General features: G+C 30.6%; 7 protein-coding genes and 2 non-coding genes across 9 annotated transcripts in view; 3 read left to right on the forward strand and 6 right to left on the reverse strand.

Moving 5' to 3' along the window:
• The window catches only part of LOC106764568 (putative transcription factor bHLH086), a 1,592-nt gene extending 911 nt beyond the window's left edge, over positions 1-681 (reverse strand). The window contains exons 1-2 of the mRNA XM_014648837.2: positions 170-681; positions 1-73 (exon numbers count right to left, since the gene is read on the reverse strand). The exon at positions 1-73 is cut by the window's left edge and continues 38 nt beyond it. Coding sequence (XP_014504323.1) covers positions 1-73; positions 170-640 — 544 coding nt within the window. The 5' untranslated portion in view covers positions 641-681. The remainder of the gene's footprint in view (positions 74-169) is intronic.
• Positions 682-13,124: 12,443 nt separating this feature from the next.
• Positions 13,125-16,699, reverse strand: LOC106763134 (double-stranded RNA-binding protein 7). The gene is made up of 5 exons (XM_014647329.2): positions 16,547-16,699; positions 15,469-15,722; positions 14,662-14,881; positions 14,116-14,575; positions 13,125-13,489 (listed from the first exon to the last, which is right to left on the reverse strand). Exons 1-5 carry the CDS (start codon positions 16,620-16,622, stop codon positions 13,432-13,434), a joined length of 1,068 nt encoding a protein of 355 aa, XP_014502815.1. The 5' UTR covers positions 16,623-16,699; the 3' UTR covers positions 13,125-13,431.
• A 1,988-nt stretch (positions 16,700-18,687) lies between these two features.
• Positions 18,688-18,761, forward strand: TRNAN-GUU. Its single transcript has one exon. It is a non-coding gene; the product is annotated as a tRNA-Asn (tRNA).
• A 65-nt stretch (positions 18,762-18,826) lies between these two features.
• Positions 18,827-18,908, reverse strand: TRNAS-AGA. Its single transcript has one exon. It is a non-coding gene; the product is annotated as a tRNA-Ser (tRNA).
• An 8,299-nt stretch (positions 18,909-27,207) lies between these two features.
• Positions 27,208-29,973, forward strand: LOC106763062 (probable serine/threonine-protein kinase PBL21). The gene is made up of 6 exons (XM_014647230.2): positions 27,208-28,115; positions 28,194-28,451; positions 28,554-28,726; positions 28,836-28,915; positions 29,041-29,188; positions 29,443-29,973. The coding sequence occupies exons 1-6, from the start codon at positions 27,605-27,607 to the stop codon at positions 29,794-29,796; spliced, it is 1,524 nt and encodes a 507-aa protein (XP_014502716.1). The 5' UTR covers positions 27,208-27,604; the 3' UTR covers positions 29,797-29,973.
• A 268-nt stretch (positions 29,974-30,241) lies between these two features.
• Positions 30,242-31,103, reverse strand: LOC106764558 (polcalcin Ole e 3). Its single transcript, XM_022781662.1, has one exon. The coding sequence runs from the start codon at positions 30,737-30,739 to the stop codon at positions 30,485-30,487; it is 255 nt and encodes an 84-aa protein (XP_022637383.1). The 5' UTR covers positions 30,740-31,103; the 3' UTR covers positions 30,242-30,484.
• A 1,165-nt stretch (positions 31,104-32,268) lies between these two features.
• Positions 32,269-38,432, reverse strand: LOC106762994 (probable fructokinase-6, chloroplastic). The gene is made up of 7 exons (XM_014647143.2): positions 38,015-38,432; positions 37,294-37,502; positions 34,756-34,968; positions 34,244-34,441; positions 34,016-34,153; positions 33,241-33,357; positions 32,269-32,651 (listed from the first exon to the last, which is right to left on the reverse strand). The coding sequence occupies exons 1-7, from the start codon at positions 38,154-38,156 to the stop codon at positions 32,517-32,519; spliced, it is 1,152 nt and encodes a 383-aa protein (XP_014502629.1). The 5' UTR covers positions 38,157-38,432; the 3' UTR covers positions 32,269-32,516.
• Positions 38,433-48,628: 10,196 nt separating this feature from the next.
• On the forward strand, positions 48,629-49,554 carry LOC106764083 (probable calcium-binding protein CML23). Its single transcript, XM_014648300.2, has 2 exons — positions 48,629-49,223; positions 49,345-49,554. Exon 1 carries the CDS (start codon positions 48,775-48,777, stop codon positions 49,195-49,197), a length of 423 nt encoding a protein of 140 aa, XP_014503786.1. The 5' UTR covers positions 48,629-48,774; the 3' UTR covers positions 49,198-49,223; positions 49,345-49,554.
• A 16,312-nt stretch (positions 49,555-65,866) lies between these two features.
• On the reverse strand, positions 65,867-67,426 carry LOC106764175 (transcription termination factor MTERF5, chloroplastic-like). The gene has a single exon (XM_014648410.2). The coding sequence runs from the start codon at positions 67,206-67,208 to the stop codon at positions 66,108-66,110; it is 1,101 nt and encodes a 366-aa protein (XP_014503896.1). The 5' UTR covers positions 67,209-67,426; the 3' UTR covers positions 65,867-66,107.
• Between the last annotated feature and the right edge of the window lie 4,663 nt (positions 67,427-72,089).

Below are 72,089 nucleotides of genomic sequence, written 5' to 3' on the forward strand. Positions count from 1 at the left end.
TCTTTGGTTTTGTTGCTTTACTTGCAGTTGTGCAAGGCTTCTTGGCGTTATTGGCAGCTTGCATGGTCTCTCCCTATAGACACCAATCTCACATCAATCTTCCATTCTAATTATATGCGTACAGAAGAAAAAAAAAAGTTAAGATATGATTAAGGAACCAAAACAATACCATAAAAGATCGCTTTCTCAAGACCGATTCTTGTGCTGCTGACTCATTCAGGCTAGAACTATGGACATTTGGTTCTGAGTATAGCCACCCAGAAGATGAACTTTCACATTGTTTCTTATCTTTTGCACCAGTGATTATGGAGCTATAGCAAGTAGCAGTTTCAGAGCAGCTGAAGTTTTGGACTAGGCGCATGTCTGTAGTGTTGTTTTTGGGACTAACATGGTTCCATTGGTTGCAACCTTCATGCAAATTACTCTCTTTGGAAAACATCCAGCTCTGCTGAAAGCTAAGAAAAGACTCACTACCTTGCATGAGGCTGCTGAACTCGTCGGCTTTGAAGTTAATCAGAGATTGAGTTATGGCTGAAGCTGAATCATTGCTGAAACCATTAGTACTTTGTGAACCATCTTCCTCTTCAACCCCACATTTTTGGTACTCACTGACCCCATGAGATGTCAAAGAGAGTGCCATTAGGGAAGTAAAAGACCCACCCAAATGCAGAATTAGCTAAGGTTTTTTAAGGTCAATAATGAGCATGTCAGAACTAGTGAAAAAGAGCTCTCTATATAGCCTTCAAAAAGCAACTACCATATTGCATTGATGGGAATTGGAACTGAAATATTTTAGTATGATGGGGGAGCAAGAAATCAAAGTAGAATACTAAAATATTGATGTGTGTTTACGAATTTAAAAAGTGTTAGTTTAATTCATCTTGTTATTGGGATTGTTAGCTGGCAAAAGAGAATGCAAAGTAGCATAAGGGTCGCCGGATCCTTCGCAAAACCCACGTCTCTCTTTGATTGATTCCAATTTGGTTAGTCTCACTTTGATGAAGAAGTTGTAGCTACTAACTTAGCTTCTCACATGCTTCGTTTTTTAAACTTAAGCACGTGGATTCATACTCTATTTTGTGAACTGTATATTATATATATGTTTACATTCTGTGTAGCTGTCTGCATTAGCTATTGAACTGGCTAAGATAGCACTGATTGGCATGCATGATGGCTACTGTATATAATTTTATTTATTTTCTTCCAAGATTGAAAAATGTGCAGGGAGAAGTAACGTGGAGCATTTTTTTTTTATTCATATACAAGAAGGATAAATAATTAAACTTATTTGCTTACGACCATATAGTATGTGTTCTGGCCCTACTTCTTCACTTACGTTTAAATGGTGAGTGCATGCAACTGGAACATTTTAGATTAAAAAAAAAAGAAGATAAAGTTATAAATTTAAAATTAGATATTTATATTTACATTTTAGTTATTAAAATAAACCACGATAGATGGGATAATATGTTATTAATAAAAATAATAATAGCTTTTACAAAGTGTAAGTATGTAAATATATAAGAAATTAAGATGTAGTAGTTACTAGTGGAATTGGTATGTAAAATTATATTTAGAGAGCTATTTATTTATTTGCGATTAGATGTGTTAATGTCGCTGTTATTGAATGATTTTTGTTATAACCTAAGAAGTAAAAACACACTAAACAAAATCGTTAGCATAATAAAGATGGAGAAATACTGCTCCTGACATTTTTTTATCAGTCAAAGAAACATTTAATAGATATAATTAATTATAGGATACATAAACCCATATATAAAGTAGAAATTACACATTATTTTCATACACATATCATAGGAGTTGAAGATCACTTAGAAAAAGATTTTATTTTTATCTCTAATGATGATGGCCATGTATGATCTAAATTTAAAAAGGTACATCATGTACATTACGTTTGGCTCACCATTTTTAAAATAATGATATTTCTACGAGATTAGATCACAATGACACACCACCGAAACTTCTTTTCTTTCTCATAAAATGAAATATACCGTGTTTGCAGATTGAAGAAAATCAGGCATAAGTTGCAATTTCAACTACTTTGCTGAAAAAAAGAAAAATATTGTTCATTAACCAATAAAATATATATAAATATTTGGTTATAGCATGTTCAATAATTTACGAAGTAAAATTTAAATTTAACTAAATTTTACATAATCCGTTTTTAAAATAAAATTTATATTCACTTACATATTATAAAATGTAGGGTTAAATATGTTTTTAGTCCCTAATCTATCAAACGAATTTGGTTGTAGTCCATCTTTCAAAGTAAGCTACATTTTAGTCCATTTCTTTCAGGAAACCTTAATTTTTCATCCTCCAAAACTAATGACGTTAAAGAAAAGCTGAGCTGACTTACAGTGAAGTGTCACATCATTTTTTTTTTCTGACACTGAGTCAATTTGTCCCTCACGATTAGGTCACCATCATCATTCAATCACCATCATCGTTCGATCAACATCACCATTCAGTCATCATAACCGTTCGGCCATTACCAATACCGTTCAGTCACCATCACCATTTAGTCATCATAACCGTTCGGTCATTACCAATACTGTTCAGTCATTGTCGTACGATGAGGGACAAATTGACTCAGTGTTAGAAAAAAAAAATGACGTGGCATTCCACCGTTAGCCAGCTCAACTTCTTTTTAACGTTGTTGGTTTTTGAGGACGAAAAATTATGGTTTACTAAAGGAGAAGGACCAAAAAGTATCTTATTTTGAAAGAGGAACTAAAAACAAAATCGCTTGATAGTTCAGGGATTAAAAACATATTTAATCCTAAAATATATCTCATTTATAATTAATACAAAATTTCTAACACATTTATGATATCGAAATATATATATATTTTAAATGTAAACTTATTTTTTTATGATATATATATATATATATATATNTATATATATATATATATATATATATATATATATATATATATATATATATATATATATATATATATATATATATATATATAAACATGAGATCTCAAAAGAAAAAATCAATAGAGTTAATATGTCCCCCATACAGTTTCTGTGCTCCTCTACTAATATTATAAGGAATATTACAAAGAAAATACATAATATATTTGTATTATGAGACTACAAGAAACATTAGAAAAACTACCAAGCTTTTTCCCTATGGTTTGTACTGGTGATATTTTTGTGTAACTAAGATACATGTTATCATAAATTAGAAGATTACGAATCACAATAAGTTTATTGTTTGGCATGACATGTTAAGTTATCTTGGATCTATGAAAAATAATTGAAAATTCAAATGAATACTCGTTAAAGCGTTTGTGAGATTCTCCCACCTAAATATTTACCATGTATCATTTGTCCTAATGGGAGGTTAATAATTTATAAATAATCAACAATAAATATTGATAATAAACACATTTCATATTTTTTTAATAGATGAAGGATCATATTTGTGGATTAATACAATCACCATGTTGACCATTTAAATATTTTATGATCTTAATTATGCATCACCTAGATGATGACATGTTTTAACTCAACCAGAAGCTTGTGAGATTGTCATAGCTTAATTACTTCAACTATTAATTAAGGAAATTCACATTAACAATGTTGGTAAATTCACATCTCATACTTTTAATAGCTTTCTATGTCCACTAAAATTGAAAATTAATATGCATTAGCACATAATTATATTCCAATGATTAATTGGAGATGTGAAATTTTCCATCTTACCAAATTGAATTGATTTGCATCAAGTCGGCAATTATTATAAATACTTCTTCCGTTTAGTGTATAGTTAATAATATAATATTTTTCATTTAAGAAATTTCAAGTATATCGTACATATTTTTATTGTCCTACAAAGAATTACTGTGATAGGTCTATAAAGAAAATAAGGAATATTATTGAATATCAAATCTCCAGTAAAATGTTTTAAGATGTATTTATACTTGGATTTTTAATTCTCATTTTAATTAATGAATCTGTTTTTCAAATTTAGTGAAAAAGAAAATACTAGTTGAAAGGTTATTGGTTTAAATTAATCATCATTATCATCTTGATCCTCAACTAGAAATTTAAAAAATAATTAGTAAGTCAAATCACTAAATATATTTAATGAAACAAAAGGGTAATTAAGTTACATGTACCAACTAGAATCGATGTCCCTCTTTGATAATCTAATATAGCAAAAGGGTATCAAACACATATATGTTAGTTCTAAAAGTCCTTATAAATAAGAAAAAAAGCTAAAAGATAAAATGACCCATATGAAGTTATGGAAACACCAAAATATTCTTCTATCATAATTAAAGTTCTTGAATATAAAAAAAAAATTAAGAGATCTTTTAATTAATTATGCTATGAATGAAATCAAATCAAACAAAAGCGAAGTCAATTTTAACATATATTTGCTTATTAGACAATGTTAAATGTTACACATGATGTAGATGATCAAGAACTAAAGTTTATTAATGATTTTTGAGAAAAACAATATTGGTTAAAATGGAAAAAATGAAATTAAAGTTTAAACTTGCTTAATAAGAATTTTGATTTTTGCTTGTAGTCATTACATCTAAAGGTCAAATGTTTTTTGTTCGAAAAAAGAGAGAAAACTTTAATTTAATTACTTTTAGATTTTTAGTTAGTCCATTTGAAATTTCATTTATAATATATAACGTATTATCCATGATTCTCCTCCCTCACAATAACATGTACTTGAAACGAAACCAAACATGAAAGGATCTTTGGTAGATTATTAGATTTAAAGGAGGGGAACCAGGATAAATTTTTTAAATCTAATAAATATTCTGTAACATAATTTTAAAACAAGTGAAATAAAATGACAGATTCACATATATTATTTAACTGGATCCTAATCTTTTACTTTATTTGTATAAAACATATTAAAAATGGCACACAGTGACATTATATTAATTAATAAGCTAATCTCTTAATTAAGTGTATAATAAACATTAGCATTGATGAATGTGTGAAGTATCTCTGCCTTTAATTAGCTGTTGGGAAAGAAAAAAGTCAACATTCTCTGGAAGAGATTCCATGTTTTTAAAAGCAGAAGGAATTGGTGTGGTCAACTGAGTTGAGGTGATGAAATAGAGTTAAGTAAATCTTTTGTAGACAGAAAGAAGATCATCCACATGTTAATTAGTTCTACACATTCAAATTTTAGGGCAAAGGGGGAAAAACCAGAGCTGGCATTCCTTTTCCTTGTTTCATGGAGACTGTCTAATTCTGTCCTTCTTACCCATCAACTTGGAAACTCTTAATCACAATTCTCCATATCTTCCAAATCTCATCTATTATTTACTCATTTTTTTATTATTATATACAATACATATATTCATCTATCCTATTAAAGAAATCATATACAGAAAATACTAAAAACAAATTTAAATTTATTCGTAATTACAAAAAATTGTCCACGGTAAGAAATATATTGATAAAATGTTCATATGTAAAAATAAAATAATTTATCGATAATTATTGATGATCAAAATGTATAAATAATTAATGATTGTCAAAATTCATCGATAATTAATTATTAATAAATATCGTAAAAATAAAATAATTAAAATTGATATTAATTTAAAATTCAATGCATTTTAATTATAAATGAGAAAATTTTCAGTTATTTATTTTAAAAAAAATGTGTATATATTGTGATTAAATCATATATCATTTTTCTAAAAAATATTTTTTAATTGGCGTTCATTCGAAGTTATTTAAATTTTTCATTCAGAGCCTCGTAAAGATGTAATGTTAATAATTTGCAAGGTGAACAAATATTTGATGATGAATGGTGGACCTTGTATGTAAACAAATCTTCCAATCCAAAGGTGGGTGACGACATAGTCCTTGAAGGACCGAGCGAGATTTTAATTGAAAAATTCATACATTTTGGCTTCAAAATGTCAATTAACCAGGTTAAGAATGAGTTTATCATAGTTGGCCTCAATCTAGCGAAGGAGGTCAGAGCGAGTCGTCTAATATGTTGAACAAACTCGTGTCTTATAGGCGACCACATTGCAAGAGATTACCAAGTAAAAGATTGTAGTGCAATACTATCATCTTGCGACGAACCTATACGACACCTTTACCTAAGTTAAGATCGAGCACATACCATGTGGAGACAACATGAGGATCAATGTGCACTTCAAACTAGCCAACAGGAAGGTATAAATCTATGTTACAACAAGTGATATCGTCACCATCCACTAATAAAGTGTATGAATGTATGAGAGTCGGCATGGGAGAGGGAATGTGGATGGAGCCTTACATACGTTATTTGAAGCCTGTAGGTATTGCGGAAGGGGAAGACAAAAGTTGGGTAAGAAAAGTTTTTCACTATACGTTGCTTGGCGATGACCTTTTAAGAATAGGCTATAGTCAGCCTTTACTCAAATGTGTGACCTTGAAACATGTTGAGTACATTATACGTGAGACACATGAAGGGATATATGGTTACCACTCTAGGACAAGAACTATGATGACACAAATTTTTTGAGTCAGGTACTTCTAGCCGAATATGGAGGCACAAAAGATTTTAAAGAGGCACTTTATCAGATAAAAAGGGTTTTTACTCAAACTTCTTTGACTATTTCGTGGGCAAGTAAGTTCCATTCCTCCTACTTAGGAAGTCCCGGTCAAGCCTTCCATGCAATTCCCTATTGCCTACATAGGCAGTTCTAGTCAAACCTTCCGTGCAGTTCTTTATTGCCTACCTAGGCAGTCTTGGTTGAACCTTTCATATAGTTACCTACCGCCTACCTAGGAGGTCATGGTTAAACTTTTCATGCAGTTCCATATCGTCTACCTAGGAGGTCTTGATCGAACCTTCCATGCAGTTTCTTAGTACCAACCTAGACAGTATTGGTTGAACCTTCCATGCAATTCCTTACCTTCTACCTCTCAGTCGAACCTTTTATGCAATTCCTTGTTGCCTACCTAGGCGATTATGGTCAAACCTTCCATGTAGTTCCCTACCATCTACCTAAGCGATCTTAGCTAAACTTTCCATGCAGTTCCTTACCACCTACCTACTTGAACCTTGACAACATGTAGAGTCCAACACTCTACAAAATAATTACTATGTGGTAGAAACAAAGCACTTATAACAAGCATTTGTTACTAAAATATGAGTAAAAACTCATGTCATGCAAGTCGAAAATAATTAAGATGAAAATTGATTCTATTAATGAAGTGTAATTACATCTTGTGGTTTTATGCTCGACCACCAACAAAAACAAAAACAAACAACTACAAGTACAAGTTTGTTCCTAATTATTTATCTTGTTATCTCCATTCTCATAATCCTAAATCGTTGATCAACAATAACTGATGGACTAACCCTGATGGTCTCTTTTCCAGACTCTTCTTCCACATCTTCTATTGTAGTTGCTTCCTGGGTCGCTTAAGTAGTCGTTATCTTATTGACTTCGAGTGCTTGATCTTCAAAGATGTCCTTATTAGCATCAAATTTCATGTAGTAAAGGAACTTGACTTAACAAATTGCCTTGTTAAAGTCGTTGGTATGCTCCATAAATATGTATTTTTGAAGCACGACCATCTCGACCTTTGTTACCTCCATCCTTCTCCTTCTTTAGGGCTTCGTTCTCCTCTTTCAAATCCTTCAACTTATCCTTGGCCTTTTCTGAAAGTCGAGGAACTTGGTCTTTCAGGTCTTTAATTGTTTGATCCCTTCTTCAAAGCCCTTTTGTTGCTCAGCCCATGCACTTTTCTCTTCCTTGGCGCCTTCCTTTCAACTACAAGGTCGTCAATCATTTTCACCTTCTCATCTTCATCCATCTCCTTATGCAAAAAATTTGCTACCTTCCGACCGATGACAAATGACCCAGTATGGAACTCAAGCATAGCTCGTAAGAGAGTAGTCATTATCTTTTAGATTGATCCTCATCCCTTGACATATTGTAACCATAGGACCTTCTAAGCCGACTAAGTCAGATGAATTGCTCCTTGAAGGCGCATTTCCACTTAGACTGAGTAGTTTTGCCCTCAGGTTCTTCTTGTCCTTTTCCACCCCTTGTGCTTAGGGGGGACAAACCTTTTACTGCTACTCGTAGGCAGACGAGTCTCCATCTCCTCACCCCACAGTTTAAGGATGGTTGTTTTACCTGTTTTCTTAGCCTCATTGACCAGTTCATTCCTGAGGTGACAAAAGATTTCCTTGTCTCTCCCAATTTCGCAACAAGATGAGCGATGTAACCTACAAGCGCCCTAAAATACTCATATTAGTTTAGAAAATGCTCAAGTTACAGTTATTCTACAACTTGCCTTCCAATTTGGTAATTGACGTAGTTGACAAGTAAACTCTAACAATGTTTCTAGCCGATAACCTATTCTATAGTTGTTCCAAGATTTACACAATTCCCTTATCCTCCTCAGACAGGATGTCCTTTGGCCATTCCTGGTATTTTGGAGGATTGTGGTCTAGTAAAAGAGGAAATTTTTGTTACCAGTTTTTTCGAAAACTGTGACTGACTAATAGGGTTGATCACCACCCTTAAAAACTCATTTTTAAAGTTTTTAAAGGATTGTAAGTATGGGATCAGGAGGGAAGCTTTCGACCTTCTCACTAAAGACAATCAAGTAATCGGATATAACACTTTGCAAACTATAGGGAACATCCTAGAGAAGGAAACAAATATAACGCTTTGCAAACTAAGCTAAAAGCCTAAAGGAAACCCAATTATTTGAATCTAACTATGTTGGAGCTACACTCAAAAGCCTAAGGACACCCATGGTAAAGTCGTCAAAGATATAGTGACATGTAACCATAAAAAAAGTGCCATATATATAAAGAAGAAATCATCCTCATACCCCTCTCAGTCATGACAAATGTTGTCAATGGCACTCGCCCTTTTCGGAGACGCAATGTCCTCGGACATCGCCTATAAAAAACATGTATTCTATTCAACCAGGAATTCAAAATCCTAAACCACCTAAACTTTGAAAATTGGGACTTAACCAAGGGGTCCACCTACTCATACCCTCCCCTCCTAGCCCATTTAGACTTAGCATGCTCCTTAGAAGGATCCTCCTTATTCTCTACAACTACCTCCATACCTACATTCATGCCTTGGGACGAGGTTGTATCTGATGGTACTGAAACCCGACTAACGGCACTACTATTACTATCAGATACATCTTTAGAGCCATAACTCGCGTTTGAACCAATACAGGATGTACCTTAAGACTTGAATAATACTCGACTTTTGCAAAGATGCACCCTTCCCTCGCAAGATAGCGGTCTCAAGGCAACCTTATGAAACCTTGGTGGTAAATTCAAGACAAATGACACCCCTATTTATAAGGAACTTGGTGACGGTTCACCTTCCATCCTAATGGGCCAAAACAAATAAGGTTTAAACAACACAAATAAAAGTCACGAATCCTTCCCTTTGAAGTAATGCTTTGTTCCTCGTGTCACATGTTAGACATATTCTTACACCTTCCTTCCTACCTCAACCTCAACACTAAACCATTACAATATCATCATTGCTACGCTCCTCGAGGTTAGGGGGCTACTATACCAGTAAGGTTACAACTAAAGATACAAATTTTCTTTGAAAGACTCTACCAGATGAATATCAAGTACCTATTGTTGATATCACGTTTTGTAAGTAAAAAGAAGGTATACCACCAATACTTTATTGAAATTCTTCACAAGCCTTCAAGACATGAAAAGATTGGAGAATTAGTGTACTATAGGTGGCTTATTACCCTTCATCCTTATCAATATTGACCTCGTCCTAAGATAGCTCAGTATAAAACATACCATATGTTATGTCTACCAGGGTTATATGCCGCCTATTGAGAATTATATTCTGCCTACCAAGGACTATATGTTGCCTACCAAGAGTTATATCCTGCTTACCGAGAGTTATGTGTTGCCTACCAGGACAAAGTGCCATATGCCAAGGGCTAGGAACTGTTTATCGAGAGTTAGGTGCCGCCTACTGAGAACTAGGTGCCACCTACTAAAACCATGTGTCATCTGTTTGAGCTAACAATGAACCACCTACTAAGCGATCTAGCCGAGTATACGTTAACTTACCAAATCTAATGGTGTACCGCTTAATTTGAAACTTAGTAGAATCTAGTTAAGCATTGCCTCAATCAAGACAAATGGATCATTAGACCATTGGGTCTAAACTCAGGTCCATCCAAATAGGGACCTACGAGTATTAAATTATTGTATAAATATAAGAGTAATTTAGATAATTTTTTTTACTTTCACATTAATTACAATTTGACTTTTTCATAACATTAAATATTGACTTGAATGTCATAGTGTGTTTTGTAAACATAATATTTATTCACTTTACAAAGGATGAGTACTGACAAGTAGTTTGGAAAGTAAATGTTGAATAATTTGAGTTTTTAGAGAGTACATCTTCCACTATGTAAGAACATAAGTTGTGATAGTATTTAAACAAGTTTGTGTATGAATTAGTTTTTAAAATTTCTCTTGTATAAAATTCTTTAATTTGTTGTTTTAATTTATAGAGATTTTTTTTTTAATAATTTACAACAAAAAAAAAGAACTCGTTCAAAAATACCTTGGCAATGAAGGATTAGTTCTAACAGTATTAGTCAAACTATTAACACTATATTACTCATACTACTAACATATATTTTTATTATATTTGATTAAAGTTCATTTTTAGTCTTAAAATCTTTCTAAGTTTTTTATAGACTTTGGAATCTTATAATACGAAATGTGAAAATTAATAATGCTTAACATAATCTTATTTAAATTTTTAAACATATATTGGTCTTGTATTTTCTTTAACATAAAACGTTAGAAATGTTAGTTTTAGAGGCTATAGTTTGGATGTTTTTTAAAATATAATAAGAACAAAATTTGTTGATTTTTAAAGTCACGGACTACAAGAAAATATTTTTTTCTAACAAAACGTTGAAGCTAAAAACATCATTAAGCATATTACCTTTGTTGTCTTTTCCAGTGCTCTATTTCAATGATCCATGTAATATTTTTATTCAAGTAATCAAATGGTATCCTCAAAATTTCAACCTTTTGCATCTTGATTTTATAATACACACCAACCTTTTATAATGTGTTTTTGTTAATTTAATTAGATGTTTTATTGGGATTGTGACAAGCATTTATAAGGTGAATAAAACGTAGTTCACGTGAGTTGTACGTAAATTAATGTCGGTACTTAATAAAATGAGGTTGGCATATAACAAATGTAATCTTTTTATGCACAAAACATTACACTCATATACGCTGATGTAAGTCTCGGTAGGTAAATTGTTCGATTTATTATATAATTCTTTTGTGACATCATAGTAATTATTCTAGTAACTATTTTTTTAAAAAAAAATTATATTAGTATCACTGGAAATTTTAATATATTATTTCAAAATTCATCAATAATTTATTATTATATAAAAATTTATAAAAAAATAAAATACAAAAATACAAAATATATATCAAATACATTATAAAAATTATATTTGACGAAACATAAACAAATTATACTTACTATAAAAGAATTCTACATAAATACGTGAAGATAAAACATTAAACTGTTTATATATTTTTTTATGAATAAAAATCAAATTAATTAATTTATCAATAAAGATAAATGGTTTTTCAAAATCAGCATAAATAGAAGTTTTCACATTCAATTTTTAAATTTTATGTATATTTTATTGTATTTTGATCTTCAGTCCATCAAATGACATTGTTAAGGTCATCCACCACATTTTCAAAGTATTATTTGCTTGAAGAATAAAACTCTACCACGATTTTACCCTTGAAAGGTGTTTAAAATAGTGAAAGAAGGAATAATTATTTAAACAATGTGAAACTATTGGACGTAGTAAGAACATAAGCCTCCTAATTGAGGTTTAAGGGGAATGACTAGTCATGGATGACTTAAGAGACTGATAGTTCGTCTGAAAACCTCATTATCGGTCTCACGGTGAACGCCAATGTTTCAAAATGGGTCAAGCAAGTCTTCACATCAATTGATCAGACTCCATGTGGTCTTCACGTCTACTGATGGTCTCCAAATGGTTACCTTCAAATCCAAGTCTTGTTTGTAAAAATCACTCATATGGTATTTGTAGAAGGTACTTGATGCTAAATATAAAAGTGAAAAAGCATTAATTGTGATGATACATGTTTTATGAATATATATATATATATATATATATATAAATGTTATACTTAGACTTTTATTTATAGTAGTTATTATGAGCTTTTACCTTTTTCTCGACTTAATTAGTGTCAAATCATTTCTTAATGATTTATTAGAATTAAAAGTGTGGTAATATGGATTTTAACCTATACCAAAGTAAGTCATATCGTTTAAAATTTGAAGAGTTATCTAGTACTAAATTAACTTACCTGGAAATAAATCTTATCACTGTAAAGTATCTTAAAATATGTTTAGTTGTTCAAAGATTTAAGAAGATTGTAATAATAAACAAAATTTCGATCTACTTTCAATAAATTATATCACTTAAAAACTTGAAAGGTTGTATAAGGATAGCTAGTATTCTAACTTACTTTAAAGTAAGACTTTAAAGTATGTTGAATAGTTCAAAGACTTGAAAAAATATATAGTAATAAGTAAGATTCTTTCCTCTCTTAATAAAAGTCTTATTATATAAGACTAATAAAAACCGTTAGGGTAGCATTAAAATACAAAATTTATCAAATATATATATACACACACACACTTATTCTTAAAAGATTTCAATAAGTAATATAAATCAACAAAATATAAAAATTGACTTTAAAAGCCCATTTAAAACTGGTACAATTAAAATGCAGTTAAGAACCAATTCAGAATTGATAGACTTTAGAAAACAAATTACTTTGTCTAATTCAGACAATTTGTCACTAGAAGATCCATCCATTCAAATATTTTTTATTTATTTAAAACGGAAATCCATCTAACATTATATGACATCCCAGATAAACATAAAATATCAATTTTAACAAGATTGAAATCTAAATAGTAGAATTAGAAAAATATGAAGTTCCAAAATAAATATCAAAATCATTATAATATGATAATTGAAGAAATCTCGACGCAAAATTATCAAAAACATAAATTTCAGAAGAATATAAGATATATTTTAGACGGTCTACAAACATTATTAAAAGTACCTTCTAGTCAAGACAGGTAAGCGGGACCAGATTGTTAAACAACCCCAGGAGAGTAAAACCTGTGCTTTTTCAACAAAAGTTTGAAGGCAAAACAAGTACCAAAAAGGCCTAATAAAACAGAGAGGTTACTTGACAAAAATTTTAACAACATGCGAGAATTTTAACTCTAGATCTAGGGTTTTTTCTGCATCAGATTTTACACTTTTACTGTGTCACCGAACAAGGAGAAACCTGGTTCAAGGAACTGAAGTGCTAGGAGGGGCTTCGTTCATAGGAAGTCCAGTATTCGGTAACCTGCAATGTTTCACAACAGAGCAGCATTCATTTAATCACAACACAATCAGAGAAGGAAAAAAAAAAAGACAGACAAGCAGATATATACGAACATATCTATCTGACTTTAAATCAAGTCACAAATAAAACCTCCAAAACAGTATTATATATCATCCCTCACTGTTTAAGACAAACACAAACTTGTTTACCATCAGGCACAAGCTTCAGCATGCGGGCCAATATATGATCTTGATCAGATAATAGGATGATAAACAATTTTTTAGAATGACAAGTATCTAAGAATTATTAAATAAATATAATATAACATAATTCATAATTCTATAAAATGTTACATGTTATATAATACTAAAAACTAACAAGTATGTTCTCTCGTTTACATAAAATATTCATTGCAATTTCAGCTCACTAGAAATTGATTCAAGCCAAAGCATTAACATCCACCTGGACAATGCAAACTTAAAAATGTGGACACACAAGGGAAACATGTAGTCTAAATGCTAGATAATTTTTTTGTTTGCAGGGGACAATAACACAGACATACACAACGGGTAGAAAAACTGAAAAAAATAGACAAGGAAGCAAGAGAAACACCAAACAAAGTATCATGGGATATTATAGAAACATACGAAGATTCCAACCGTTGCTTCTTATTAGCCTTCTTCTTGTTCCTCCTCCGCCTTTTTGAACTTAAATCATTATCAATGGAATGTGCTGAATCTGGTTGCAAAGGTGGAGTGGCTTGAAGGGAGGATTCTTGCCTTTCTGAACTTAAATCATTACCAATGGAATGTGCAGAACCTGATTGCAAAGGCAGGGTGGCTTGAAGGGAAGATTCTTGCTTTTCACATGTAGAATTAATTTCAGAAGATTTGGTATGCTCAACTTTAACTTCACTTTTATCAACCACAGAATCTAGTTTTACTTCCTTTTTAGGATCCAGCAGTGTTACAGAGATATCTTTTGAATTTGGTGTTTGTAACACTTCACTAGCCTGTAATAGAGGTAGACCCTTCGCTTTGATTGCTTCATAAAATATAGACTTCGACTTAATTATTTCAATGAGCTTAGATCCAGATCTAGAATCACCTACATTAAAGGGTCATTTAGCAAGTAAGCACATAACTATATAAAATATATTGAGAATATGTAATAACGCATACACAAAAGGATACCCATAATTGAAAGAATAGCAGCTTGTGCTGCCGACTGCTCAGCTTCCTTTTTGGTTTTAGCATGATCACCCGTGTAACTTGTACCATTGAAAACTAAAGATGATGTGAAAACCGGAAGTACACCTCCTGAGTGTTGTTGCTGAACAGTGTTGTATGAAGGTCCCTCAATATGCAATTTAGTAGCATATTCATTTATGATAGACTTGCATAATGGAGAAATCTTGGAAGATAATGAAGAAAAAAAGGTCAACCATTTAAGAAAAGAAGATAATATTGAATGATAATACTAAACTAAAACAAGATGAAACAATGAAAAATCTTAATTAAAGCATAAATGCATAATTAAGAACAATGTTATTTCACCAGCTATTTACTTTATATAAGTTGGCAATAAATTGCTAAATCGGTAAGAACCACTTGATATGAAAATGCTTTTGCAAGACACAAATATAAGAATGGTTAACTCAGGTTATACAGTTTCAAACCATTGACAAGGTAAGATAAGGAAACATGACAGAGTATGCAAGATATCAAACAATTGACAAAAACAACTTATTTTATTTGATAAACAAGAGAAAGTACAATACATCTAATCATAAGGGAAAATAGCATACATTTTCACAAAATTCAACAAATCCTTTCTCGTTAATCAGCTACAAAGTAAGCAAAATCAAACCTCAAATATAGCAACGTTTTGTGTCTTAAGTGTTGAAAGGTATTACTAAAATACATCACTTCAAAATTACTTCACAATTTCTATACATGTCTTGCATCTATTGAAAAAAAAAAAATTGCGATACATCATACCTCACTCACAAGAGAGGGTCCATCTTTTCTAGTCTTCTCAAGGATAGACTCTAGAGCAAGTCTAGCTACATCCTGTTCAGCCGCTTTTTTCTGGGGAAATGTAGATTTGGAAGTATAAGTCATCCCAGCCACCCGCACAGTCGACCTAAACTTTGGAGTATGCAGCACTCCCTCATTGATGGTTTGATACACAGGAAATTCATTGCCGGACCTTAATGAAAACTCTTGCAAATGATTCTTGTACATTGCAGGTCCTGAAACATGACAACAATTCAGACCATTAGTGATCTCTTCATGCATTTAGGACAGATGCATGCTAAAAGACTCCCGTAAAAAATGTGATTTATACATAAGCACATACAAACTATAAGTATAAAATAATTTATCTAATATGAGTATGTTAGGATAGACTTCTTCATAAATTCCTTCTATAAAAAAAATATAAGAGGAAAAAATTCAAATTAGTATAAACTATAAACTAACTTTAGAAATCTCTCATCTTGTGCACAAAATGCTAACTTATAGAAAAGTTTATTTCATTGCATACACTGTGGCCGCAATTGCAGTTGCATCCAGAGTTTAAAACCATTACAATGCAATATAAGGCAATTGCACAAGAATGTTGTCCACTAAAATTACAAAAGCTGTATTAAAAAAATCATTCTTACTGGTGAAACAATTTACTTTGAAACTTCCTAAACTTCTTTCTAACAATGTTTTAAGAAAAGAAATATAAGCTACATCAAGGTTTTGAAGCTAACTGCAAATACAACAGTTGAACTCAGTTAAAGCAAACCTGAGTTCTTACTAGAAGAATTATTTCAGAAGAAACAATGATCTATTAGAACAGGTGTCTCCACCATGACCATGACAAAAACCTTTAAAAAAAAATGAGAGTGGCAAATGTAACAAACTCCAAACATACAAACAGTCTTAGGTCAAATTCACTCCAAGTGAAAATAATTAAAAAAAAAAAGAAGTCAAAATCAAATATTATCGAAATCCCAAATAGTCCCAAATACCTTCCTAGAGTAATACTAACAAAGTTTTCATGGTTATGAAGAATGGAAGGACTTACCGGAAGAATGAAAAGGAACGGGAACGGGAGCCGTAAGTGAAGGAAGTGAAGAAGCGCCGGAAGGAGACGAAGGCATGGTGGGAGAAGGAGGCTAGGGTTTAAAGAATAGACAATTCAGAAAGGTAAAATCTGGAAAGAGGAGTCTATTATTTATTGCCCTTGGCTCCCAGTATTGGTTTGAGAAAACTGGAACTTTTCCTGCCATGCCATATTTACTGTTTGGGGAAAAAAAATTAATACAGTAAATTTATGATAAAAATGTAATAAAAAAATCAACTTTATTTTTTAAATACAGGTCAGTTCAACTTGGTAATTACGTCAACTATTTATAAGAAAATAAAAAAAAAAACTTATAAATAAAAAAAAATTATAAAACAACTTTGTCAAATTTGTTTATATATAAACTAATTTTAAGTTATTTACTTTTTATTTTAAATCTCTTTAAAATTGTTTTATAAATGTTTAATATTGATGATTCTTTAAAAAACCTAGTAACAGTTTATTCATTCAAGTTTAAAATTACATGAATGTTTAATAATTGATTTTTTATAAAATCATTATTGCAACTATGAATTATAAATTAAGGGTTTGGAATAAATTTTTTTGTTTAATGGCTGTGAAATCTTCTAGTAAGTACATGATATAGTTAAGAATGTTAAGGTAAAATATATATGATTGTGATTCAGACCACAATTTGTTCAAAAGTGTTTATTTACATATAAATTGGAGTTATTTTGTGTTTATTTAAATGGAAAATAATATTTTAACACCATTTTTTGATACTATTTTGACACTGCACACGTGTCAAAATGTGATTGAACGATTTTAAATTAAAAATGTTGAGACACGAGTATGTTTGGAAGAAAAGAAATAAAGTTTGTTTTTTTAATTTAAAATCGTTCAACTACATTTTGACACGTGTACGGTGTCAAAATGGTGTTAAAATTTTATTTTCCTATTTAAATAGATAGTATAATAGATAGTATAGATTACCATGTTATGTGTGGTCAAATATTAGGTATAAGCAAGATTTCTCTAATGGATCCTTTATTTTGTTGTAATTAAGTTGTAGCAATTCTTCTCTGTCTTGTTTAGAAATATGACAATAATATGAATATATTTATAAGATGATTTATCATTGTTATTATTTAATTCTTTTTAAAATTATTTGATGGAGATAAATAAAGAAAAAATATAATGAAAGTAAAAGATTTTTTTTAAAGGTTAAATGTGTTTTCATTTCTTAAATTATTGGATGATTTTTGTTTTAATTTATCTTTCGTACTTTAATTCATTTTTATCTTTTTTATTTATTTATTTTAGAAAATGTAAAATTTAAACATTCACAAGACAATTAAATATTTTCTTACACATAATCACATTTTTAAAACATGGATCTAACTAACTAATTAACTTGACAGGTTAAAATTAATTTTTGAATTAAAATTAATTTTTTGTTTTAAATTTCACTGTCTTCTGAAATTCACACAAATATTTATTTTAAAACTTATAAATATCTCTGAATACTTATGAATATTTAAAAATATATATTTTATAAATATTTAAAATAAAATTATAAAATATAATATAAATTAAATTAAATATAAATAAAAATATTAAAATAAGAGAGTATTGAAATATTCATTATTTATATCAATTATATACTGCCAATTTTATACACAGATATAAATACTTTTGTTATAGTTAAACACAACTATTTCTTCTACATAACAACTTAATTTAATCATATATTTTTCAAACTTATACTTTAAAAAAGAAAATTGAGATGAAATCTCTAAAATATTTAATCTAAAAAAAACTAAAAATAATCATAAGATTATACATACAGAGTTAAGACGACGTTTATAACTAAATATAACAAATAAAATGTGATAACAATCTTATTAAAAAATTTAATTCAATAAATCATTTGTGTAAGACCCACATCTATCAATAAAAGACATTGCAACATTGTTTTAGATCATTAGACAAAATCAACTAATTTATAAAAGTTCCCTAAAATTATAGTTTTCATGCTGCACACGTGACATGACAGGTATCTAATTCTCGTTTCTCACATTCTCATCTGCTAACAATAGAACTTTTTGTTTTTTAATAAGCATTCATTTGCTAATACAAAAGCTGGAATAGCTCAGTTGGTTAGAGCGTGTGGCTGTTAACCACAAGGTCGGAGGTTCAAGCCCTCCTTCTAGCGTTTTAAAATATTTTTTTACAGGCTTTTAATTGCAAAATAAAAAAGCTGTTTAAATAACAAAAAGTCGTGAACGGCAGGATTCGAACCTGCGCGGGCAGAGCCCACATGATTTCTAGTCATGCCCGATAACCACTCCGGCACGTCCACTGTTGTTATTAAAATTAAAATTTTTTTATTTATATATTAATTTCATATAGATAATTTTGTCCAATTAAGTAAAGAAAAGAAAAGTATAATTTCTTTGACAATATATTGCACGTTAAATAAAGGTTAATATGTGCTTTTCCATAATTAAATGGTTTAATTAATTTTATCAATAGTTTCAACTACTTACCATTAATGGTCCTCGATTTGTTATATATTTTTATAATTGACTCTTCATCCAAAACAATTATACTGGATTTGCTAACTTATTGGCTTGGGAAAATACTTTTTTTATCATTAAAAATCATATAAAAATATATTTGACACATTTGAGTTACGGTTTAGTTTTAATTCGCTGTTTACAAAAATAAAATATCTTAGCAGTGTTGGGCCCAATTCTTAAAGCCCGACCTCTATTTCTGATTTACATCCATTTCCAAAATTAATTTTGGAATGCCTAACAAACTTCATTAATTGCCTTCAATCTCTTATCAATATGAAATCTTCACAGGCTCCTATCCACATCAATTCAATTAATAATAAATAACTTGTGCAGTGATTTTGTTTTGGCTATTTGTTTTTCAGTTCTGGAAATAATATTGTGATATTGTTTTGTTTGTAAAAAATAAAATTGAATAAAAAGTTACAATTTCTTTAGAAAGATAAATCCGAAGTGTTTTTATTAAAGTTATGGATTTATAGATATATAGTACTAAACTAATAGCGAAGTATTTTATACATTACAATATCCTATGACAGAAAATCATGAAAAAAATCAATATAAAACTACCCAAAATCTAAATATTTGATAAAAAAAAGTTTTTTTTTTTTTTTTATAAACTAGGATGTGATACATCATTTTAGCAACTTACAACTATAAAAATAGAACATTATAAGATTAATACAAATAAAAGATATTGTTTCAAGTAAATAATTGTAAAAATTAAATGTATATAAAACAACGAAGAATAACTTAAACTTTTAGAAAACTTTTATACAAAATAACTACTACAAATAAAAGAAAATTGTTATGTGTTATCATCGTTTTCTATCAGAGGTGTATTAATATTTGTCCTTCATCTTTTTATATCGATAAGATGATTATCACAAAGGAAAGAAACACATAGACAAAATAACACAAAAAAAAGAATAAGCTAATGTGCAAAAAGAATTTTTCATAAAATTAACATATATTATCATAGATTATTTATACATAAAAAGAACTATATCACATGTAAATACTCATACTAGACTCAATTATCCAGATACATGTATTGATATCAGACTTTGGTGAGTTATGCATATGTGATGGTGGAACAACTCACACACCCAAGTTATCACACACAATGTTAGTCCGTGAACCAACTTTGACCAAGGTAAAGTCCCTAAATTAAGACCTCCTATACCTTTCACGACATACCTCACTCTTCTTTACTTGAGATTAGATGGTTATTAGAGTGACAACATAAGTCCCAATACTTAATTCATATATCAATACATACACTAAAGAAACGTCCCCATAAAATATTCTCATGAGATCCCTAAAATTACACTAAACACATTCTATGCTTATATCTGTTAACAAGATCATCATCATCACCATTTCATACATCATTATTCACATGCATATTTACTCTATCAATCATTCTCACAATAACTTCATAAATCAACAATTATTTTAACCTTCACAAAATCATACCTAAATAAACACCATAATACTCATAAACATACATAAACTCCATTATGAATTCATTTCAAGCAGTTAAAGATAAAGATAATTCAAACATAAACACTCTAAATCTCTCGCAAAAGATAGTGCTCAACAACATTTATGGTGCTCAACGTCATTTTTCTCACAAAAAGGCGTGCTTAACAACAACTTTTGGCGCACAACATCTTAAAGTTAAAATGTTTCATGCCTATAGTACAAGGATAACGCTCAACGACATCCTAGCATTGCTCAACGCCAAACCATTCGCTAAATTGAGCGCTCAACATCACCCTAACACTGCTTAACAGTATCACATTCACAAAATAGAACGTTCAACATCATCCCTGTTGCTGCTTAAAGCTATACCAAGTATCATACCTATGTTTTTGTACCTTTTAAGAGAAATTATACCTGCTCAATTGATCAGATGGATATTCTTATCTTGATGAATTAGTTCAAAACAATTTTAAATATGAAAACTCGTACCACTTGACCAATTGCTCAAATTATTCTTAACTCCTTAGCAAGTGTATCGAATCGTTCGAGTAATATAAAATAGTAAGACCAAAAATCATTTTCCAAGAATCTCATGTAATACTAAATAATCATACAATTAATAACTCATCTAAACTAAAGAATAGTTCGTGAATAAAAGATTATGTGCAAGAAATAAATTGATAAAGAATAAGGGTTAGACTTTGGAGGTTGAAGACACTTAGGAACGGAAAAAATTTAGAAATGGTATGGAACATCGTTGGGGGTAGATTTCACCAATTTCACTCTCATGCATAAACAAACTCATCTCCTTCCATCTAAACACAATGTTAACCTACAAGAAAACTCAAGCCCTAATCCCTAAGAGCTTAGGTTTCCTTATTAAGAATTAATCCCTTGATCACTCAACAAACAAATCCACACAAAGATCTAGGATTTAAGACATCTAATGGGTCAAGTTCTATCCCTAGATGGAAGCTCTACTAGGCATCTGTTTCCAAGTCTAGGATTCAAAAGATACTTCCAAATACTTAATGAACCACAAATCAAGTTATCCACGTTCCCATTTTAGCAAGCATTAAGCATAGAAACAAGAAAACTAGCATTTGAAGGAAAAAGCACACACACACACACACATATTCAAAGCATCTCACAAAATACAAGAGAGTTCAGTGGCTACACCTATTCCCAACAAGATGAGTTTGACTTTCCATTTCGATGGAGAACCTCAAGCTTACAAAATGAACATGGAAGAAGATGGACAAACTAATAGGAGTAAGGGAGTGTTCTAATGAGCTCTAGCCGCCCTACAAGATCTCCAAAAGTGAGTTCGTGCCTCCAGCCATCCAAAGACACAACTCCCTTCGAGAAATAAGAAGAAATAGGGTTCAACTTGTCATATCAACAACATGTCGCTTAACGGTGGGCTCTTTGGAATGTTCACGTCCAGCGACAAGGATGTGGTGCCCAACGCCACTTAGATTTTATGAACTCCTTTTTTAATGTTCTTCTTTCTTCTCTAGGTTGTCAAGCTCTTCGATTTGGTAGAGGGTCTTCGTAACACAAAATTAGCTACAAAAAAAAGAGGGATTAGAGGTATAAATAGATTAGTGTAGCCCAAAATGTAGATATTTACAAAAGCAAGTTAAAATTGAGGATTTAGACAAGTTATACGCAATAGAAAAGCTAATTTCTTCAATAAAATGTGGTTCAAATAATAATAAGAATTAACATTATCAATTATAACTCTTTTAAACACACAAAATAATTCAAACCAACATATTCATAAGTCAAACATTCCAACCAAAATTGTCAATTCATCCAACTTCGTCATATAACAAAATCATGCAAATTTATGAGTCTAACCACAAATCAACAAGTCATATTCAACACAGAGTTCAATCATCCCATCAATTTTATCATACAATCATACAATTATATATTTCAACGTATACATAACTTAAAATAGTGCAATTAGTTTTCCTTATTTGAGAGACAAATGAATTTGTTTTAAGAAATCTCAAATCCTTTTCCAATTTACAAGATGTCTAATCTATGCATAGAAATAACACAAGCACAATCAAAACACACTATTATAACCACTGATCAGTAAAGACTTGTATTCATGTGCAAAACTTGCAACGAAAGAACATACCGACCAAGAAAAAGAGTTGAAACTCACTTACGTGAGCAGAGAAATTGATCAGTCCAAACTGAAGAGCTCACCGCAAGAATCAATCATACAATATCGGTTCTTCAATAAAATAAACAAAGAGGAAGAAGTTTTAGAAAAAAGTCAAAAAACTCTAAATTAAAAGTAATATTTTTTAACATAATAAAACTCGTTCATAATAAAGTTATTTATAATAAAAAATTCATAATAAATAATTTGAGTATCATAATATCATTTTTAAAATTCTATTTTCTAAATTTTCATGAGATATTAAATTATGACATAATTTTTTTTTATAATTAATTGGTGATAAAAGCTTGTCTATACAGTTTCACGATTGCAATAATTTATATTTTTAAGATAACTAATCATTTATTAGTGTTAATAAATGTCAAACCCATATTTAACCAGAAGAACTTTTCTAAACATTTGATTATTCACGTTAGTTAAATTTCGTAGAACTTCCTTCCATAAGCAATTTTATGACTCTGACTTATCGAGAAGCTTATCACATAAACATTTGTATTTTGTTAGTTTCAAAGTTCTTTAGATTACGTTGCCCAATTAAGCTCATATTTATAACCACATATAATTGCAATTCACTTCGGATCTATATTTATAAATACACAAAAAAAGTTCATTATTACAAATAATGTAAAACTAAACTTTGTGCTTAAAGCATATACTTAAAATCATAGAAAAGTGAATAACGTGAATATTTTTTTAATTGGAACTTATGTGTTTTATTACGTAATTTAAAACATGACAAACCCAAGAACTTTTTGTATTATGTGTTAGTTGTCGTTAATAAAAGTTGGTCTATATCTCTAAAAGAAGAGTTAGTAAAAAGTTTATAGAGCTTCCATAAGCATATATTTATTATTCTGACTTTATATAACTCATCACATAATTATTTGTATTTTAGCATTTAAAATCATACATCACCTTTTGCCCCGCTATATTTAGCTAAGGAGAATTAAAATTGATCTCTATGCACTGCTATTAGTTTTTTAATTAACATAAAAAAAATTAGGAACTAACTTATACATAAAATAATTTTAATTTATGATTATTTTATTTTTCTAAAATGTATTTATAAAAATTATTCGCTATGTCAGAATAAAATGTTTTAGTAAGTACCTACTATTACATAATATAAAATTCTCAATATAAAATAGTCTCAATATAACATTTGTAATAAACTTATTTCATCGTTCTCAAATTCTTTATATTTATAACTCAATGCAATTGAATTAAAGTAAAAGTAGTGAAAATTAGCCTTTAAAAAAATAAAAGTTATTTTAATAATTCTTGCACTTTAATAAAATTATTATTAAGCTATGATCTAATTTCAATGCAGAAGAAAACATGGGTGGAGATTAATAGACGGTCCACGTAGACATATATATTTAATGAATATGGTGGGGTCCATTAGAACACAGAATCGCCCTCCACGTGTCATGATTAGACTTAGACCCTTAACCACAAACAAAGATCTGGGACCATCATCATTTTTAATCTACTTTATCCAAAAATGATTTTAAAATTGTTGTTCAATGATATTTTTTTTTTTTGACAACTAAGTATGAAATAGATTTTATAATCAATAGGAAAAAGAAACATGAGATGCATTACATAATGTAATAGCGAAATAGATGTAAAAAGTACTAATTATTTAATAATACAACTTAAAGGATGAATTTCGGAAAAAAAAAAAGAGACTGAATTTAAAGATAAATTTTGTATGTTTTTTTTAAGAGATTTGAATGTGAAAGTAAATAGATTTAAGAATAAAATTTGCAAAAGTTTGTGAATGATTCTATGAATGTGATAAATAAATAATATTTTAATAAATAAAATTATTTGATTACAATTTTTCTTTATAAAAAAATGTAATTAGTTAGAATGAAGTTAAAATAAAATTTGGACGATTACTTTTAAGTAAACAATAATTAACCAAATAAGTTAATTTTTAAGTAAAAAATAATTGATAAGTGTAATTATATTTTTTTATTAATTCCTTGTGTGAAAATCTGAATGTGAAATTAGTTTCTAAAGTATAAAACACATAATGTCAAGCCAAATGATCAAACATGGAATTTCTGAAAACTATATATCTCATTTAAACCAAAAGACAAAATGAATAGTGCAGTGAAAACATATGATTTGCAAAGATACACAATGCATGAAAATCAGTTCCTGAAAACTATAAGCGATTCCTTCCAATATTACGTGTGTAGAATCGATTCTTAAGAAATAGAATCAGTTGTGTGCTATGTGCACAATGAAAACGGATCAACAAATGAAAAAGTAATTGTGTAAAAGCCATACATTTACCTATAAATCCCCAAATCTCTTTATTAGAGTGAAGATACTCTAAGGGAATCATTATACAAATTCATAAAAAAAGATTTTATTCATAAAAAAGAGTATAAAATTTTATTCAATGTTTAAAAACCAAAATTTTAGAACAAGTATTTTATCGTACAAAAATATTGCAATGTAATATATATTCTAAATAAAACGTGTCATTTAAACTATTTAAATTAATTTGAAGAGTCAATATATGTAAATCTATATGTTTTAACCATTTCCTTTATAACAATAATTTTAAAATAATTATATTAAATATTAACGTTTATTTTTAATTTTTTTTACATAAATATTAAACATAACTAAAGATTTTAGTAATATATTAATGTAAATGTTTTAAATGTCAATAATGAAAACTATAATAAATATGATTTTTAAAATAGTTATTATAAAAAGTAATATATACCTCTCTCACATTACAGTTATGAATGTATTTTTATATTATCAATATTTATTCTCTTATATGAGTAAATATACATTTAAATAAAATAAACTTAGAAATGAAAGTAATCACTTTATTACTGTTTTAAGAGATAATATATAGTAGATTCATCATTAAAATAACTACAGTTATTTATATATAAATCTGAATCTATTAGAACGTTTTAAAACTTATATATGTAAACAATTATATATAAAGATACACATCATGATTCATGTCATGGTATCAAAATATGAAAAAACACATGATTTGAAGCAATTGGTTGTAAGGTTACCAAACTGCAAAGCCAATGGAATATTCGATATTGATTTTGCTTGATTTAAACTTCGTTTGACTCTTCTCTAATATTTTTCTAATGCGATGGAAAAATAATTCAGTAGATCTTTCACAGATATTAATAGCTTCACCATAACATAATTATTTTCACAAGTTGTTTCCCGTAATAAAAGAAAATAAAATAAGAATATTGAAATTTCATTTTTTTTTCTTTGACGTTTCCACTCAACCCTTTTAAAGTACTCAAAAAATATTATATAAGAAAAACATGTGGTATATAAGACACCTCAAATGCTTTGTTCAGACATTACATAAGCATTAATGTATTTTTATTTCAGTCATTACATCACAGCCCATGATAATTACTTAAAGAATAAATAATAAGAATATTTTTATCACCATTATTATTACAACCATTTACCCAACCTTTTATTCTTATAATATTTCTCAATCTATTCTTTCTTTGCTTACATTTTAAAAACGGGACTTCATTGATAGTTTTCCTTATTAAAATATATTTAGTAACTTTGTAAATTTTTTATACAATTCCAAATAAAATTATTTAGATTTTAATTGTTATTTTTTATGCTTTGAATTACAAATATTTCTGTTAAGAAAATTAAGAAGGAGGTTTACTAATAAGATATAAACACCGGTAATATTTAAATTCGACTATATAAAAAATTCACATTATTTTTTATTTAAAATCTTAAAATAACGAGTTAATAGATTCTTTATAGAATACTCTATTTTCTTATTTTTATCTAAAGTGGGACTTGCACCCGTTCGCAACGAAAATTTTATATGGGTTAAATATGTTTTTTATCCCTTAATTTTCAGTGAAAATTAGAATTAGTCGCTCTTCAAAACTTTGGCCTAATTTAGTTCTCAACTTTGAAATGTATGAATTTAGTAATTTTAACCAAAATTTATTAACTTTATTTAATATTTCAAATGCGTTTCTCAGTTAAAATTGAAACGAAAATGTATCAAATAATGTAAACAACCCAAATGTTATCATGAAACGTGTTTGAAACATCAAATAAACCTAACAAAATTTAGTTAAAATGATTAAATTCATACATTTATAGTTGGGAACTAAATTAGACTAAAATTTTGAGGAATAACTAATTTCAATTTTCACTCAAATTTTAGAGAAAAAAACATATTTAACCCATTTTATATGTTTTAAGATATAATTGAATTTCTACGTGCATGCATATAGAATGGAATCATTACATTATAAGTAGTTTCTTCTTAATTTTATATGTATGGTTTTATTTATTCAGGAGTCCCCACCTAACAACTAAATTATGCAGAAAAATGTTCCCTGGTGTGTGTTCTACCTTGTGTCACCTTCAGTCTCAGAAACACAAGATTCTCTTTCTCAAATTCTCACCATCAATTCATGCTCTCTCCTCCCTCTATACTATAATAATCATTTTAACATAACTTATAACTTAAAGGTGGTGTCATCATCATCATCACCACACTCTCACAATTACCCTTGATGATAGCCAACTTTTCTTAACCTTCTTTCACTCTGATGCAACCTTACATTAATCCAATTTCAATTATTCAAAGACATCCCCAACCACTTCCCATCTTTCTCTCTTCTTTTCTGTGCAGTTGAGAAGAAAAATATGCTCCAATCCAACAAGCAAAGAACTTTCTCCCCACTTTTCTTCTTTATCTTTTTTCTCTGACCCTTTTCTTCTCACTACTTCATCATGAGTTTCTGTTCTGATCACACCAAGGGTGCTTCCAATGAACATGTTTCCTCTGCAGTTGGAAATGACTCTTCTGAGAACAAAAGGCTCAAATTCAAGGCCCTTTTGAGAAAAACCATGTGGAACTTTGCCTTGGCGTGTGTTGGTGTTGATCCTTGTGGTGGCAGCAACGACCATAATGGTCAAAGGAAGACAACTTCGGAGCATAACAAGGCGTGGTTGCTGGCGGAGTCTGGAGCAGAATTGGCTACTGCTGACCCTCAATCGGTTCACTCATCTTTCAGGTTCAGTTTCTGCTCTCAGGTTGAGGTTGAGTCCTTCAACATGAGCTCTTCTGCTTCTGCTGCTGCCGCTGCAACCTTTTTGATGGTAAATTTGGAATGTGAATCTCAAGTTAAGGAGATGAAATGGAGAATACATTCGCTGGAGAAAAGCATGTCTCCAGTCTTCAACCCTTTGATCAGGTTCAGCTATGATGAAATTCTATCAGCCACTCGCAATTTCTCCAAAGGTGTGAATATTCTGTTGATGGAATTGAATTTGATTCCTTTGTGTGAGAGTGTGATTCTATGTTTTTTTCTGTGGACAGGGAGAGTGTTGGGGAGAGGTGCCTTGAGCTGTGTTTATAGAGGAAGAGTTGGGTTTTGGAGAACTGCTGTTGCTATTAAAAGGTTGGACAAGGAAGACAAAGAGTGTGCTAAGGCGTTTTGTAGAGAATTGATGATTGCTAGTTCTCTTCATAACACAAATGTTGTTCCTCTTGTGGGATTTTGTATTGACTCAGAAGAGGGTTTGTTTTTGGTATACAAGTATGTGTCTGGGGGAAGCTTAGAGCATCACTTGCATGGTAGTCATTTTATCTGATTTTGCTTAACTCCTAATGCAAGCCACATAGTGGTTTCCATTGAATTTTATGTTTTTCACTGATTATAGATGACCTTTTTTATAGGGAAGAAGAAAAGTTTGAAGGGTAGTTCTCCACTTCCATGGTCCGTGAGATATCAAGTTGCAATTGGGATTGCAGAAGCCGTGGCTTATCTGCATAATGGAACAGAAAGATGTGTTGTTCATAGAGACATTAAGCCTTCAAACATTCTTCTCTCCTCTAAGAAGATTCCCAAGGTAAGATTCCCCTTTGCTGATAAGTTCTACTATACCGTATGTAGTAGAAATTGTATCATGAAGAACACCCAACAAGTCATTCTGATTAGTTCTTTTTGCTAAATTTCAGTTATGTGATTTTGGATTAGCTTCATGGACTCCAGCCCCATCAGTTCCTTTTCTTTGCAAAACAGTGAAAGGAACATTTGGGTGTGAACTTAACTCCTTCATATCGATTTAGCAATTTGTGTTGAGGAGGGGGTTGGCTTTTTGCTTTCTTTATTTTCATACTTCGATCATTCAAATAAATTGTTCTATCTTCTTTTACTCGACAGTTATTTGGCACCTGAGTATTTCCAACATGGGAAAGTATCAGATAAGACCGATGTTTATGCTTTGGGAGTTGTTTTATTGGAACTCTTAACTGGCCGCAAGCCAATTGAAGCAAAAAGACCCCCTGGAGAGGAAAACTTGGTGATCTGGGTGAGTAAATGATAAAATAAAATGTCATATCAATGATATAACACACGGATTTTAAATTTCTGACTTCTACTAGACTAGAACAAAGTACAAAATTTGTCAGTTTATCTGGTTCTACTATAAAATTGCTCGATCTAGCTGCAAAACATGACATTTAAGAGTGTTTGGGTTAAGCAAATGTTTCAGGTTCAGTTTTTGTATTTCACTAGTAATCACAAAAGTTTCATCTTGTTTTTATCCGTGACATTCATTTTCAGGCTAAACCTTTGCTCAGGAAAGGGAAAGGAGCGATTCAAGAGTTGCTTGATCCTCAAGTCAAGTACAACTCGAGTTACACAGATCAAATGGCTCGGATGGTGGATGCAGCAGCTGCCTGTGTTACAAATGAAGAATCTAGGAGGCCAAGCATAGGTGAGATTGTTGCAATACTGAAAGGTGAAGTTGAACCTGTGCTCTCTAGAAGAAGGAAGTCTGGTTATCTTGGTAATGGGTTTGTGATTGATTATTACCCTCAGTTACAACAAACAAACAATGAGATGAAAAGTCACTTGGCCTTGGCAATGCTAGGAGTTCCAGAGTGTGAGGATGATGATTTTCTCTACGGTCGTTGAGAATTGTTTTTGCCATGATTCTCACCATAGTGCAGGGTTTAGATGTCAATGTTTTCAACTTGTTAGCAGAAACAGAAGCTCAGAGGAACATTACTTGTTTTTGTACATTTCTTCCTTTACCCCAAGGAGTAAAGTGTAATATATTTTCTTGAGTATAAAAATATTTCTATGGATAAACTATTCTGACTAAATTTTATTTTCATGGATAATTTTATATCTGTGTAGGAAAATTCATTGTTACAAGTTTATCCATGTGAGTGTTTAAGATTCTTTCTCAACTGTTAATACACACAAAACCAAAACAATTTTGTGTTAACAAAAGATCACCTAAATATTAAGATAATGTGCAAAACCATGTCATAGGTGTTTACATGACGTGCAAACTTAAAATTTGCACGCTTTTAAGTAGACTCCATTTAATAAGATAAATGTTGGTGCACCTATCATGGCGTCTAGGGCATGCACCTTGTTATATAATACACACAATATAGAAAAGGTCCAAAAAGAGGATTACAAAATGAAATGAAAAACCTGTGATTTTGATCATTATCTATATGTAGAAAGTCAGAAAGCATGCATACATACACAAAAGCTGTTTTCTCTTCTCATTGGTGACAACATGCATAGAACAGAACAAAGGAAGTAAGAATGAAATTGAATTAATTAATTAATTACAGAAGGGTGGTGGTTAAAAAATCTTTGCAACATCTCTGACTAGGCCACGGTTGGCTCTTGCAAATTCTGTGAACTCTTCGTGTGAAATATAGCCATCTCCATCAGTGTCAATCTCTTCCATCATCCTTTGCACCTCTTCTGGTGTTACTGATCCAAGTGCCTTCAGTGCTTCTCCGAGCTCAGCTGAAGAGATTTGGCCATCGCCGTTCGCATCAAAACGCTTGAAAATGCGCTCCCTGTCAGCCACGTCTTGAGGATCATCAGCCATTGTGGTTGGTTAGACAGACACAAATGTAGGAATAACAAATTATACTAATGTCTTGTTTCAATGAATGAGTTCCTTATGGTTTGTTTCGTTTGGATGAGTTGCACTTAGATTGCAGATTGGTCAAAGGGTGTGGAACTTGGTTCTTAAAGAGGTGGGGTGCCACTTGATGTAAGGACACCCTTTAATGTCGGGGTTGGTGTCCTATTTGGCAATGATCATCAGACATAGTCATGGTTTACAACCGTTTTATTACTATACTTTTTTGTGGATGAAAATGTTTGGGACATCAATGGAGAATGTTTCTGACTTCTGGTTGAAAATGGAAAATTCTCTAACTTTGGTTCAATTCATTGCTATGGGAAAATTTTAAACCATAGCTTCTCTCGGAGCATCTGTATAATTAAATAGCTATCTTGAATTCAAATATTCATTACCAAACATTATCATATTAAGTATTTTTAGAAGGCATAGTTTTTTAGGCCATAATCAAATGACCGACAATATTGATGATTAGCATATTCTACCGATAAGGTTGATAGCGAACTAACTTTGAAAAATATATTAATATTCTAGATGAATGCATGTTATTGAATTTATTGATAAACATATTTATAAATTATATCAAGTACTTATCTTATAAAGAGAACTGTAAAGACAGACTAAATGAGGTCACTAATATAAAGAATGGATATTTGGATTAAATATTTCTCTTAAAATTGCAATATTTCATGTATTTAAAGCCGTGTTCACTTGAGTGGATTTGAAGGAGGGTAATTGAGTGGATTTGAGAGAATTTGAAAGTAATTTTTGTTGTTGTTTATTTGAGTGAATTTGGAAGTAAACAACAGTGAATTTGAAAGTAAAGTTTGTGAGAATTAGTGTAAGATTTAATTTATATGACAAATTAAAAAAATTTACTTCCAAATCCACTTTCATTTATCTCTAAATCTATTCAAATAAACAACAAAAAAAATTTATCTTCAAATCTTCTCAAATCCTTTCAATTACTCCCCCCAAATCCACTCAAGTGAACAAGACCTAAGTCTTTATTTGAGGATATCCGTTCAAATTTTTATGAAGTTAACACTGTTATGTTGTTTGATGCTATTTGGTGTTAAATTTAATCCATTGTAATATAAAAAGGTTAATTAATATAAATTTTATTGAAAAATATATGTCATATACACTTATATAATTTAAACAAAAAAAATTGTTACACAAACAATATTATATAGATGCTTGAAGAATGAAAAGTATATATAACTAAAAAGAAAACATAATTAAAAATGAAATAAAATAATATAAAAATTAAAAACAATAATCTTTAAATACAAGTTATTATCTTAGATCATAAATGTATGAAAATTGGTATTGGAAAACAAATTTTAATAATTGTTAAACTACATAAGGGACTCACTATAGAAACCATTTATAAATTTGACAAAATATTACCTATATCTACTTAACTGTGCATATAATTTTATAGTAAACATTTTATGTACAAAATTCCTTTTTATGCTTTAGCTAAATTAAAAAATATATCACAAATTACATAGCAACTTCTACATCATAGATCAAGTACAAATGGGTACATGAAGAACAATTCTCCATTAGCCAACAATGATGAACTTGATTAATGTAGAATTTTGCCTGAACTAAATGACCAGTTCTTATTCATTGTTCTATCTAGCTCACAATTTCCCAGAAGAATTTAAATTCCCCTCTCCAAAAAGAATTTTCCTCACTCACCACATAATTACACTTAGTGGCCGCAAAGCTAGGAGACTGGCTTAAGCAGAGCATCAAGAACAGCTTCCTTGGTGGGTAAAGCTGGAATTGCACCTCTCTCAGTCACAGTCAATGCACCACAGACATTAGCAAACTTTAGAGAATCTCTCAACTCTTCTTCTTTCTACAGTCATAAATCATAAAAGTTGTCAGTCTCACCATGCATGATAATCTATAATAAATACCATTGTACAACTTATTATATTGTTAGCACATTTCAGTTAATTCTTAAGCCTTATGGGCACCCATTTGCAGGGTGATTATTTTCAGGGGAAATGTATGTTTGGTTTTTCCAATTTCAGTTTTGGCTTTTATATTTCAAATTGAAGAATTTATTTTTCCAATTTTAAAATAAGTGAACTTAACTTTGTAGTGATAATAAAAAAATTATTGCTAAAGTTTAAACACTGAGGCAATACTAAAGCACATATTTCTGAAGTTGGAGTATTAAACTCATCCATTTTGAAAATAGAAACACTAAATTCTAGTGTTACCGAAAGTATAAAGATTAAGAACACTTGTTTCCTTATTCCAGTTCTCAATTCTTCCGTGTTTTACATTTACAGTCATAAAATCACAGAATTTAAGGAAAGAGATTGAGATTTCTTTCAATAATTTAAACAATAATATGTGCTCCATACTGCAAGAGTTTCTGCAGTTGTGAGATGTAAACTTTTGGGATTTAATAACAAAAACAAATACATATTTCTCACCTGAATCAATGAAAGATTTGCGGCTAATTGTGATAACATTCCAGCCACAAAAGCATCACCAGCACCAGTGGTGTCAACAGCATCCACCTTCAATCCCTTCACCCTGCCACTGAATTCCTGCAAAGAAATACCAGCACAGGTTTCAAATCATAATAATCAATAGTACACTATGTTTAGCAGCATAAATGCCATTAGAATTTGTAGCTAATAACTTTTCCAATACTTCTTTTAGTTATCTTCTACAATCAATTCCCAAGAGAAGAGAAGATGTCAAACTAATATTCCCTATTTTGTTTTCAACAATTTTATGTTCCAACTATTGTATTCAAGAATTACAACAAGGACTCCTTGAAGGTTTATTATTACATATCTTTTTCATCAACATCGTACTTTGAAAATTTTGCTAAGATTAAGAACCTTGGCTCAAGTGGCTCCAAGTCTCTCTGTGAGACACTTGGTGCTGCGTTCAAATCCCACAAGCTGCTTTGCCTTAACTTTGGCTTCAAGGGATAACAGGACATTCTATTGGTAGAAGAGTTGTTGGATTCATTTTTTCTAAATGACACAAACACTGTAATGTGATTTTGCAGCTTTACTGTGCTACAAATAAGCTGCTTCAATTCTTAATCTGATGGGAATGTGAGGGTACAGTTTATGCAACAAGTGCTTAATTAGTAAACATTACTGCCTCCTGATACACCAAATGGTGACCATAAAACAAGTATTAGCAAGAGTTGAAATGAATTTCGGAAAATGGCATGTTTGGAAGGCTTACCTTGGTGTAATATCTACAACCTTCTGCACCTTCAGTAACTAGGAGTAGCTTGAGGTTTTCGTGGAATAGTTTACGTACAACAGCATCATCGTATGGATCCTCACCTTTTGTAAGAAAAGAAATTTCTTCTTCACTTACCTGAAACAGTCATCAGATTGTTACACCGTACTCTAGAAAAAGGAGCAAGAAAAGCCTATTTCTGAAGACTGTAATAAATATATGTTCAACCTTAATGATATCTGCTGTCTCCCATATACTCAGAATTCCTTCTCTTGCACTATCTTCAGAAGGCCATAAAGGAAGCCTCAGGTTAGGATCATAAGACAGAACTACACCAGCATCTTTTGCAGCCTTTGCTGCAGCTATGTGTGCTGACTTGCATGGTTCTGTTATAAGACTTATAGAACCATAATGGAAAATCTTCGCCTTGTAGCATGAAATAATAGAACAATATTACTATAATTCATAAATTTAGAAGAGTTAGAGCAGAACATATTAAGAAGTGAAACATAGACTTGGCAGTGAAGAAATTCATCCAAAGGGATACTAATAGTTAAACAAATTCACCAAGTATTAGCTGAAAGAAGTGATATTGAATAACTGAACAAATATTACGTGAGAAAAGTGCAACAGAAAGAATGTTGAGTAGCATGCTCAATAGAGGTTCACGTTCCCTTTTATTCCACTCGGGGTACATTTTGCTTTAGTTTGACAACTACAAACTCTGCTTTTGGTTTTACCTTTCTGATTAGGTCCAAATCAAGCTCATCTTCTTGGAGCAGCATATCAGCACTGGGATTACGATAAAACATGAACTCTCGCTCTCCATCACTCCTCAGTGTAACAAATGCTAAGGCAGTACGTGCACCAGGGTCAAAACGCATCCCTTCATGGTTTACATTATTGTCCTTTAGTATATCCGCAAGCATATATCCAAATTCATCTTCGCCAACCTGTTCACGTTGCAAAAAACATTACTCGAATTTAGAAGAGATATTTTAACTATGACTTCTAACTTGTAAGAGAATAAAATACCAAAATCAGAGTTTATTGATCTAGATATCAGATTCTCATTTGACTTTCAAACCAAAATGTTAGTGGTTGTAATTCAAGTTATAGAAGTTGTTAGACAGTTAAAAAGGTGTGGTCAACTTTATTGATGATTTGAATAGGAGGGTGTGAGTCAACTTGATTAATAACAAAAGTGATGTGTTTGATATGTTTAAGAAATTCAAGTCCCTAGCTTAGAGGCAGAGTGGCAATTTATTGAAAATTATAAGAACTGACAGTGGTTGTGAATATGTTTCCGATGAATTCAATAGTAACTATGAAGGAGAGGGTGTTATGTTATCCATGAAGTTACACCTCCCTATACACCAGAATATAATGATATTGTAGAAAGGAAAAAAAAAAAAAAAACCCATCATGAACATGATGAGACGTTGAGGAGAAAAGGCTTACCATGTTATCCATGGGGTGAGGAATCACCCACTAAGAAGCTAGAAGGAAAGACATGCGAGGAAGCTTGGACAGGTAGAAAGCCTAGTGCTGATCAATTTGTTTCAAGCATGTGTTAGATCAGTTTAGAAGAAAACTTGCCAACAACGAAGAGCAGATGATATTCATCGGTTATCATTCTACAAGAGGGAAGAAGCAAATGATAGTAAATAGAGATATGGTGGTTGATGAAACTAAAAGATGGGACTAGAAATCTAAGGCAAGTAGCAACTCAGCTAAATGATGTTTGAATCTACTAGTCTAATCGACTCTGAGATTAACATAAATGCTCCACCAGATCTTAGAAGATCCATAAGGGTAAGGCAACTTCCACCTAATCTAGATGACTATGTTATCATGCCAGACATTGCAGTAGATTCTGAAAGTGAACTAAGGCACTATGTACTGATGTCTGAAGTTAGACCAATTTACTTTGAAAGATCAATTCCAGAACCTAAGTGGGTCAATACTATGAGAGAAGAAATTGGCTCAATTGAGAAGAACCAAACATGAGAATTAGTAAGTCTGTCATCTAAGAAAAGGTTCATCGCTTTAGAGTGGGTATACAAAGATAAAGTAAACCCATATGGTGAAGTGATGAAGCAAAAAGCCAAATTAATTGCTAAAAGGTTCTTGCATAGAGAAGGAACTGGTTATGACGAGGCCTATGCACCTGGGCAAGAATGGAAACATTAAGATTGATGGTTGCAGTTAAAGATTTAAGAGGTTAGGCCATGTACCAATTATATGTGAAGTTAGTTTTCGTAAATGGATCTCTTGATGAGGAAGCATATGTAAGTTTTATGATTAAAGGGCAAGAAGATAGGGTGTACAGACTGAGGAAGGCCTTGTACGGCCTCAACCAAGCAGCAAGAGCTTGGAAAAAAATGATAGAGTTTTCTTAGCCAAATTGGCTTTAAAAAGATCATTTTTGAGCATGGAGTGTATTTTGAAGGTGTTGGAAGCTGTGACAAGCACATATTTGATGGTGTAGGAAACTGAGACAGGCACAGATTTGATGCTTATACAAAGTGATGACATGTGAATATTTGCGGGACAAAAATGAGGCTTAACTAACGATTTTATCTATGTGCCAGTATGCTTCAGATCGCTGATTAATACCATAGTGCAGTTAGAAATTTTTTTCTCTCTTGATTATGCCTGAGTAGGCAATGGTATTTTGTTCATTACAAACAGACACACAAACAGATACAGAAAAGGGTTAACCCATGATTTTGCCACTCAAAGATTCACATGCCAGACTTGAATTCCTTTCCTTAAAATTTGACATCCCATCATATTAATTAATCATTTTGCCAACATGCGCACCAAGTGAAAGCCTAGGTGGTTTTGTCACACAAATGCTTAGATGACATTAACAAGCCATATTAGCAATTAATAGATCACTTCAGAATTCATTACTGTTTCTTATGGAGACTAACAGAAACTTATGTGGTAGATACTTTCACTATGGAGGGACTAACAAATGACACAGATCTTGTAGGGACCAATTTGTTATCCCATAAATATTTCAAGGACCAAAATAGTAGTTAACTCTTGATTAACCTTATCATCTATTTTTTCATAAAAGCTGATTATGTAACAAACATGCTGATTAACATTACAAGCCTAAAGTTTGGCAGCACAGGGATAAGGATGCCGGGACAATATCAAGTTTGCTAGCAAAGACAATATTGGCAGTATGCCAAAGCGAACAAGTAAATATGATGCTTCCTATAACAGAAGTATAGAAACAACCTAGAGAAGTACCTATATAATACCTTTCCAATGAAAGCTGATGAACCCCCTAATCGAGATATGCCTACTGCAACATTAGCAGGGGCACCTCCAGGAGCCTTTTTAAACGCAGGTGCTTCAGCCAAAGAAAGGCCACTGACAGTTGGGACAAAATCAATGAGCATTTCCCCAAAACAAACCACAAGAGGTGATTCCTTTGTTTCAGGTGTCCCATCACCAGGAACAGCCTTTCCTGTACAACGAAAAGTTGAGTAGTGAAAATGCATTCATATCATAACTTGATACCCCTAGAGAAGTGATACTAAAGAAAGAAGCAACAAGATCTTTTAAACAAGGAGGACTTTGAATGAGGTTCTGCAAGCTTATTTGCACTTAAATAAATAGTTTAATGGCTATCACTAACATCTTAAGCTTATTTTAAGAACATTTTTATGTTTTCTACACTATTAACTAATAAAAAAACCAACAAAATTATTGATTCTTATTGATTCATGCTTATTAGTTTCTTGTCTTAATTACTTATCAGAGAAAAGTTTACTAAATAAGGTCTTAAGTTTATTATCCAAAGACACCTAAAAGCTCACATGTACACAACTCAAATTGATAGCACAAACTGCACCCTCCCCTAATTGCAACAAGCATATTCGAAAACATTGCAAAGGTTCAAACAGAACAGAAAACAGTTGCTCTTCTTCATAGCATGCATAAAACTAAGATTTAATGAAGACCCATAATTTGAATTACCTCTGACATTCAATTTGACAATAGGAGGGGTAAGAGGGGAAGCAAAGGTGGAAGCTTTGACAGTGGGCTGACTGAACTTGACGGAACTTAGAGGGTGAGAAGCTACACTCCTGAAGCTGAAAATGCCACAGTGAAGAGCCATCAAACAAGGAAATCACTACTAAACACCCCTCAAGGACTTGGCTCTTGAAATTCGTTTCTTTTCTCTCTTTATCAACCGAAATTGAATACTTTTTCTGGCTTTGGGATGTGGGTAATAGAATTGGTGGGGTTTGTGTGAAAATTGCCTTTGGAGTGGACGAAATCTGGGTTACGCTGTGTTGCGGAGTAAGCAAAGGAGACAGAATGCACGATATGTGCAATTTCTCTGCTGCTTTTTTTATTATTTATTTGTTTATCAGACAATAGAAAGATTCATAAGCATCTGCACGTTTTGAACTGCTTAGTGCTGACGCTGTTCAACTGAGAATCATGTCATGTTACTATAACCGTTAACTAACAAACCTAGTTTATTTACCCTTGCCACCTGTACGCAAATATTTGAAAAACAACTAAGATTTTACACATCCATAAATGATAAACAGAAAGTATGAGTAAATACAATGCAAAAACACTTTTGGTATTTCAGTCGATTTGTCTAAGAAAATATTCGATATGAATTTTACGATAAAAATATGAAAAATATTCTATGACACTTAAACTTTTACATTTCATACTATTTTTCTTTACTTTTCACTTTTTTTAAATACAAAAATTTACACATTTATAACTATTTTATTCTTATAAAAAATGTTAAATAAATATAAAAATATATGATGTTACTACTATTCTAAAAATGTGTATTATTGTGAAGAAGAATTTTATAATAAAAATGGTCAATTAAGTTAATTATAAAGATTAATAAAGTAGGCAAATAATATGTAATGTGGTGTGGTATAGTGATATGAAAAAAGAGGGAAACAAAATTTGGTGAAGTTTGAGAAGATTGATTATTACAACAATGTTTTTTAGTCCCTTAAAAAGATTTTAAAAGTATTAGTTCCAAAAAAATAAGTTATTAAATATCTATTCGGACAAGTTTTCTAAAAATAATTGAATTTAACTTCTTAATAAACTGATTTAACTCATGTACATATTATATGAAAATATATATAAATTAATTCACGCATAAGTTAATTTAACCCTAAAAAATTCCTTTTTTTATGAAAGTTATGAAAAAACTCACTCAAACATGTTTATAAAATGGTCAAAATAGTGACGTACACACTTTTTCTAACATAATTTACACAATAAGTTGTTCTATTTCAGAAAATTAAAATTAATTTGTATTTATTATACTATGATAAATATAAATTATGTATTTTTACTTAGTTTATAGTCTATGTACACACCTATATTCTTTGGGGGGGGGGGGGGGAGGAAAGTTCATGCACCCCTCAAATGTTCTAATTGACATTTTGCTTTCTGTAAAAGCGACTTTTTGAAAACATTCCTAAGATTTTAAAAATAAAATTAAAAAAAAATTAGAATGTGATTTTCGGAATACAATTTCCGAAACAAATAAAATATATTTTCGAATAATGCCTTTCCAAATGAATTTTGCTAAACACTCCTATATAAAATTTGTTTGAAAAAGAATTTTCCAAAATACGTGAAATATGTTTTTGGAAAGAGCATCTTGAAATAATTTTTTTTTTTGGTATTTTCTCTCATCCTTTTCCTTTGCAATCTTGTTCTTCTTTCGCAACAATGATGATGATGGAAGCACTGACAGTGTAAGTGGTGCAGTAGTGGTAGTGAAAGGTGTTTGAATTAGTAATTATGGAAGTGCTAAAAATAATAACCTTATATAAGAAACTCAAACCCAATTATTAATTAAGATTTGTTAAGAATACACTCCAATTAATTTTTAACAATATGTCAAAAGTATTCATAAAAAAATATTATATTGGTATTAAGTTTTCAAGATACATATGCATCTATGTAGAAAACTTTTTTTCAACATACAATCTTAGAATGTACTTTTGTTAGGAACTTTGATAACATTTTGTTGAGATGAAAACTATACATATTTTTATTTTCTAGATAAACAATGAAAATGTTTTTTTTTTATTGAGATATATTAATAAAATGTGTTTTGATTGTATATGTTAATATTAATTTCATTAAAGGAGGGTGGAGAAAAGAGAAAGAGAAGTGGAGGGGTTAGAAGAAGAGAGTGGAAGGGGAAAGGGATATATAAGAAAAGAGGGTAGAAAACTTAAAAAGAAAGGGCGTGAGAATAGAAAAAAGGGAGGTACTGAGGACAGCATGATCCCCAGTTTAAGTTGGGCCCTTTGTACAGGCCTATGTTCTTAAGGGACTGTTTCATCCTGCACTTTTGAAATTTTCTAAAATACCTTTATTAAGATGTGATTAATTTTAAATAAAAGTAGAAGAATTTGTTGACTAGATATATAGTTATTTTTTAATAAAATACTAAGATTTTATAAATATATAAATATTTGAATTAATTAAATTAATTATGAATTAAACAATTTTGTTTCTAAATATTTAATATTTATTTTAAATTATTTTAATGAATTAATAATAAGTACATGATGAAACGAAAGTCCATAACTTTTTTTAGGTTTTTTTAGGTTCCAGCCCATTCGATGGTTGTCCCATTTTCTTTGACTACAAAAAGTTTCCCTTTTAATTTCAATGATATATCATATAAAATGTGTTTCCAATAATAAGAGCGAGAAAAAATATTTTAAAAAATTTAATTAAAGAAGTTTTAAAACAAAAAATATTAAAATAAAAGTTATCTAATAACGGTTAAATAACATGTGACATGATGAATTCAATTAAAATAAAATTTTATCAAGACAAATTTGAAATGATTTTATTACTATATTAAAAAATAAACTTTAAAAATTGATTTATATAATGTAAATTTACTAATGTGATAGAGTCTTGCTCTAAGAATGTATTGGTGTAGTACATGTGTTTAAAGCTTAAAGCGCGTAAAATGATGCGAATCACATGAATGAAGTGATGATATGAATCACATAAATTCTATAAAATAAATTGATTATAGTTATTTAAAAAATGCAAATCCACATATATATAAAAAAATCATCTGAAATTTGTTGGAGAGCAAACAAAGTCTCACATTGAGTGAAAGAAAGACTGGTCAAGAGTTTATATATACATAAATATCTCCAATGGTAAGCAAACCCGTGAGGGCTTGGCCCAAAGCGGACAATGTCTTACCATGTGTGGAGTTCTATGTGTCTTTTCTTGAAAAACTCTAAAATCATATTTATTGTGTTGTCAAGTGATAGAGTTGTTGAACCATAAACCACATAAATCAAGCGGGCCATGTGAAATTGTGTGGCTGATGGTACCAAGTTTTCTTGCAATAAATGGGCATCTACTTTGTATTCATAGTCACTACCATGTCCTCTTCATCATTTTCTATGTTCTGTTACCTGCATACGTTAGAAAATTGTGTGACATTTAACATTGTTGTCGTGTTGCTTTCGTTGGCATCAATAAGTTTGGAGAAAAACAACTGTAGTTATCACAATTTTTGTGAATAGAAAGTATAAGTTGGTTTGTCTCGTCAATTCTGCTTTTCATCCTTCACGCAATTATATGATCGTGCTATCTCATCTATATATTTCGTAATGTTAGAAAGAGTTAAGAACATATTTATATAGTGACATTCTATACTGTATTATTATTATTATATCTTTATTTAGCGTTTTCAAAAATTGTAAAGAAAGAAAATAGGGAAAAAACTGTTTTATTAATTTTGAATAAAATATGAAAAATATATATAAGAGAGAATCTATAATTCTGTTATTTTATTCCTATAAATATTATTCTATAATTATTACTACAAATCACCTATAATAATAACAATATATTCTCTCAATATGATTTATTTTCTAACACTCCACCTCAAGTTGAAGTATAGACAAAGCTTGGAATACATAAACTCAATTTGAAATATGTAATTTGTCTTCAAGAGTGTTCGTCATTTCCGTTGTTAACAACGAATTGCAAGAACAAATGAAGGGCCTGCAGCAACAAACTGCAGGGGCAAACAACAATAGATCTGCGGGGATTACACTATCCTGCAACGGTTGGAATTAAAAGGCTAATAGCCACAAACCTGTAGGGACTTAATCCAGAGGCAAACAACAACAGACCTGCAAGGACTACACTACCCTGCAACGGCTGGAATTAAAAGGCTAACAACCACAAACCTGTAGGGACTTAATCACTCTAAACAGTAACAAAACTTCAAGGGACTTAACTGCCCTAAACAACAACAAAACTTCAAGGGACTTAAACATAAGAGAATAGAGAAGAAGATAGCGGAAGCAATAGAGGTAGGACCAGGTGTTGGTGCATCGGTGGCACAAGTGGCGGGGACGATGGCTGCGAAAGTGGTCGGCGACGGTGGCCGACGACAGTGGCCGGAGCTGGTGGTCGGACGACAATATCGGATGCGAGACAGAAACCAGAGATTGTCCATTAAAGTATAAAGGCACAGTAAAAAAAGAAAATAGGGAAAAAAACTGTCTTATTAATTTTGAATAAAATATGAGAAATATATACAAGAGATAATCTATAATTCTGCTATTTTATTCCTATAAATATTATTTTATAATAATATAACATTATTACTGCAAATTACTTATAATAATAACAATATATTCTCTCAGGGATATGATTTGTTTTCTAACAAAAATATAGTATTTCAACTTTACAAACAATCAAATATATAGTCTCATCTGAAAATAAATTCAAGCTTAAGTTAAAGCCTACATAAAAAAAAAGTTGTTGAATAATCATATTTTAATAACTTTTTTTAATATTATCTGTATGTTATTTTATGATTAGTTCATATTTATGATTATTATTATAGATTATAAAATAATTTTAGATCAATTATTAAAATATTATAAAATAAATATTTTTAAATTATCATTGTTATAAAGAAATTGCAAAGCAGCTTTGTTTTTCCCTACCACGCGCCAATAAAGGTAACACGCTTTTGTGAGACTCGTTGACCATATCAATTCTGCTCTATCAATATCATGTGAAATATACCGTAATCTATATGGAATTAATAAATCAAAATTTAAAAACAATTCATTATTAACAAAATTTTTAATTAAATTCAAGTTTCGTTAAGTTAATGTAAGTTAGTGTTGCTGAAAACTAACTCATTCTGGAGTGGAGCATAAATAAAACACAGTTAGAAAATGTAAACAAAAGTATTTATTATTCTTATTTATAAATAAATATCTATAAATATATAATTTTCTTAATAAAATATCATTTATTTTTTATTTTCTTTCTTTTTATTATTTGTGTTTTTGGTAAATTCTTTTAAAAAAATCTTGATAGACTTTTACTCGTACTTCAATATGTTTGTAGAATTTATTCATTATTTTCATTAACTCATAATGTAACTTTCTAGAATTTCATAAAAAAAAACATTTTCTGTAAAGAAGGGATTGAATAAATTTTTGTAGATCACCTAAGGTTATGTTTCTTATTAGAATTCAAAATATCATCACTAATTCATTTTATACTCTTCATCAATAATAAATAATTTCAAAATACTTATTCCATAAAAAACAAAGCATGTTAAAATTATTTAGTCAAAATACTTGAGCTTGTTTGGCAGCAACATAGGTTGAGCTCCAACTATATCCAATTGAGGTTTAGATTCTACAATACCAGTTGAATTTTGGGTATAAGGCCATAAAAATTCAATATTGAATATAATCAAGAAATCCATGGTTCATAATATGGTGAATATGCGATTGAATTCTGACCTTTGAAAATGTTGATACCCAAAAGCAGTCAATCAAACACATGAAACAGTTCATACATGTGTTTGGTGATAAAGATAATGAATGTTGACAACTAATAATAGTTTTTGTTTCCCATGCTATTAAATTTTGATTTTCTTTACAAATTATCTTAAAACATAAAGATATTGATGACAACTACTTATTCACTCTCCACATTATGTTTGTCAACTTCCCTTGTAGTGAAAGTGCCTAAACACTTAAATATGATGAATCATATGAACTAGATGAACATATAATTGCATGTAAGACTTTTCCCAAACTCTATTTCAACAAAAATATCATCTGTTGCAAAATCTCAAGTAATCAATTATAAGAAGAAAGTTAATCTTTGTAAAACAACATTAAGCTAATTCTACAAACTCTAACTTATCTTGTCAAGAAGAAGTTGATCTAGATGATGCAAGACCAAAAATGACTGACTATATCTCCATAATCTCATTATAAATTCCAAATACGCCAATAATTTAGCTAGTGCACCTATGTTGGATAAACACAAATTTTTCCACTTTATCACATTACTCAATGCGAGACTTTCTATGTTTGTTCTACAATATTTTCTATGATGGTTATTCAAGCATCACAGAGTACATGATGTAGAAAATATGAAACTTTATGACAGTTAAAAAGACCTGACATAACTTACTGTGTCAAGTGTACATATATTTGTCATAGTAAGTTAAACTTATAATGATATGCATTAATAACCTTAGCATTGTAGGTTGACTTATTATATTGAGTACTTAACATAATAAGTCTAACTTATTAGGATGTGTTTTTGATTATCAATCTTAATAAGTTACTTAATATGTCAAGTCTATCAATATTTGTCATATAATAAGTTTCATTTACTACGAGAGTTATTGGTAGACTTGATATAATAAATCCAACTTATATAGGATTACTAATATTTGTAGTAAGTTAGATTTACTATAATAGTTAGAGCAATAACTATCATAATAAGTAATTTTTTTATATAGCTTTCCCCTGTATTTAATATCCTCTACATACAATTCTCAAACAAAAAGATTTCATTCACTTAAGTTATAAAAAAACTAGGCTTAAATCCTTAATTGGTCCCCATGTTAGGAGGGAATTTTCAGTTTAGTACCCACTTTTAAAAGTGTATACATTGAGTCCTCATGTTTTGCAATTTGTGTCAATTTAGTCCCTTTGAACAATCAATTTGGCTTGAAAATTGCAAGTGGACAAGTCATTTTGAGTTGCAGCATGTTTATTAACGGTTTGAACGTTTGGACACCTTCCAATTGCTGTTACAAACTTGTTTGAAGTGTCAATAATTCACTAAATTAACACAAATTACAAAACATGAGGACCCAATGTATACACTTTTAAAAGCAGGTACTAAACTGAAAATTCCCTCCTAACATGAGGACCAATTAAGGATTTAAGTCAAAAAACTATTAAAAAAAACTTGTTTTATGAAATTCTATACAAAATAAAGAGTTCTATAAACTTGAGAATTTTTACATATACTCTTAAAAAGACTAAACATTCTACTAAAAACCTAAGATTTCCACAACTTATCAAAAACACTTAAAAAAAGAGAGGAAGTCCACTGTGTTTTGATGTCTTTTATATTTGTATCTTGAATTAGGGATGAATCATTGAATATATTAAAAAAAAAATAATGAAATTAACCAATGTTGAAATTCATAAAAGGAAATGAAACCACAAACGGTGTATTTAATTTATGGGTATCGAGTGCTTACAAGATGGGTTGAATTAAAAAAAAAAAAAAGAAGCTCCACAATATATTCACTTGTTAGGTTCTATTTTATTAAATGTGGTGATTACATGTAAAACATTGACATACTATATCTACGAAATATCGATAGCATAAAAGTTATAAATGCAATAAAAAAAAAATTGTAGACGGTCGAACAACCTTAGACTTAGCCAATGCCCATAATATTAACAATAAACAAGTTTTCTATTCTTGCATTAGTTAGCATTTTCTATTCTAAACAATAGTTAGAGCAATAACTATCACAAGATAAGTTTTCAAAGCCTTAAACAATATCTAATACCATATAAATTTTAGTTGACAAGTGAATAGTGATAAATGATGAACCCCTTAAACATTTTTGGTATAACAATTAGAAGGTATCAACAAATGCACAAAAACAAAACAACAAAATGCTTAAACTATAAGCATGTCTCTGCCACTAAGCAAACCAATTTCCAATCATATTGATAAGTGCATATTATAATATAATAATAATATTAACAAAATAAATAATAATAACATTAAGAAAATAAATATTAATAATAAAATAATTATAAACAACAATAATAAACAATATAATAATAAACAATATAATAATATTAATAAAATAAATATAAAAAATAATAATTTTTTATTTTTATTAATTAAAATATTATTTAATCTGATAAATCTATCACATCATTAACTAATTTTTATAAATTTTTATCTCAAGTTCTTTAATCTAAACAAATTTATTCTCACATCTCTCTCTTTAAATCCACTGTTCAATCTAAATACAAGGTAAAAGTGGATTTTTTTTTCTTATATAACATAATTTGATTTTTAATTTATAGTTACACCATACTGTAGTGTAGTTAATATTTACATGGATAATACGGTTTTGTAAATGTTCAGAATTCGGTTTACGGGAAACCGAATTCTGACTTCTTATTTAAAAAATTTTCAAAAAAATGTTATAATTCGATTTTGGAAAAACATAATCTTAATTTTCTTTTTTGATAATTTTTGCAAAAATATATTCAATGATTTTCAAAAACCATTTAAGATTTTAACGGTTTTAAAAATCGATGAAAGGTTAAAGATTTTCGAAAACTATTTAAACGGTTTCTAAAATCTGTTGAAAGATATATTAACTTTTAATATATTTTTAAAATTCTGCTTTTAATTTAAAATTAATAAATAATTAATTTATTTTAATATTATTTAATACGCTATACTATATTAAATCAAATTTTACATTATTATTATTAATATTATTATATTTAATTTCATTTTTAGTTTTATTATTACTATTATAATTTTCATAATAATTATTAAAATAATAACATATATTAAATTATATTAAAATAAATTAAATATTTTCTAAATTTTATAATAAAATTAGTTTAAGAAATTTGTTAAATTAAAAAATATTATATTAAAAATATTAGAATAAGTAATTATATTAAAATAATAATTATAAAAATAATAAAATATATTAAATTTGTTAAGTAATTTCAAAAGTTTATTAAATAAAAAAATTATAATAAAAAATTATAATAAATTAATTATTTATTAAATTTTAAGTTAAAAAACAGAATTCAAAAAATATGTTAAATAGTTATTTTTTAAAAAATATATTAAAAAAATATAATAAAATATTAAAATTAATTAATTATTTATTAATTTTAAATTAAAAGCAAAATTTTAAAAATATGTTAAAAGTGGTTTTAAAAATCTTTAACCTTTTACCAGTTTTTAAAACCGTTAAAATCTTAAATGGTTTTTGAAAATCATTGAATATATTTTTGCAAAAATTATCATAAAAAGAAAATTAAGATTCTGTTTTTCCAAAACCGAATTATAATATATATATTTTTTTAAATTCTTTTAAATAAGAAGTCAGAATTCAGCTTTCTGTAAACCGAATTCTGAACCGTTACAAAACTATGCTATCTATGTAAATATTAATTACAGTATGTTTTAAATTAAAAATAAAACTATGTTATAGAAGAAAAAAAAGTAAATGTATAATAAAACTATGATGATATTTAAATGACTAAAGATCTTCATGAATGCCAAAAAGGTAAGCCTTAACACTTATGTAATACAATAAATATATAGCTCATAAATCATTTTCATATTTAAATTTAGAAGAACGAGAAAAATTTAAATTTAATTATCAATTACAAATGATATCGTAAGCATGTGAACAAGTATTACAAGTTGTAAATATATATTCAACTTGATACACTTATTGAAACGATCCAATAATTAAGGTCAATTTATAGATTATCATAAAATTAAACAATAAAAAAGTAAATGTGATGTTGTGACTACTTACCATAATATACTCTGAAGATTTTTTTGTATACGGATCACAACCATGCTTATTGATTTATTTCAAATACGTAGGATTAATTTACTTCACACAAATTTTTAATGCACATTCACGTGTAATAGTAAGAAGTATGTTATATCAAATATTTTAAATGAAAAAATATTAAATAACTTTCACGCTTTCATGATAGTAGATACTTTTAATTATCTTTATTTTTTTCCTTCTGAATAAAAAGAAATTTGCCCGAATGCATTTAGAAAATTCCTTTTCAGATATTAAATAAATTCACAAAATCAAAACCGTTTTAATTCTGTGATATATATTATTTATTTTATTCCTTAATTAATACTTTTTATGTTTGAAACATGCTAGTCTTTTCTAAATTTAATAACAAAAGATAAGATCACCTTTTAAATAATTAATGACAAAATTGTTTCTGAATATCTTGTTTCCATTATCCCCGAACAAAATATCTTCTCGTGCACTCCATCACGTGTACTGACACGCGTCACAATATTATTGGATAAGTGTCACGTCGCTATTCCTTCTCTTCTAATACACTCCACTGCCGTTGATCAAACTCACCACTCCCCACTCTCTTATTTTTACGGTTATCACGTCGTCATGGACGCGTTAAGCAAGAAACCGCGTGAAAAAAACGGCTCACTATAAATACAACAACCCAACCATAAATATCGCCCTTCCCTTTAGCGTGAGAACAAAACTCCAACAAGCAAACCCTAACCCGAGCCTTAGGACAGATTTTCATTTTCGTTTCTCACTCAAGGTCAAGGAGCAGTGAGACAACGCCATGGATGACGAAGTGCGCCAGATCTTCAACAAGTTCGACAAGAACGGCGACGGAAAAATCTCTATCACAGAGCTGCGAGACATGCTCGGCACGCTCGGATCCAAAACCACGAAAGAGGAACTGAAGCGCATGATGGAGGAGCTCGACAAGAACGGCGACGGTTACATCGATCTCAAGGAGTTCGCGGATTTCCACTGCAATGACGCCGGAAACGACGACTCGAAGGAGCTCCGCGACGCGTTCGATCTTTACGACGTCGACAAAAACGGCCTCATCACTGCGAAGGAGTTGCACGACGTGCTCCGCAAGCTCGGCGAGAAGTGCTCCCTTAGCGACTGCCGGAGAATGATCAGCAACGTTGACGCCGATGGCGACGGCAGCGTTAATTTCGAGGAATTCAAGAAGATGATGGCTCGCTCTTAAAATCATCGCCACTCCATTGTTAAAAGGTGCGTTTACGTTTTGTGATTCCAGGGTTTCGTTTAAGCAGTTATTAGGAAAGTATGAAATTGCACATAACGTAGTTGTTAACATCTTCTGTACATCCTCTACTGTGACATGTGGCTTTAGGTGTTAGGTTAGGGACTGAAGATTGAAGAATGAAGAAGTAGTAGTAGAAGTAAAATTTGTAGGACTAAGTTCACTAGTTATTATGATAATAACTCTTGTTTTTCATGGAAAACCTATAGATGTTTTTCATAGAAAACCTATGTTGTTTTTTTTAATTCCATTTTCACTGCACTATTATTTTTCAAATATGAATCGAGTTACTATTCTTAATTTCATGGACTGCAACACTTTCTTTTCTTCTTTAAACTTTTTTGCGCGTGGAGCCAATACTGGACTAACATAAGATATAAGATATTTTTTCCGACGTATCAGGAACGGAAAACATAGGTTTCTTTTTCAGTTTTGTAGAGAAACAAGCAATTACCCGTAGTTTTGACTTGTTCTTTTTAATTTTATTATTATAATATAATACCGAGATTTTGAATGATTGGTTGAAATTGTCTGTGCACGATATCTGCAATTTGGAATTGAAAGAATTAAAAACTGAGAAAATATAAACAAAAACGCGTGAACGGCCTGAGACGGTTCATTGCGTGATGTCATGATGTATGATGTGAAGGGAGTGGTGGGTGGTGGTGTTGCTGGACTAAACGCGGAGTTGAATTGAAATTGAATAGGGTAGGTTTGGTTTGGGAGTCAAAAGAATAGGAAATTTAATAGCCAACAACCTGCAATATAGCCATTCCCTCATTTGTATTAATTCCCTCAGTTTTTGGTCCACACCTTCTAACGGTCTATTTCTCTCATTATATTAACTTAAAGAGGAATTACTCGTAAATAAGAAAAGTCCAGAGTTAAACTTTCCTCTCTGCAGTCTTCTATCGGAATATGTTTATGTGGCGTTTTTGAATGATTCTAATTTATTTAATTGAAATACCTAACTCTTTTTCTTTAATTTTTATGATGACTATTTTAAAAATTATGGCAAAATTATGATCTAAGTTTTAATTTCTAAACTATCTGTAACAAATAGTCCGCACTTAATGTTTTTATTTTGAATCCACAAAGTCTGTTCCTTCTTTAACTTTATGCAATGTGTTTTTCTTTTTTTCAGTATGGTGTTAGGTTAATATAATTTATGTAATCAGTGAAGGTTATTGTATGAAAAAAAAGAGAGTCTGACATGTGAATTTAAAGAAAGTTACATTTTTTAACAGCTTTTCATAAACCTTTGAAAAAAAAAACCTTTAAGTTTTCATATGTTATAATTGTTTTATATAGTTTTCTACACCGTTTTCTCCTAAAATTAATTAAGAATATCCATATAAATTATATTCCTATGGAGTATTCAAAGTAGAAAATACATAACCTTTGTTTTTTAATTTGCTATAATCTTTATTGAAGTCATATGTGATAAGCATCATAAAATATTTTATATAATTATCTATATAAATTTTTTGTCTACTGATAATTTCAAAGATACTCTAAAATTAGATGAATATTTTTAATAGTTAAAGAATTGGGACAATAGCTCAGTCCAATCCTTAAAAAAAACTCAGTTGAATACAAAAAGCTTAGAAATATTTATGATATCGTTACTAGCAGTCAACTTGAAGTCTCGAAGTCTCCACAACATTTAAAGGTGCAATAAAGAAAAAGAACTATACCGGTGAGCATAAATGTACAGAGGAAAATATCAATAAATAAATAGTCTGAACACATTTTTAGTTTTAAATTATTAAAATATTCAATTATGTCTTTTATATTTAATAGAAGGATGTGTGGAAATAACTATAATCATAAACTTTTATTGATGAATGGGTATTTAAATTAAATTATAAAACTCTCGTGACATAAAATTGATGTATATATTTATATACTAAGCAATTATATATCTTTAAAGTTTATAGGGTGATCATTGTTTATATAATTAAAATTTGTTCTTTTTTGTTTGAATAAATAGTTACTATTCTCTTTTAATAAGCCTGCCTAATTTTATTAGGTATTTTATCTCATTTTTTTCTTTGTTTTGTATATATAAAAGTTTATAGGATTTTCATAACTCCTAGGGTATGTTTATTTAATTAAGAGGATGAATTTAAAATAATAAATATATAAATTTAAGTAAATTTGAATATAAAATTTGTATAATTTTTTTGAAAAGATTTGATGGTAAAATTAAATGGATTTGAAGGTGAAATTCATAAATAATTTTGATTGATGTAGAAGATAAAAAAAGTTTTAATATATTAAAATATAACATTATTATTTTATCTTTATAATAAAAGTTGATATATTATTTATTAATAATAATAATATTATTATATATAATATATTAACATTATTATTATTATTTTATTATTATAATGTATATATATTATTATTATTAACAAAATTGATTCTCCCTCACCCACAAACAATACACAATACTCACACTCATATAAAACTTGGATAAATTTGATGACACATGATAATGATATAATGGTAAATTGGTTGTTTATCCTCAAAAATTTTCACAAGTTTGGAGAGATGGGATTTTGAGGAAATCTGACAAATCTTTGTTCTTGTCCTCAAATCAACACATTGGAACGAGATTTACATTTCAAATTTGTTATGCTAAATTAATGCTATTTCTAAATCTTCTCGTGCGATCATAGCGTAAGGTTATGTTTGGATGTTGAGGACTGGATTTGAGACTGTGTTAGTTTGTGTGGATTCACTGTTAAAAGAGAATGACGAATGAGGATTAGCCATGACTATATGTGTTTGTTTGGATGGATGTGGATGAAAAAGGTGATGCGAATTAGCGGGATAAGCCCCTTATTTTATTTCATCTCACTTCATGTGATAAGATTTACGGGTGAATGATGTTATTTTGCAAAATTAACCTCACAAAAACATCACATAGGAACTGCTCTTGGTTTGTGGTGAAGAATTCATGAAAGACGAAGGGTGAGTTGGGTTGTCCAATAAACACGACAATAATGATGAACCGGAATGACATGGATGAAAACTACTATAACTTGAACAATTAAGGAATCAATACGAGTTTTTGGAACTAATTCTATGAGTTCTTGAGATGTGATTAAATTGGTTCTGGATTTGTTGGAATCAATTACATAATATCATATTGGGCGATGAAAATCACTTCTCTTGTAACTTGAAATCGATTTTTTGAAAATGGCTTGTTTAAGAATAATAATAAATTTTATAAGGTTTAAACCCTTTTTTGGTCCCCAAGTTAAGTTCTGATGTTCACTTTAGTTCTCGCTTTTAAAAATGTCAACCTTTAGTCCCTATGATATGAAAAATGTATTAATGCAGTCCTCATGACATCACTTAATGAACAATAAATCACAAGTTTTCATACCTAGGTATCCAATATTTTGTGATTTATTAACGGGAGGTGTTATGAACAACAAATAACATAATGAAAAACTTGTGATTTGTTAACGAATAGGACTGCACATTTTTCATATCATAGGGACTAAAGGTTGACATTTTTAAAAACGGGGACTAAACTGAACATCAGAATTTAACTTAGAGAGCAAAAAAGGGTTTAAACCTTTTTATAAATAAAAAAACATAACTTTTACAATTATTTTTAATGGCAAAATTGAATATTATTGGTTCAACCAACTTTTATCAACAATAATAATTAATATCTAAATATTTAACTTTTTTATACCAAAATACATGTATTCTTTATTTATTAATGTTATTAATATTTTTTTTCAAATTTATTGGATACCAAAAAAAATAATATCCACTTATCCAAAAATCTTTTTATCATTGGAGAAAATTTGGAAATCTTTATTTACTATATATTAAAATTTATTTATTTTTATCTATCATACAATTAAATTAATAACAAACTTTTATCTCCAAATTCACTCATTCTCACTTTCAAATTCTTAAAAAAAAAACACAAACTCTATTTTTAAATTCATTCAAATGCATCCATTCATTCTTTCTCAAATCCATCTCCACATAAAAATACAACACTAATTATGCGTGTGTTCGTTTGTAAAAATTTAATGTAACCCCAAATTAACGGAGATAGATTTGAATGAATTTTTATATTCGATTTTATAGATTTGCGAGCAAGTAAAAATGATGATATGTGGGATAAATGTTTTTTCCGATCTTCATGCATATGCATATATTTAAGGTGATTTTTGGAGAAATGTCTTATTTAACCCCTGTGTACACACCATTATATCCAAATTCCATAGTTTTAATCTTATTAGTCATTGTTTTTATTATGTTAAATCATACGTGGCACATAAAATATTATTAATCAAAGAAACTTTTGTTCTGACATTTATAACACTACCAAATTGTTTAAAAATATAAATTATTTTTTACTTACATGATGAAAGTGGGTATATGTGACATCCCAATTATGTAGCAACTATATAATATAGAAGTCAACAATTATAATATGATAAAGCAGTTGAAAACATGTAAATAAAGTATTGGTTAAATAGATTCATTGGTCCCTATTTTTGTTGGTTTTCTTCAATTAGGTCCCTGGTTTTTAAATATGATCAATTTAGTCCCTGAATTTGAAAAATTAAACCAATCAAGGACATTCTGTTAACTTCTCTGAACGACGTTAAAAATTGTATTTGCTGGCAGGGAAGGTGTCATTTTTTAAACACGTGGCACATAACACTTTATGAAGTGGAGTTAAATTATTGGTTTAGAATTAAAATAAAAAAGCACGTTGTTTAAGTAAAGGTAAAAGAAATTGAGAAATCTGATCTGAATTGGGGAAATTGCAAGGGTTTTCCATAGCAAAGTAGCAAATCTCGGAAGACTCTGATTGAGAATAACAAGATCGTAGTTCAGAGAAAGAGAACACGCGGCGTTGGGGTTCTCCGACGAAAGAAGAAAACTCGAACAATGACACATCAAATCCATATTTTTTCACAAGATGCTTCTTTTGGGAGGCGAGATGTCTGTTTTGCTCCCAAACTTTTCCTGACGCTATACACCCCACTTCAGTATTCCGTTTTTTGTTTCAATAATGATGGTGATAATATTATATTGATGCACTTGCTTCTTCTCCTTTATTCAATCATTCGCTGCTTTCTATTCCCATTGAATGTGCTTGGATCTGATAAAATAAAATCCCAACTGTAACCAAACTCTAATAAACCTCATCTGTCATATATGTGCGATGAAATTACAATTACAACCCCAACAATTGGATTCGATTCAATTCAATTTTGGTGTGCAGTGGAACAAACGTGGTTGATTACCATACGCGAAACCACCCTTTGAAGAAGAATCACTATCACCCTCGCAATTTCCCCAATTCAGATCATTTTTTCCAATTTCCCCAATTTCTTTGTCCCGCACACACTTGTAGAGGAAAACTCAGAAACAGAAAAGTCCCAATCGAAGAGCGTCGCTGTTCGAAGGCCATTGTGCGAGTCATCATCTTCACATCTCGCCCTATGAACAACCTCCATGCGCATCCACCAGAATCGCGATCTGCCACCAAGCATGATTCGGTTTGTCTTCGCAACCTGCAGAGAACACAAAAACCCAAATCCAAAACCCTAATCGCGCCGTTGATCAGCAATCATATTCGAACGACATATGCGTGAGTTCATTCTTCGTCTCCGTAAGCGTTCTCCATTCTCCTTCATCATTGTTTTCTCGTCTGCACCTAAAAAATCAAAGAAAACCAGAAGCACAGAGCAATCGCAAAAGGCAAAGCAACCCATTCAAAAATGTCAAGTCTTGCGCCTCCATGATTCGCAGCACCGCGGAGGAGAAGAGGCAAAACCGCAAAGCTTGAAACGACGCAGGCAGAGGTGCAAAGATCAAGTTTTCCCCAATCAGAAAACTTTCATTTGTGTGGAAAGGGGCTGACACACTTAAAGACATTATGTGCCACCTGTCAAAAAATTGACAGCTATTCTTGCCAGCAAAGACGATTTTTAACGTCGTCCAGGAAAGTTAACGGAATGTCCTTGATTGGTTTAATTTTTCAAATTCAGGGACCAAATTGATCATTTTTAAAAAACAGGGACCTAATTGAAGAAAACCAGCAAAAATAGGGACCAATGAATCTATTTAACCTAAAGTATTTAACTTACAGTCATCCAAAAGGATTATAAATTTAAAACTTTAAGTACAAGAGTATTTCAAAATGACATAAGTAAAACTAAGAGGAAAAGCTAAAAGGATCATAGGGAACTAAGTTGCAACATTGTCTCCCTCCAATGTTTGCTCTAGAGGAACCTCATCTTCCTTTGCTGACATCCAAGTGGATGATCATTGTAAAAGAAAACATAAACAAAGAAGGCACAAACACAAACAAGCAAATGTGAGCTAATTATACAAAAAACATACAACATAAGAGCATGTACATATAAGAGATTAATTTAAAGCAAACAAGATAAAACATCTATCCTATCATGTTAAATACTAGACTTAACTCGTCCGAACTTTAGAATGATAGTCGAGCTATGGCAGGTCATGCACCTGTGGTGGCTTATGATACTTGGGTTTCCTACCCTGCCACACTCATGAGGTTAGCCTGTTCTGCACCTTGGAGCATACTGGAAGCCTCCAAGACTAAGACCTCCTGCTACTCCTCACCACATGGTCCAATCCTCTCTACGTGAGAAGAAAGGCCATTGGAGCGTCAGGAAGACCCCCAAGGCTGAGCTCCTAATTTCATTCTAAAACATACTTAAAACCAACACCAAGAAATTCCTCCATGGAATCCATTTTACCAACTATGAACCCATTTGAATCCATATAAAACCATGTACATATAGCCCTTCAACTTTACATTGCATATATATATATATATATATATATATATATATATATAATGCTAATTACACTTCAAAAGGCCACAAACAACCCAACAAGTCATCAAAAATCGTATGAAATCATTTCATATTGTTATCAGACAATAACAGTCCCAGAAGAACCACTGAACAACACAAAACCCCGTAACCTCATACTTAGACAAAGAAAATGACTTTGAAACCATCACCAACAGTTCCAGAAGGGTCCAAAACCCCCAAAACAACCTAAATAATGTCCAAAAATGATACACGAAACCCTGAAAACCACCAAAAACTGTTCTGAATGATTCCCCGACGACAATAATCGATTATCATATGTAATGATCGATTATTTACGAGAGTTTCATAAAAAATACGACTTTCTAACTAGAATAATCAATTATCAAGTGAGATAATTGATTATTCTTATCAGTTTTTTGATAGCAACCTGATTTTTCTGGTTTTGGTGCATCTTAGACATATCCAATTGATCAATTTAATTTTTGTAACACTAATATTGATATGAAACATGTTTATAGATGATAGTAAAGTATTACATTGTCATTTGGATAGGAATTATATGTATTAAACTAACTCAAATTCTGCTCAAAAACATCAAACTCAATAACTAGAGGACCCCAAACCCAATTCTAACACTTTGCCCCTATTTTGACCAACTTGGTGACTCAAACAAGTCATAATTCACTTACTAAGTCTGCCCCAACAACCCAAGTGCACTTAAAACCCCAAATGCTCAAAATCTCCCTCTTACTTCCCCTCAAACAACCCAAGATGTTTCCTCTTTGCTAAACTACCTATCTAATTACTATCACAACAGAATTCTTACCCCCAACGCTTCTTACTAACCCAATTGGTCATCGGAGAAGAATCAAATGTTTGACGAATCAAACTCACCATAAACGCCAATACATATGACTAGTCACAACTTACTGGATCAGACCAAGACTGCTCTATGATCAGGGATGTACCAACTCCAGTTTTTAAGACTCCTCTATCCTACCAACAAAGTGCTCTCAACTAGTCCCAAATGACCCCTCTAAACTGTCTCAACACTCTAAACACACCATGGACCACGATTACTCAAAATCATAACCTCACTTCCCTTAAACCAACCTAGAACACTACCCAAACACTTGATTTCATACTAGAACTTCTTCTAATAGCCTCCACATGTGCAACTACTCCAAACAGTAGATCTTTTCAGCAAACCAATTCCATCATCAACAGCTTACAACATCACAATTTACATGCACAATTACAGTAACATAGTACATACCAGTCAAGCACACCAATATAACATTTAAGTCGAAGAACATACTGTTTTAGAAATTAACATACATACATATCAAACAAACGATTTAAAACATATAATCAACTTCCCTTACCTTGGGTTTTTGCAGCACAGATAATTTAAGATGCCCTAACAGTACCTCCGCACAGAGACAAGTTCAACAATACCTATAAGCCACCAAATTGGTGTAAAGCACAGTCCTTAGAGTTTGATTGGGCAGAAAATATGAAGAGAAAACTTCACTAGTAACATGCAACCAGTAAAGTTGTATACCCTAGGCTCTAGAACATCGGAAAAGAGGGGAGAGAGGCTTACCGGTCGGAATGAAGAAGTGATTGGTTTGAATTGAAGCTCTCTATGCCGGGAATGATTTGGCAGCACCCAACCAAGAATTGAAAGGTTCAATGAGCTGGAAATGTAAAAAGAAGGTAGAGCAAAGTTAAGGAAATGAGTTCTAGAGAGAGAATGGGAAGTTAGCTAATGAACTCCGATTTTTGAAAAGGCCTCTCCAAAGTCAGGTTGTCCCTAGCTTTATGAACCTGGCTGCCTCACATAAGGCCCAATAACTTTAAAATCTTTCATGCCCTTACAATATACATATATAATATTTTCACTTAATGAAGGTTATTATTGTTGAACTTGTTTTTTACAATGATAACATGTTCTTACTTCATATCATTTCATATATTTTCTTAATTAAATAAATTTTATACTTTTTCTATTTCTAGATAACTATATTATTGATATATTAACTTTTTTTTATTATGACTATTTAATTTGATTATTAAAACAAAAAATTATATCAATTATAACTAAATTAATTTTTTTTACATTTTAAAATTAATTTTAATTTTCTCATCATAAAGTTTTTTACAATTAAATATAACATTAACAATTATCATTTTATATTACTTTAATAACTAGAGGTATTTTGGTAATCTTTCATTTTAATCAATTAAACAATTTTTTATCTGTCCGTCAAATCCTATACTAATTCTTATAGACTTTACTTTCAGATTCACTCTCACTTACTTCCCACCTACTTCCAAAACTATTCAAATAAACAACAATTAATTGACCCTCAAATCCTTTTAAATTCGTTCACTCACTTTTTTCCAAATGTTTCCTCTAAAGTAAACACACCCTAAAAGACGATGGATAGGTGGATGAAATTGAGAAGATGAAATACATATTATAATTTTGTTTGAATTAAGAATTTGAAGGAATTAATAGAAAATATTTGAAAGAAAAAGTTTGAAAGTTTATGTACGATGTGATAGATTAAAAATAATATTTGAACTGATAAAAATAAATAATTATCAAAATACCCTTATAAAATATATAATATAAATTTAAAGGTAAGTAATGAAAAATTAAAATAAAATTGAATTTGTTATTTATAATTTTATAAAGTAAAAAAATAAGATTAAAATTTATAAAAGAAATTTATTGGAATAAATTTTAAATACATTTTCTTAAATAATAATTTGTATATTATTATTTAAATTAATATTAACCAAAATTATATCAATTAATTATTATGGTTAATAAAGATGGAGTGCATAGAGTAAGGCTGGCATAGCTGAAACCCCAATTCATCTCCTTCACGAGCCTGACAGACACCAACGGAGAAGGCCAATCATCTGATCTTCTCCAATCAGATTCATTGTCCGTACACACGGTGTTTAGTAACGTCGTTAGTGTGATGAGGGTGTTTTAGTCTTTGTAATCAAATAAACAATAAACACCTTCATATATCACTACAATATGTATATTATATATACTTCCATCTCACTCTCACAAATCTACGCCCTAAAAGTACACACGGTGTTTACTTTTAAGTGTTTTATATATAAATAATTACGTGAATTTTTCACTTTTTTTATTACAACAGTATTAATAAATAAAATAATGATAAATTAATTAAAAATAAGATCATATTCAATTATATCTCACATGTTTCACGTATTTTCTTTAATATTTTATCATTCTTTCCCTCTATTTTTTACATTCCTTTTATACACACCATTCAAAATAATTCTGAAAATTCATTAAAAATATTATGCTTTTTTATTTAATTTTAAATATACTTTTACTATTAACTGAATTTAGTAAAAAAGTATCACTCGTATCCCAATCAATAAAATAATGTTAAAAAAGTTGTTTAGAAAATATATTCTTAACACTCCTGTTTTGTATTTTTCTTCTCAAATTATGTGCTAGAATGCACATAATTGTTATTGTATGGGAGCGAATACAAATTCTAATAGAGTTATAATAGTTGATGATGTAACATTTGGATAAACTTATCAGTAAACATTTGTAAAAGAAAAAAAAAAGCTTTTTTTTTTCTAATGTATATTTTAACCTTTGTAAAAATTCTCCATCAATTTCTTTTTCTAAATTGAAATGCCTAACATGTAAAAAGAAATTTAGTTCGAGTATTTGTAAATGATTTTATTTTCTAAAGAAAATAAACAAAAAACGTAACAAAAAGTGATTTTGATATCAATAGGTGTTGGAAGTTCCACATCGACTAGAGATAAGGCCAGATTATAATATATAAGTGAGGTGCAAACCTCACCTTACAAGTCGGTTTTGTAGGATTGAGTTAGGCCTAAAACTCACTTCTAATATGGTATCAGAGTCATGGTTAAAGCCTATCCTAGCAAGGGGGTGTGTTGGAAGTCCCACATCGACTAGAGATAAGGTCAGATTATAATATATAAGTGAGGTGCAAACTTAACCTTACAAACCGGTTGTGTAGGGTTGAGTTAGACCTAAAACTCACTTCTAATAATAGGGTTAAATATATTTTTAGTCCCTCAACTATCAAACAATTTTATTTTTCGTTCCTCTTTCAAACTTTGATACTTTGATCCTTCTCCCTTAGAAAACTATCATTTTTTGTCCTTCAAAATTAACGACATTAAAAATAAACTGAAGTGGCTAATAATGTCGTGAGACATTTTTTTTTTCTAATACTGAGTCAATGTCTCCTTCCTTGCATCTTCACGTTGAGTTTCTCTCCCTCCCTCCATCTTCCACTCTTCTTCCTCATCAAACCCCCAACCCCCCCATCGACGTCGCGGTCGCACACCTTCCTTCCCTGGCCACCATCACACACACGTCGCAGTCGCATCACCCATTCTAGCTCCACTTCAACATAGAACACATCCCCAATTGACATAATATCACGACTTCTTGTTTATTCATTGCTCCTGATTCTGAATTAGGAAATAGGATAGAGGAAGAGGGCCAAGTGGAGGCTGAAGATGGATTTAGGGTTTGTCAAACTGAAACCCCAGTTGAAGAGGTGCCAAGCATTCTTCTTAAAAGATATGTTTCTCTTGATTTATTCCTAGAAGATCTGTTTCTCTGGATTCCTTTTCTGTTGCAAATATCAATCGTGCTTTTGCAACATTCACACTTTGGCATCATAAGTCCTCAAATTGCGTCAGACACTTCTGTACAAGACAAGAAATAATAAGACAAAACAAAAGTGTAACAGAAGAGGGTCTCCACTATTATTTATATAGAACACAAATTTCCTAACTAGTGATGATGAAACCTACTTGAAAAGGTAATTGAAGCGTGGCTGCCAAGTGGTCAAAGCCTAGAATTGAGAAGACAAAGAAGAGAACATGTATTGACAAAGGATACTTCACTCAACCATTAAACAAAAATGGGATCAACCATTAAACAAAAATGGGACTAATAAAGAACATTGTTGTTATTTCTGGTTCTGCATTTAAGGATTACTAAATGGCAAATAAAATGCTGGTCAAGCAAGCTCTTGACATTCTAATGCCAGCACTGCCACGATAATGTAGAAACAGAGCCATCAAAGGAACACATAACTATTCTCTAGCTACATGGATCAACAAAACTAGAATCCCAATTTTCTAGAACGTTGTGAGGGTCAACCAAGTCACCCTTTATGGCCATCAAAGCTACAATTGTGAAAGGAACAAACAGAGGAGGGAGTAAGAAGAGAGAGAATTGACACGTTTGAGTAAAATGAAAAGTGACCTGACATACTTTTAGCCAGCTCATCCTATTTTTAACGGTGTTGGTTTTGGAGGATGAAAAATTATAGTTTCCTCAAGAATAAGGATCAAAGTGTACCAAAGTTTGAAAAAGGGACAAAAAATAAAATCACTTGATACTTGAGAGACTAAATATATATTTAACCCATATCAATATTAATACAGATGCAATTTTTTTTAACAATTATCCTATTATTTTTAAATTAGTGGTGTTGATATATTAATTTTGATAGTATTACATTTATTTAATGACTTTCAGTATCAGCATGTTTTTTTGTCAGTTTAAATAACTTCAATCTCAACAATTAACAACTTAAATATGGGTGTTGCTCCCTCCACCGCCATCCCTTGCTCCCTCCACCTCTAAAACCTTCTACAAAAAGTAGTCTTTTTTTTCTTACTTTTAACCCTATTTATTTGCTTTATTTTACTCATCCATTTTCACTCACCCATCTTCACTCGTGCAACCCCACCCCCTCCCTCCCCCCTCCATTTTCCCAAGTCTTACTTTCTCTCTTTTCAGATTCCCACCCCCTAGATCCATTTCTTCTCATCTCTCAACTCTTACTTTTCTTCTCTATACCCGTTTGGTTCTTCTCCATATTTCTGTCTCCATATCTGATTGGTTTGGTGGTGCAGCAGTGTGACTTTTCGCAGCAGTGCAGGGTGTTTGCTGTGGTCATTCGACAGTGCAGCAGTTCCAAACAATAATGAATATTTTATGACTAACATCATAAAAAATAATTTTATTAACATTGATAAAAAAAATGAAAAATGTATGCATGAATTAATTAAAAAATATTCAAAAGTTCAAAATTCTTACTATTTAATTATAATTTTTTTTAATTTAAATGATCAAATTCCTCTTTTAAAGTTTTAAAATTTCAAATATTTTAATTTTTTTATTTAAATGGTTAATAAAATGTTTCAACCTTTTTATGAAATTAACTATTTTCCACAATATTTTCTCTGACACATTGCGACATATATTTCTTCCTCATGTATCAACATTTTTTTATGTGAGATTGCTTAACTCTTTGTACGTTGGTGTGTGTAAGATAAACAATCAGAAAGTTCAAAAGATACAACAATTGAAAGGAGTAAAAAAAACAGAGAGAGACAAAAGAAAATGAAACAGAGAAACATGGGTCCACCATTAATATGATTATGTTGTTTTTGTGATGAGATCAAAGAGAGAAAGAAACAGCATAATTGTCAATAGCAAATGCTTGTTGGTTAAGCATAAACCAAACCATCATACTCATGTAAGATATTAGAGTGGATAGAAGTTAAAAAATATTAACCGTAAAAATAAAATTGTACTGAAAGATAAAACAGGAATAGAAAGGTGGAGAAAGGAATAAAATAAGATGAGAAAGTGGAAGGAACAAGGAGTGACGGTGGAAGGAGCGACACCCCTTAAATATATAAACTCACCTAGGATTATGAACTTGATCCATGTTAAATGGGCTAGTCTAATATATTTTTTAAAATTCCTTTTACGAACTCCATTCAAGTGGAAAAGAAAAAAAATTGTAAATTAAGTCTATTTTCAAATGGATCAGGATCATGATTAAAATAGATTTTATTCTATTATAAAACTTTAATTAACTTTTAAAAATAATATAATTTATATAAATTATAATTTTATTATATTTAAATTAATATTTTATATCATACTTATTAATATATTATTAAATAAAGTATACAGTATATAATTTAATACATTTATTAATTTTATTAATTTTCTAAAACAATCTTATAGTATTTAATAAAACAGATCGTAGTATATTATAATAAAGTTCCAAACATAACAAAAGAAACATGAAATCTAACCAAAATGTTAAAGTAATTCTAATAAAATTCACACTAATTTTTTTATAATTACTAAATATTATATATATATATATATATTTTTTTTTTCTATAATAAATTTTTTAAAGATTTATATATAAATTAAAATTTGTTTGTATTTGGAGATGAATAAAATTGTTTAATTTTTAAAAAAGTTAGAACTAAATTAAGACAAAATAAAAATATAAAATCAAATTGAGACAAAATAAAAATATAGGAATCAAATTGAGACAAATGTAATGATAACATATGTGTGTCTGACATTATTGTCACATTACACTGTCATTTCCATGTGACACAATGTCAGCTTGAGACGTGACAATAACTTTTATTTAAAAAAATTAAAAAATTAGAAAAAACCACCAACATAACATTTATCTTTAATAGTGTTAATACGAAACTAACAACAATTATCTAATTATTTAAATTTTTAGAAATAGACACCCAATTGCCATAGAAAGTAATCATTAAATCTTTTAATCCAGATCTAGACTCATTTTTCGCACAAGTATAAAATATCAACTCTTTATGGTGTGACATAACATTTTTATATAATTAAGCCGGTTATGAAATCTTTACTAAAATTTCTTACAAAATTTATGTTAATAGAATTAAAATGTTTGTATATGATTCTTTAATAAATTAAAAACACTTAGATTTACAATAAATTAAAATTTACTTATATCTTTTTTAATATTCAAAATAAATATATTTTTTTAAGAAAATTGTGAGCTAGTCTTGAATTACATGAATATTTTGTCGTGTAAACTTTTTTAAAAAAGGTTTTTTTATCCTGTGAATTTTTCTAGTCTAATTCATGTGAGTCAGAATCAAAACTATATGATGAGAGGTTTAATTTTATCCCACCCCAAATATTTCATAAGTGCTAGTTTGGGAGTATAAGAAGTTGAGAGTTACATTTCAACAATCATGAAGTGTGCGTATGGCCAAGCAATGAACATGGTATATTCGAAAACTCCACTTGGTTCAATCACTGAATATTTAGCAGCAAAAGGATGCAGAAGATACAGTGCATGCATACTGTACACGTAGCAGCAGACAAGACAATATTACTTTGGCTACCTGGTTTTTTCTTTCTTTCTTATAACCATTACTCATTCTCTTTTGGTTTCCTCTTACCTTCCGTTTTTCTCTTACAATCTAAGATGACATCAGAGCTCTGCTATGTATCTCTGATCTTTCATCTCAGTTTTTCCTTTCTTGTTTCTTGGTGATTCTTGCTTTTCTTTTCTTAACAATGTACGAAGATTTAACACAACCCATTATGTTCATAGTTTCTTATATCTTCACTCAAGTTAAAATCCCGAAACACTCCTTCGTGATCAAAGAAACAACCAACCAACAATTTCTAGAAGATCTTTAGAATTCATCTTGTATTTCTCATTCACAACTTACTCTTCTCTACTGTGACAATTAAGCTATCACGCATATCGTTTATAATGAATTGTTTCTTGAACGAACCAAAGACAGAAATCAATTGTCACATCGTTTGAAAAAAAAGACTTTAATCAAGTTTCTTCCTATATACTCTAATCTTCAACAAGCTTATATTCTAACAAAATTCTACCACCGTCAATTTTAACAAAAACTCTACCAACTTCAATATTCCGCAAGTTATATTTCAAGTTGGGAATGCTCAATAATTACTCCCAACTTGAGGGAGGCTATTTATTCTGAATGCCTATGTTCATAGCTAAGCGCTTGCATAACTTGCTTAGCGCTTACTGTTTTCTCCGTTTTATGCTTATATTAAGCAATTTTTTTTTCTGTTTACCGTGTAATTCTAAATCATTCTGTCTTTATCAATTTTTTCCTTTTCTTTTGTCTTCTTTCGTTCTTCTATTCTCCTTTGGTTCCCCTTTCCGTTTCTTCTTTCTGATGCGTTTTTCACATTCTATCAAGGTTGTAGTTTTTCTATCTGCTGCAGTTTCCATCTTACAGCAGAAATATGTATTGACATCTTGATGGACAGTCGCAATTGCAGCAGAAAATCTAAGAAGTAATCTTATTACAACTCAATTTTATGGGCGCTTAAAGGCCCTATAATGAATTATGTATCGAATATAGCAAGCAAAATATTATTAGGAATTGGGCAAAATATTCTAAAGAATAAGAAGAGAGAACTTTAAAGAACAAATAATTATGTCAAAACTAAGTTATAGCAGTGGTAACTGTTTTAAAGGATTTTGGGTTTAATCCTTTCTCTCTCAATTCACTAAGAATTTGTTCCCTTATTCCTTTGCCTGCTTTCAGTATTGGGTGCTTCTGGTTCTGTTTTGTCATCTTGCCATTTGAAAATGCCACGCACCTTGCTCATTTTCCCATTGCCAATCAGATAGCTAATATATTAGTGTTCTTATTGTCATATTTAATAATAAACGTGATCAGGATCATTTCTTCAAAGTAGTATTCAACGAAACAACATGATGCAAATTATTCTTTTCTTCCACACAAAACAGTAGCAGTCCTGTAAGAAGGATAACCTTTCTTCAAATTCATGACAAAATCAGCGTTCATTTGGCAAAAGAAAATCTAGAAGGAATACTGTATAGAGTATCCAAAAAGCTTTTAACAACAAAATTTGTTTAAAAAACATCTCAGACAAACCATGTAATCACCCAGATTTGCATAGGACACATGCATTTCTGATATTTCATAGTTCTATTTTCAGGAGGAAATCGAATAGTCGAAAGAAATTTGATTTGCATAGCCTCTCGCTCTAATCACCTGTATGTAAGTGCATGAGTTAAATTAAATCTCAACAACCAGATGCTACGATGCTCCCTGTCCCTTCTGATATAGCTCTAGTAACCAGGGTGTTTCCTCCTTGAAAGATTTCACATACTTTTTCAGAAACTCCTCATCAGAGTTACAAAATGGTGTGGAGATGCTACCATCCTTCTTCACCAATCCTCTGGAGAGAAGATACTGCAGAACCAAAGCCCTCGGAACGAGTCTTTTGTCCAAACTGTAGCTAAACAACCAAGGGTAAGCAATAAGCTCAGAACGATCCCATCCAAGCCGACCCACCCAAAACCTCGTCACTGCATCAAGTTTCTCCATGGAACATAGCATCATTGCAGGGTGTTTCCTAAACGCAACTAAAACCTCATCCTCAGACCAACCCCATTTCTTCAACACGTCGACTTTGGCATCCCAAAGGGGGTTCGAAACAGTACTTTTGGCCTGAAGGGCAACAGTGAAGGTCACCTTAAGAGGGTCAAACCCCAACAACTTCACTTCCTCCAAAAGGGTTCTCAGGTTGGAGCAGAGAATAAAAGACCGACTGTTTAGCAAGTACCGAATGCCGACGTGCGCGACTCCGGCGTTGAGCAACCTTTCAATGTTTGATGCCAAGCGACAGTGGCCGATGACAGAGGGAAAGACGACGAAAACAGTGAGGGCCCTGAGGTCGGAGGGAAAGAACCTTCGGAGGAGTTGGAAGGTGGGGAAGATGCAGTTTTCGAAGCTGCTACAGAGGAAACGGGGGTTCCTAGTGACAATGGAAACGACGTCGGATGCAGAAACACCTTTGGAGGTCAAGAAGTGGAATTTGGGGAGAAGCCTTCGGGTGGGGTCGCATACCATGAGTTCGGGGCATTTGCTGAAGATGCGGTGGATCTGGGGGGCGGAGAAACCGTGGGTTTGGAAGAAGGAGATGACGGAATCAGGTTTTTGGGCGGTGTTAAAACGAAGTCGTTTGGATAGTTTCAGTGCAGCCTCTGGTGTGAATCCGCAGGTGTTGGTGAGGTAGGATATGGTGAAGGAGACAGAATCGGAAGTGGTTGTGGAGAACAAGAAAGAGGGTTTGGGGAAAGAATAAAGAAGAAGTTTTGGACTTAGCCTTAGGCGGTGGCGGATAACAGTGCTCATGGCGTCAGAATGAAGCTACGCCACCGCTTCCACCGCTCACGATCCTCCCAATCGGAAACGACACGGGGGAAACGCTTCACTGGTAAAAAGGCGGTAAGAAAAAAATCAACTTATTTTATCTATTTGTTAGAAATCATAAAATAAATTAAAGGAGCAGTAATTTAGGTTTTGTGCATCCATTTCCAACCATCTCTACTAATATCGTCTTACCAAAAACTCAAATAATATTACTTTCTTCTATAGAAATAATAATCTTTTATACCGTGTTCGTTTCAAATGATTCACTGTTGCTGATGATTTGGAACGATGGATTTCCAATTAATTTTGTGTTCGCTTTAATTGATTTGCGGGCGATGAAAAGAGTGAATTTACGGGATGAAGCAAAATTCCAATCTTTCCTTCATAGCGCAGATTTGCAAAGAATCATTTACAATTTCAATTTTACCCTTAATATAATATATTTGATTAAAATGGATTCTTAGCATGAATATTAATAATAATAATAATAATAAATAATAATAATAATAAAATAATATATTATTATTATTATTATTATTAACGTTAATTTTTTTACTTTTTATAAATATTTTTATAATTAAATATAATATTAACATTTATCATTTTATTACTTTAGTAATTAGGGACATTTTGGTAATCTTCAATTTTTATCAATTAAATAAATTTTTTGATCTCTCACATCAATCAAATCCTACATTAATTTTTACAAACTTTACTTCCAAATCCACTCTCAATTACCCACAAATCCACTAAAAAAAACAACAAAAAAAATTACCCTCAAATCCACTCAAATTCATTCAAATCATCTCCCTCAAATCCACTCAAATTCATTCAAATCATCTCCCTCAAAAGAACACAGCCTTAATGATTATGTACCTTTTTTTTTAATATTTTTAATTAATTTTATCTTTTAAGTATGTTTTTTAGTTTAATTGTTTTTCTTTTAATTTAACCATCCTTTTGATTTTTATACAAAATTAATTATCTAAAATAAAAAAATATTTAAGAAATAAATAAAAACTGAAATAATAAAATTATAACAATTATTTATATTTATAATAACAATTTTTGAAAGAGATCATGCATTTATAATGCCTCTAAAACATATTAGTTTGCATAATCAATTTGAGAACATAATTAATTGTTTTCATTATGTTTTTGGATTAATGTTAGATAAAATATATTTGTTCGGAAAGATAGATTTTTTTTATGAAAACAAAAAGTTATATTTGTAAGAAGTAATTACGTTATGTTAATAATAATTTGACTTATAGTCTATTAATAATCATGATTAGTTACATGTGACATGAGATTCATTTAATGAAATTCTTGCAACATAAATCCATGACTCGTTTTGCAGCACCAAGTATAAATTAAAATTATTTAGAAATTTTGTTTTAATATGCAGGTGAATAAGGTGTCAATAAATATCAATTAAATTATTTTAAAAAAATCATTAAAGACAAAAACTACCCCTCAGTTAGAGTAAAACATGTTCATTTTGAAAATTTAAAAAATGATATATTTAGACGGAGACAAAATTTAACATGTTTAAAGAAATTCTGTTGGTCCAGTCTTTAGCATAAAGGAGACCCAAAATTGTGAGACAAAATCGTTCTGAAGATAGACATTAGGTGGGTGTGAAGATCCTCAAGTCAGCTGTGAGATGGAGACGAAGCACATGAACCCAATGGAAGCTCCAATGTGACAGACGACGGTGACGAAGAGTTCCAAAGTGGCTGACAGTGGTGGCAAACGAACGGGAAGAGAAAAATAAAGATGTAGAACATGCATTTGAAGGTACGAAAATTATATTTGCAAAGAAACAATGTGATTATCTGATTACAAAATCCCTTATTGTTATGCTTTTATTAAATGTCAAGAGCATATTTCCTTTGACATAGATGTATTCCTTTCTTAGATCTAGCAATTTCAAAACCTAAAAAGTACTTGAGTTCTCCCAGATCTTTAATCTGGAATTGCTTGTCTAAAAGATTCTTTATGAGATTTATCTCTTTCATAGAGTTTCCTGTTAAAATAATATCATTAACATACACAAGTAGAGCTGTGAATTCTGTAGGAGTCTTCTTGACAAACAAAGAATGATCGGATCTAGATTGAACATATCCAGAAGAAACCAGGAATGTGGCTTGTCAAACCACTGTCTGATGGCTTGTTTTAACCCATACAAGGACTTAGTTCGCTTGCAAACTTGTCCTTTAACATCAACATTTAAGCCTGGTAGACGATCCATATACACATCTTTATTCAAGTCTCCATGAAGAAAAGCATTGTCTACATCTAGTTGATGTAGAAACCAATTTTTAGAGGCAACAAGGGCGAGCAACATCCTAACATAAGTAAGCTTGGCAACAGGAGAGAAGGTGTTAAGAAAATTTATTCCCTCCTGTTGAGTGTAGCCTTTGGCTACCAAACGAGCTTTATACCTTTCAATGGTACCATCGGCCTTATGTTTTATTTTATAGACCCATTTACTTCTAATAAATCTCTTTCCTAGAGGAAGTTGAGTCAAGAACCATGTTCTATTTGTTTGTAGAGCCCGAATTTCCTTTTGCATGGCCTCATTCTACTCAGGGCTGTTTTTGGCCTCTTCATAGGAGTTGGGTTCTTTGTTAGCAGTTATAGCAAGAGTATACTATAAATGTTTATTAGAAAGAGATTTGTAAGACAAAAAAACTTGTTATAGGGTAAGGAGTATTTAAACCGTTCTTGGCACACAAATGGCTAGGTGGGGATTCATCACCTTGCTGAACATAGCTCTTGAGGTAAAAAGGAGCCTTTCTAACTCTACTAGATCTCCTCTGATTGTTTCCTTGTTGCTGTTCTATGGAATTATTGTCTTTGGTGATAGTATTGTCTTCAGCAGAGCTCCTTTCAGTGGAATTATCTTGAGTAGGGCTCAAGTTTCCTCCTTCATCATCAACAAGATCTTTCTCATGCCTGCAGCCTATCTCATCAAGGAAAAACACATTGTCCTTTTCGCAGTTATGATTGTTTCTCCCTTCCTGCTTATCTTTATAGGGAAATATATCTTCATAGAAAATAACATTTCTACTTATAATTATTTCTATGCTATTAATGTGCAGAACTATATACCCTTTTACCCCACTTTTGTATCCTAGGAATATACCTTTTCTAGCTCTAAGATCAAGTTTGTTTTTGTTGCTTTCCAAGGTAGAAGCAAAGCATAGGCAACCAAAAACCTTTAAATCAAGATAGGTGGGTGGATCATTATGTAAGAGTTTAAAAGGTGTTTTATCTTTAATAACAGGGGAAGGTAATCTATTAATCAAGAACACAACATGGGATAAAGCATAGGATCAGTATATATGAGGAACATTGGATTGAAAAATTAGGCTACGAGTAACATTTAATATGTGTTGATGTTTCCTCTCCACAACAAAATTTTTGTTGTGGGGTTTCAACACAACTCTTTTGATGTTCAATTCCATGAGAATTATAGGTATTAATGCAATTAAATTCAGGACCATTGTCAGTCCTAATGACCCTAATGGTTTTATTAAATTGAGTCTTGATTTTTATGATAAAAACCTGTACGAGTTCTCTGGTTTGGCCATTATTATGCATGAGAAAAGCCCAAGTGTGCCTACTATAGTCATCAAAAATAGTAAGAAAGTACCTATGTCCATGTATAGAGGGAATAGAGATAGGACCCCATGTATCACAATGAATCATGTCAAAACAGTTAGCAGATAAGGAATTGCTCTTAGGAAAAGGTAATTTGTGTTGCTTAGCATAGTGACAAATGTCACAAGCATTATCTGTAGTAGTCTGAATGTAAGGAAAAGTTTTACACAATTTTTCAACAACTTTATGTCCAGGATGACCTAGTCTACAATGCCATAAATTTACATTTTCATGTTCATAAGAGAAAATACAACTGGAATTCAGATTTCTTCCAAAAGATTGTAGGTGGTAAAGTCCTTTGCACACACTAGCATATCCAATCATCTTCAATGTAGAATTGTCCTGAATTTCACACATCTTAGAAGAGAAAGTTAGGGTATAATTTATATCTCTAGTTAGGCTTTGAAAAGATATGAGATTAAAAGTGAATTCAGGTATATATAAAACATTAAAAATCACAAAATCTTTAGAGAAATGTATGGTCCTTGCATAATAGGTAGTGACAACAAAACTATTAGGCAATTTAACAGATATGGGAGTGATCTTATAGAAAGTAGTGAATTGATTCTTGTCATGGGTCACATGATCAGTGGCCCCTGTATCTATAATCCAAGAGAACATACCTTGTGTGTTCTCTATGTTGCTTTTCTGTATTTGGCTGATGCTGTGAGATGGACTATCAACCTTTTCAAGTAATTGTAGTATTTTCTGCATCTGTTCATGTGTGAAAGGACTTTGAAAAGCACTTTGTTGGTCAACCTGTGTTCCAGCAGATGTTGAGCAAGCGTTGGCTGAACCCCATTCATTCTGTCCAGCACCACTTTCACCATTGTTATCATTTTTCTTGTACCATGGTGGATACCCATGTTTGGAATAACATTCATCTACGGTGTGATTCATTTTGTGGCAGTGGGAACATTGTTTCCCATAGTTGGGATTTCTTCCTCTCCCTCTTCCTTGACTTCTGGTGGATTTCCTCGTCCATAACCTCTCCACCCTTGACTATTTTTCCATTGATTCTGTTTCTCTGCGGTGTTAGCCAATATTTTGCTATCATTCTGATTAGAACTCTGTCTTTCTTGTTGTATGATGAGTGAAAACACACGATTAATATTGGGTAGAGGTTCCATAAGCAATATTTGAGTCTTAACTGTATTATAGCATTCATTCAAGCCTTTTAGAAAGCATATGACA

The sequence above is a fragment of the Vigna radiata genome, chromosome 6 (assembly GCF_000741045.1).
Source record: "Vigna radiata var. radiata cultivar VC1973A chromosome 6, Vradiata_ver6, whole genome shotgun sequence".
Classification (NCBI taxonomy): Eukaryota; Viridiplantae; Streptophyta; class Magnoliopsida; order Fabales; family Fabaceae; genus Vigna; species Vigna radiata.

Bases quoted from the DNA above. Each gene is read 5' to 3' on its own strand.
- LOC106763062 (XM_014647230.2), top strand. From the start codon at position 27,605: ATGAGTTTCTGTTCTGATCACACCAAGGGTGCTTCCAATGAACATGTT. The intron at 28,727-28,835 runs GTAAGATTCCCC...GCTAAATTTCAG, and splicing joins CCTCTAAGAAGATTCCCAAG to TTATGTGATTTTGGATTAGC. The intron at 29,189-29,442 runs GTGAGTAAATGA...ATTCATTTTCAG, and splicing joins AGGAAAACTTGGTGATCTGG to GCTAAACCTTTGCTCAGGAA.
- LOC106764175 (XM_014648410.2), bottom strand. From the start codon at position 67,208: ATGAGCACTGTTATCCGCCACCGCCTAAGGCTAAGTCCAAAACTTCTT.
- LOC106764083 (XM_014648300.2), top strand. From the start codon at position 48,775: ATGGATGACGAAGTGCGCCAGATCTTCAACAAGTTCGACAAGAACGGC.
- LOC106762994 (XM_014647143.2), bottom strand. From the start codon at position 38,156: ATGGCTCTTCACTGTGGCATTTTCAGCTTCAGGAGTGTAGCTTCTCAC. The intron at 34,154-34,243 runs GTTGAACATATA...TGACTGTTTCAG, and splicing joins AGACAGCAGATATCATTAAG to GTAAGTGAAGAAGAAATTTC. The intron at 33,358-34,015 runs GTAAGCCTTCCA...ATTTCTTTGCAG, and splicing joins GTTGTAGATATTACACCAAG to GAATTCAGTGGCAGGGTGAA.
- LOC106763134 (XM_014647329.2), bottom strand. From the start codon at position 16,622: ATGCCTTCGTCTCCTTCCGGCGCTTCTTCACTTCCTTCACTTACGGCT. The intron at 14,576-14,661 runs GTATCCTTTTGT...CCTTTAATGTAG, and splicing joins TGCTATTCTTTCAATTATGG to GTGATTCTAGATCTGGATCT. The intron at 13,490-14,115 runs GTATGTTTCTAT...GAAACATTGCAG, and splicing joins AAGCAACGGTTGGAATCTTC to GTTACCGAATACTGGACTTC.
- LOC106764558 (XM_022781662.1), bottom strand. From the start codon at position 30,739: ATGGCTGATGATCCTCAAGACGTGGCTGACAGGGAGCGCATTTTCAAG.